The sequence below is a fragment of the Lissotriton vulgaris genome, chromosome 2_1, assembly GCF_964263255.1.
Source record: "Lissotriton vulgaris chromosome 2_1, aLisVul1.2, whole genome shotgun sequence".
Lineage (NCBI taxonomy): Eukaryota > Metazoa > Chordata > Amphibia > Caudata > Salamandridae > Lissotriton > Lissotriton vulgaris.
Genome location: NC_141687.1, coordinates 286,459,397 through 286,531,485, shown reverse-complemented (window position 1 = coordinate 286,531,485; position 72,089 = coordinate 286,459,397). Strand labels below are relative to the sequence as shown.

The 72,089-nt window shown below is 47.0% G+C and overlaps 1 protein-coding gene across 3 annotated transcripts; it reads right to left on the bottom strand.

Annotated features, from left to right (window-relative positions):
- Window positions 1–24,786: 24,786 nt before the first annotated feature.
- On the bottom strand, window positions 24,787–52,101 carry PTRH2 (peptidyl-tRNA hydrolase 2). Of its 3 annotated transcripts, none has more exons than XM_086954953.1 (2): window positions 51,968–52,101; window positions 24,787–25,407 (listed from the first exon to the last, which is right to left on the bottom strand). In XM_086954953.1, exon 2 carries the CDS (start codon window positions 25,384–25,386, stop codon window positions 24,868–24,870), a length of 519 nt encoding a protein of 172 aa, XP_086811079.1. In that variant the 5' UTR covers window positions 25,387–25,407; window positions 51,968–52,101; the 3' UTR covers window positions 24,787–24,867. The 3 variants fall into 3 exon arrangements, with proteins under 3 accessions (XP_086811079.1, XP_086811080.1, XP_086811081.1); XM_086954954.1 differs by lacking the exon at window positions 51,968–52,101 and adding an exon at window positions 51,825–51,938; XM_086954955.1 differs by lacking the exon at window positions 51,968–52,101 and adding an exon at window positions 28,607–28,644.
- Between the last annotated feature and the right edge of the window lie 19,988 nt (window positions 52,102–72,089).

Sequence of the window (72,089 nt, the reverse complement as noted above, 5' to 3'; positions counted from 1 at the left end):
TTCTACAGTAGGGAACGAATCAAGGAGCACCGTGTCATCTGCGTACTGGAGCGATTGGGCTCTAATACAAGTCATTTTTGGTGAAATTGCCTTCACCATGGGGGGGGGGGTTTGGCAAACCAACATAGCGGACTTGTGTTGAGTGAGCACTGTGCAGACCGCCGCAAAATCCTTAAAATATCCTTGCACTCCGATGCAGAACTGATCACAAAACAGATTCTGCAGTCCCATGGCACAAGCGGCATCGCTCTGGGCAGTTTTGGAGCTCCTTCGGGGCCTGAAGGGGTGTAACGGAGCGTTGGCCGAGATGGGCTGCAAAGGGGCGAGGCCTGGCTGGCTGGGATGCTGCGCTGAGGTGGCCTCGGCGTCGTCCATCAACGAGGGAGCGGAGGGGAGAACCTCGGGTGTCAGCAGACGAACAGAGGCTGCAGGCGGGGAGCTGAACACCGCTCCGAGGCGCAACCTGAAGCAGGGAACGGCAATTCGGCTCGGTGGCTAGTTCGGGCCATGGAGGCGAGGTCCGGCGTGGGGGAGCGGGAGTCACTGAGCATGGCCGGTGTTCTATTGACCTCTTGGGGAGCTTGTGCCCCGAGTGACTGTATCGGAGTCCCTTTGGCTGGGGTGGGGGCCCGGGGTGCACACGGGCCTGGGGAAAAAGAGCATGATTTCCTGAACCCTCCCCCCTTGGCATTGGCCTGAAATTCAGCGGGGGATCAGCGGCGTCATTGCGCTGCGAGAGCGGAGCCGTCTCGGCAGGGGGGGGGGGGGGCGTAGCAAACCCTGGAGAGCCCCATGATCATTCAGGACCCCGGCTGGGATATACTCTCTTCTCCTCGCAAGGGTAGCCCCCCCCCAGGGCACAAGGGGCACATCTACCGGTGGTCAGTCGGACTGCAGGGATGTCATCTGGACCTTTCTGATTGGCGCCGGGGGTGTGTGCAGACAGGAGACATGGACGGCTGCAGTTCGGAGGTGCAACAGGCGATTGGGGGCCCCCCCATCAGGGATCAGTGGCATGGTGGCCTCCGCGGTCAATCGGGCCATGCTGGTGCCTCTGGGGGCCTTGGCTGGGTCTGGAGTGCAGTGGACCCCTGGATTACCCATTGGCCCTGGTCTAGGGGCAGCTCAGTATAGGCTACCTATCGGCTGGTGCCCACTGTTGGACAATCCTTATTCCCGCTCCCTCCCCTGCTCTCCTTAGGCTTGCGTGGGGAGTTTTGAGGGCGGCCATAACGCGAGACAAAGGTGGTGGTGGCCCAGCCAAGCAAGGCCCCATAGACTAATACACCAGCGCTGGAGCAGCGGCTGGGATGGCCAGAGGACAGCAGGGGACGATACCCGACAATGCAGCACTCATGGCGGCCATCACCCAATCCAGGGACATGTTGGATGCGAAAATTGGAGCAGTCGGCTCTGATGTTATGCTGCTGAGGCAAGACTTGTGCAACGCAGTGACACGCATTGCTGAAGCTGAAACCCGCATCTCCAGAGTAGAAGATGATGTTGCCACCTTAAAAAAAAGAAAGGCTGCTGCCATGGAGAACGGATGTATGACGTTAAAACGCATACTTTTACATCGCATACCATTACAGCGCGATTTTTACAACGCAGGATCCTTTACAACAAATGCCTTTACAACGCATGTCATTACATAGCAGATGCTATTACAACGCATGCCATTACAACGTAAGTATATCTTTTTTTTTATTGTAATTAATAAATATTTAATTAACTAAACCCTTAAAATACCCCTGTACCCCAAACCTATCCCTAATCCCTAAAGCTACCCCTGTACCCCAAAACACAAACCTAGCCCTGAACCTTAAAAATACCCCTGTACCCCATAACCCAAACCTAGCCCTAAACCTTAAAAATACCCCTGTACCCCAAAACCCAAACCTAGCCCTGAACCCTCAAAATACCCCTGTACCCCAAAACCCAAACCTAGCCCTGAACCCTAAAAATACCCCTGTACCCCAAAACCCAAACCTAGCCCTGAACCCTAAAAATACCCCTGTACCCCATAACCCAAACCTAGCCCTGAACCCTAAAAATACCCCTGTACCCCATAACCCAAACTTAGCCCTAAACCCTAAAAATACCCCTGTACCCCATAACCCAAACCTAGCCCTGGACCCTAAAAATACCCCTGTACCCCAAAATCCAAATTAAATAAATGTATTAAAAAAAGATAAACTTACCTATACTTACATTGTAATGGCATGCGTTGTAATAGCATCAGCTATGTAATGTCATGCGTTGTAAAGGCATGCGTTGTAAAGGATCCTGCGTTGTAGTGGTTGCGTTGTAAAAGTAGTCCGTTGTAACAGTTGCGTTGTAACTGTTGTTTCCCATGGAGAACGTATAGAAGGGGCCTGCGATGCGAGTGCAGGCTGCTGAAGGACAGGCCTGACGCAACAACCTCCGTTTTGTTGGGTTTCCGGAGGGCTGTGAAGGGGGCCACCTGGACCGCTTCATTACACAATAGTTGGAGAGCTAGCTCCCCCCAGAGGCCCAGTCCCTCTGTTTTGTTGTCGAGCGGGCCCACAGGGCGATCATGCAGAAACCCCCACCGGGAGCTCGTCCACGGCGAGTTATTGCAAAAATATCGAACTACCTTTATCGTGATGCCATACTGAAACAGGCTTGAGTCAAAGAGCCCCTGCTATATGACAATGCCCGCATCCTTATTTTCCCTGACTATACGAGGCAGGTGCAGCAACAGCGACAATCATATATGGCAGCGAAGGCTCGCCTGAAGACCTCAAGCTTCCCTATGCTCTCCTGTACTCTGCCTGCCTACAGCTGGTTTACCGCTCCCGCACGCACTACTTTGATACCCCGGAGGAGGTATTCAAATGGACTGATGAGACGGTGCGGGTGCACACGCCGCCTGGAAAGGAATCAGATTCTTCTTTGAATGAGATGGCCCGAAGCGGTGCCAGGGGACAGCTGAAGGGCAACAGACGGTCACGGTCTTGGCTTCACTCCCAGTCCCGTGGCACTTCCTCTCGGGGAGGTTCTGTATCAGGGCAATAGATTTCGGCAGATTGATGTATGGGTCCACGGGGAGCTGCGGAGCTCTAGACTGTTGAATTCTAATAGGAGAGACTATGACATGGGCTGTATTCTTCGCCAGGTCCTTGCTGGCGGAGGACATGCCCAGGGAACATGGGCAGTAAGTTGGGGATCCATTGGTTGGGGCGGATCCCGTTTCCCCATTGGGATTCGGGGCTTAGCCTCGCCGCAACAGATGCTTCAGTGTTTATGAGGTGTAGGGTGGGGCGTTTGTTGGGTGGGGGTTGTTCATGTTTACAGATCACACACTTGCTGATGGTCCACTACTCTTCTTACATGTACCGAAAAGTTCCCATGTTGGCTATAGTGGTAGATGTCTGTCTAGATGGCTGATGCATCCTGTAGGGGACAGGTGACCCCAGATACCCTCCGCATTTAGTTGGAACATCCGTGGCGCCCTAGATAAAATTAAACGCGGGCCATACTTCACCAAGCAAAGCAGGCTGGTGCCGATATACTTCTATTACAGAAAACGCACCTCATGGGTACGAAGGCCCTCTGTCTCCAGAGAGATGGGTTTCACCAGGTCTTCCACTCCGGCTTCACAAGGGTTTCACATGGTGTTGCTAAACTAATACACCGCACGGTCCCTTACATTCATGATAAACAGTGGACAGACACACAGGGACACTACTGGTTTCTTTGGGGCAGGATCGGGGCGGGTCCTCTGGAGCTAGGTTATGTCTATGCTCCCCCTCCCCAGAGAGTGGTCGCCCCAGGAGATTGCACTCCTTAGTGACGGGACGTGATTGGGTTGATGTATGGCGAAGCCTTCACTGCGATAGCCGGGAATTCACCTTCCAATCTGCGGTCCATGATTCCTACTCTAGAATTTACTATCTTTTTGTTCCCAGGTTGGCTGTGGGCAGGGTGGTATCTGCGGAGATTCTGCCCAGGGGCCTATCAGATCACTCTCCGATGGCCCTTACACTTCAAGTGGGTCGCGGGTGCCAACCGTTCAGATGGCACCTCCTTGTATGGCATTTGCAGAATGAGGACTACAAAGAAAGTATTAGTAAAGCCATTGATCATTATCTGGCGGCCAATGTGGGGTCTGTATTGTGCGCCAAGTCTTCGTGGGAGGCACTGAAACCCACACTGAGGGGGGGTAGATATTTCCTGGTGCATGGCAGCTCCTCAGCTGTTGCGAGCGGAGGCAGAAATAGTAGCACTTGAACACCGGAGCCGGGAAGCAGTGGGAGGCCAGTCTAGTAGGCAATTATTGATTGCTCAACAGAACTAAGCAATTCTTCGGATGGACGAGGCCCGCCAAGCCTGGTTGGCGACGTGTAGCACGGTGTATCAATGGGGAGACAAGTCAAGCAAGATGCTGCATCGACTCTGCCAGGGAACCTTCCATTCCCAGGCCCTACCAGGCACCTTGGGTCCAGTGGGTGAACCAATTACGGAACCTACGGCCATCGCGGAAAGCTTTGCCGCCTATTACGCAGACCTATATGCCCCCAAAGAAAGCCTATCGGCCGCCGTCATAGATACATTTATACCTGACCTACCACCAAAAACAGTATCAGATGAGGTGAGGGAACAATTGGAGATACCACTGACTGATGAAGAACTGGGCACGGCCTTAGGGGAACTTAACGTCTACCCCAGTGAATTCTTTAGACACTACTTTGTGCAGTTGGCCCCCACTTTCAACCTGTAGTTGAGAAGGCTCGGGAACGGGGCTTGCTTCCCCCGGATTGGAGGCATGCGGAGGTGGTGGTGTTTCATAAGCCGGGCAGGCCCCCGGAGCAGCATTGTCCTATTTCCCTCTTAAATAAGGAGGCAAAGGTACTGGCCAAGGCCTTGGCCAATTGCCTTTTACATCACATCTCCACTGTGGTGCACCTTGACCAGGCTGGATTCATGTCCCAGAGGGCGACCAGGCACAACATTAGGCGAGCATACGTACCACTGGCGGCTATTCGGCAGTTCGGGGAACCAGCGGCACTCTTAATTTCCGACATGGACAGGGTGTTTGACGCCCTGAGTTGGGTGTATCTGTTTCCCTTTTTGCACTGACTCAATCTTTGACCGCGCTTTCTCTCCCATTTAATGCTCCTATACACAGATCTAACGGCGTCGGTGCGGGTGGCTGAGGCGATCTCGTCCACCTTCTCTATCAGGCGGGGCACAAGGCAGGGCTGCCACCTGTCCCATATTTATTTGCGCTAGCTATGGAACCTTTAGCTGCATGGGCGAGCATTGACATGCAGATTCGGGCATTCGAGTGGGCGCCGGTTCTATCCGATAGGATCGCATTGTATGCGGATTGTCCTTTTCTTCCTGACAGCTGGGGACAGGACGGGGCCGCAGCTACTGCGCATTATGCAAATTTTTGGTGAGACGTCAGGACTTTACATGAATCCCCGCAAGTCTATGTTATGGACACTGGGGGATCAGACAGGAATGGGCGTGTGGACATCATTGGTTCAGTTGGCGGTGGGGGGCTGAAATAGCTCGGTGTGTTTTTAACAGATGTACCTGCAGTCTCCTTGGAGCGTAACTTGGTCCCAGTGTTGGAACGGATCCGGGAAGATCTTAAAAACCTGGTCCCGTATGCCCCTCTCACTATATGGGAGAGCGGCGATATTCAAGATGTTGACGCTTCCCCGACTCCTCTATCAGCTACAAAATCATCCATATCAGACCCCGATTCGATGGTTCCGACAGGTGAATGCAGCACTTGGGCAGTTTCTGTGGGAGGGGGGAAAGGTCTGTGTACTGCGGGGGGCTAGCCTCCTCGAATGTTCTCGTGTACTACCAAGCCTCGTATTTGCTGATTCTTAACAAGTGGTGGTATGGTGAAAGGGGAGACCCAGCTTATGCAGTCGAGCGGCGACTCATGAGGCACCACTCACTACATGCAATTCTATATTCAGCGCATTTGCGGGGTTCACTGCCGCTGGTTACACAGGTGTCAGTCAGTCAGTCAAAAAACAACTTTATTTGGTTTATCACAACCATAAAGCACACAATAAATAATTTATGACAATCAAAATTTAAAAGCATAGGGTTTCCCTTAGCCGGACGCCATTCCTCTAGCCAGTCCTGCACCGCTTCGGGTGTCTCGAAGAACCAGGTCTTCCCTTCACATTCGACTCACAGTTTCGCCAGAAAAAGCATTGAGTATTTTAGTTCTCTGGTACGCAGTTCCCTTTTGACTTGTTGTGTAACTGCTGCTGTATAATCAGGGTAAAGAGTTATTTCAGAGTTGTCGACTTTTATCGGTGGAGCTATGCGTGCTGCTTGTAAAATGGCGTTGCGGTCCCGAAAGTTGAAAATTCGTGCCAAAATTGGCCTTGGAGGCGCCCCCGGACGAGGTCTGCCCCCCGGTACACTATGTGCCCTCTCCACCGAAAAATAATTGGACAGTCCTCGTGGCTGCAGCTGGTTCTTGATCAAGACTTCTGCGAAGAGCTCTAGGGCTGGCTCACTTGCCTTTTCTGGTACACCAACTAGGCGCACATTGTTACGCCGGGAGCGGCCTTCCTGATCGTCCAGCTTAGCCTTTATCATTTTATTGTCCGCCTCCAGTCGTTGTACTTGTTGCCGCAATGTCGCCGTATCCGTGGACATCCCCACCGTCGTCTTTTCCATATCAACTAGCCTGTCTGACATTTTCACGAAGTCAACCCGTAATAGGGAAATGTCCGTAGAAATTGAGCCCATTGAGGACTGCATCGTTCGCAGGCTCGCCATCACATCATGGAGGGTCACTTCATCAGTGACATCTGGTTTGTCTGCAGTTCGGGTGGTAGCCTGCATTGCATCCACTCTAGGGGGCTCCGACGAGTCCCTTGTATAGGCATATTTGTCCAGTCTGGGGGTCTGCTGTGTCCTGGGGCCTCTGCCTCCCATCGTGCTCTCCTTGTATGGTAGGTTTTGTGCCTTTGTGCAGTGTTCACCGTAGCCTGTCGTGTGGGGAGATTGCACACGTGGCCTCCCGGTGTTTCCTGTCCTCTTGAAACCGTTGTGTGTGGGAGCCGATGTCTGTGCCCCAGCTCCTTCTGTCGCTCCAGGCTTCTACTGGGAGGCAGAGGGGCGTGCGGTCTGCCGCACTAGCCCTACACTGCCTGTCTTGCAATGCAACTCGTGTAACCGAGCCCGCTCCTGCAGTCTCAGGCACGTCGGTTATCCCAACGGATGTCTGCGGCCCTTTGTGTTACTCTCTCGCGCCACTCACTTGTGTTTCGCCAAGGTCCGATGCGGGTATCCTTTTAATCCTCTCCTTCACGGATGCCGCTGCCGTCAATCAGCGCGCCGTGTTTTGCGGGTCTAGGGCTTCTCGTTTGCCAGGGTTTTAACGAGTGCCGGTCTCCGCTGCCGGTCTCTGTTCCGCGTCGACCTTCTCTCACTTGGGGGTTGCCGGCACTCGATGTCCCAGCTTCAGCGTGTCTTCTAGGCCGCGTTCTCCCCTCCGTCAGATCTCGGCGTTCAGTTGGGCTGCAGGGGTCAAAAGCAGCTCATTCTGCATCACGAACACTGCCCCACACATAAGCAATACCATTAATTGACCGGATATATTAGCAGATTAATATGGGAAAACGCTGTCTGTCACGGATCTCGGCTAGACTGCGGCCATCTTTTTCAGCTGCTAGCCACGCCCCCTTTTTATATCAACGCTTTTAAGTGTTTTGTTGTTTTAAGGGTTGTTAGATCTTGAATAATGGGTTTCATTTGGTCCCCTTCCAATTGCACTTTTTCTAGTATGGAACAGCTTTTTGCAGTTGATTTTGGATTTGCATCCTCCAATTTATATAGACCTGTTTCTGCCCACTTATGAGTACCAGTTTGTGTGTTATTGTACAATTTGTCAATGTGTTGTATCCAAGCTGACTCACTTATTCCTGTGTTCTGATGTGTTCCTGTCCTTTTGTTAGATTGTTTATTAGCCCCCAAAATTCGCTGCTGTTCTGCAGTTCACTTGCCCACAGCAATTTCTCCCAAAGGTTTTCGGTATGCACCCTTTTTGCGTCCCTACACATTTCCTTGTATTCCTTTCTCAATTTTATGATGTTACTATTGTCTATTGCTATTCCCATTCTGGCTGCTGCGGCATTAGCTCTTGCCTCCTTTGCAATTTTCCTCTACTGGTCTCTCAGCTGTATGTTATACCAGGGTTCTTTCCTGGTTCCACAAGTCAATGTGCCTGCTGGGATTGCTGGGAATTTGTCTAACAAGTCGTCCCTAGATTCTCCCAATCTTGTATTAATAACTGGGCGCCCAGTGTCCCGATGTTCTCTACGTGTTTATTCACTGTGTCCATTATTTGTTTGGTGTTTGTTCCTCTACATTTACGTCTCCTTTCATTATATATTTCTGGCATTATGGCTAAAGATGCTGTGTTCTTTTTATGCAGCAAATTTGTGTGTAGTGCTATTTCTTGAGGGAAATGGTCACTCTCCGGACATATATTAATACGGAAACGGTCAACTAAGTGCATGAGATGCTTACTGATTATTGTGCAATCTATGGTATATTGTTTCTTTCCACTTAAAAAGGTAATACCAGCTGATTGATACCCCTTTGTATTTCCGTTCAATATGATGAAACCTAGGGATTCCAGTTCTTACTTCCATTTGTTTGCTTCGGGCACCCTTTGACGCCCTCTCTTGTTAGGGTGGCCCCCTGTTAAGTTGCAGTTAAAATCGCCTGAGACGATCATCTAGTAATTTTGGTGCGTCACTTGCATTGTTTTTTATCAAGTTTATCATATATAACCATCTTTTCCTTTTCGGGATGGATATATATATATTTAAAATAAGTAACTTCCACAAGATGGTGTGTGAGGGACACTTACATTCCAATTTCATGGCTTGTATCCAATTTTCACCCGAGTTCAGTTCCCCTTAATTTCCCGTCCTGTTTTACTGTAATATATGTTGACAGCCCGCCCCTTGGGTGTCCATAGTTTGACATTTTTTCTGCCAGGACATGGTGTTCTTTGTATCCGACTATGGATCTTGATGTTAGATTCCATGTTTCTTGTAACGGGATTATGTCAAATTTTCCTAAGAAGGAGACAGTCTCCTGGTTTGTCCCATTTCCCTAAAACTGTGTGCGATCCAGGAGCAGATTCTTATAATTTCCGCATTTTGTATGATCGATTGGGCCTTTGTACGCTGTTCCCTTCTAGCTTTTTTGTTTTCATCAGGATCGTTGTAAGTTCAAAATATGGGGGACCCAGGACCAATCTTGATTTTCTACTGCCTGTTGATTGGGCTGTCTGGAATTTGGTCTGTTTAAGCATATATCCTGACTTGATTGTTGTTTCGGGGTCGTACTTCTCGCCCCCCTCAAAAAGGAAGTTGCAGATTTTTCGTTTGTTTTCGCTGGCTGGCGCACCTCGTTATTTAGTAGTGGGTATGGGTATTTTATTTGTGTTGGATATACTAGCGCTATACCCCAAGCTTCAAAGTCGGCTCTTGTTCAGTATATCAATGCTGTAATTTCATTTGACGACCATGTTGTACTGGTTGCCTCGTTTCTATTATTTTATCCATTTGTATGAATTCTACTGCCAAGAGGTCTGCTGATGTAATTTTTCTTAATTGTGGAATTTCTTTAAACAGCCTCATTAGGTTTCCTCTGTTTAAAGTATCCAGTCTGCCTTTGGTTGAATATTATGGCCTAAAGATTAATTTATGGCAAAACTCCACTGAATCACTTTGTTGGTTCTGATTTTGATTTATTCCAATTTTTTCCATTGAAGGTTCCTAGTCATTATTTATTTTTGGCTCTCATTGTCTATAGTGGACCTTTCTTGTGAGGGGGTATTTGATGTGGAGGCACCCTCATTGATTATTTCAAATTCTGTTTTTGGCTTAGATCTAGCCCTGCATTTTCCTTTTTTGTTTGTTTTTCAATTGGTAGTTTGCATACCCTGCCTTGTTTGTCCAGGGTCATTTTTATTTGGTTACTGATACTTTTTGCCCTTTTTGTTAGTAATCCTATCGTTTTTAACGTTGAAAAAGATGCCCTTTTTGACTGATCTGGTATCTGAGCTTCTGGTTTCCTTGTTTTTGTACTTGTATCCGCTTGCTCTCTATTTAGTATTTCTATGTTTGGGAATAAAACTTGTGAATCCAATAATTTTGATTTTCCTTGTTTTTTTGTTATTATTTTGTGTTCCGACCTTTTTTTCTTGTTATCTATAATTTCCTTTATATTATTTGTGGTTTTTACTCACGCATTCTGGTGGCTTTGTATTTTCCTGTGTTCTATTTCTGGTGACATATTTACTTTGCGTTGATGTACTGGGACACCCCGTACTATCTAGTATGTTTAATCCTGGGCTATTTGAGTCTACTTTTGATGTATTGTTACTTTGGTCATAGATATTATTATTATTAGACTTTTGAGTAAATATTGCATACATTTGTCTTCTTTCCTGGGCATCTTTTTTGCCGGCGTTGTTCCTGGCTCTCCGAGCTCGTTTGACTTGTCTTTTTGTTTGAATATCTGGTAAGCTATGTGTGGAAGTTATTTTGTTTTCACTTTGCGCGTTACCAATCTCGTTTATTTCCTTGACTTCCATTATTTTTATACTATCATCGTACAAGGGGGTCGGGCCTCTTCTTTACTTGTCCTAGGATTCAGATTTTTTCGCCCTTATGTTCTGGTGACAGTGTTTCGCCAGTACTTCCTGATGGTTGAACAACACGTAAAATTTCTGTCAGTATTTCAGGAAGGGATGCCAGTTTGTCTATTATCTGGCAACATCCACAATTTAAATCTGGCAATTTGTTTTTGGCTTGGACGTCTTTTGTATTTCCTTTTGTGATTTGTGTAGTGATTATGTCCAGTTTTGTGTTAATTCCTGCTATATGGACTGCAATTAGGTTCATTAAATCTACTTGAATGTCTAGTTTATCAGATTGAAAGTTTAGGACATCTATTGCTTTCTGTAGTGTTCTTAGCAGTGATTCACTTCAAGTGGCTGAGGCTGTGTTAATGGATTGCATCAAAATCCCCGATATCGTGTCAATTCCACTGACTGATTACATCGTAATTGGGATTTTAGTTTTTCTTGGGGATGGCCGGTTCTCTCGTTGTTTTGTTCCTCCCGTTGGTCCAAATTAAATGAGAGTTTGATGGGTGTTGAGGCGGCCTCCCCTTTCTCCATAATTTTCCTTTTTAGAGACAGGCCGACTTCTGTGGTATTCCCTTGCCTGTTTGCCCACAAATCCTCTTCGATTTGTGTATTAAATTCCAGAGCTTCAATAAAGTCATTTTCCTCTGAGATGGAAAAAAATCTAGTCGACTCTTCCTTTTGAAAATTATCTTGAGTTCCGGTTTGACCTGGATCTCCTTTTTTACTTTGACTCTTTCCACTTTCTTCTTCATGACTTATTTCTGGCAAAACCGAAGGCTGATGTATCTGTGCTGTTGTTTTTATCGACCATCTTTTAATTGATGTTTTCTCTTGATCAGCTGTTCCTAAGATTTTTTCCTGTCCGTTTTTCATATTTTGTAAAGTATTTTTACTTGTTTGCTCACCGTTTCAAGTACAAAGAACTTGTTTCTCGTGATTTGTTTGGAGTTATAAGGTTTTTTGGAATTATTGGACTTTGCAAGCCAAGCGCCTCTTCTGCAGGGGCGTAAATTGCACCCATTGGATCCTTTAAAAAGAAGAATTTCTGCTTCTCGTTCTTCCTCCTGAACTTAAATGGTGCTGGTTCTGTAGTTGGAACTGAAACCAGCCTATCTTTTGTTGACGTGGATTCCTCTCTTTTTTTTTTTTACTTTTGTCTGAAGTATGGGTTGGATCTTTTATAGGCACTTTTTTCCTGATTTTGCGAGTAAGTGCTTGATGAATTGCTCCTGACATCATACCCCTTACAAACTTGACTTGATTCGGTATTTGGTCGCATTGTTGTATTTTCTTTATTGCCTTTTTCCTTATGCCGAAGGTGTTCCTGATTGGAGACAGGCTTTGTGGCGGATAGGGTGGTGGAACACTGACTCGAGAGACCCCCCTCTGGGATAATGGGGGCTTACTCCAGCTGGCGGCCCTACAGGGGTTCTGGGGATGAGACAACATAGGCATCTCAGTCCTGGGCGATGTTAGGAGAGGCCGGACGCTCAAATCCTTTCAAGATCTTCAGAAAGAATTCCATATGCCAAGGCCTCAGTTTTATCACTACCTTCAGTTTAGACATGCCTTGTCCCCTAGCTTAGAGGGACTGGAGTCACTATCGGAATTCAGCCCTCTGAAGACAAAGATTTTTATGGGAGATCTAAAAGACCGAAAAAGTTCACAGATTTATCAATCCCTGATTACTAATTGCTCCCCCACACTACAGAAGCTTTGGGGGGGACTGGGAAGAGGATGTGGGCATACTGCAGGAGGATGACTGGACTGAGGCCCTGGCAGCCCCGCGTGGGGCGGCCATAGCGATGCGACTCCGCCAAGTACATCCACAGGGTCTATTTTACTAGAATGCACCTGTGGAGGGCAGGGCTGATCACCTCTCCCATATATCTTTGCTGCAGTAGAGAGGAGGGTACATTCATTCACACAGTCTGGCGCTGTATTTTCCTCGACCGCTTTTGGAGGGAGGGTGTTTGCATGCCTCTCAGAGGTCCTGAGTTGGAAGCTCCCCAGTGCACCGCAGCTGGCCTTGCTCCACGTCATGAAGGGAATAGGAGGCAATATTTACAAGTGGCACCTTATGCAACTGGGTTTTACTCTGGCGAAACAAGACATTGCGAAGGCATGGAAGGCGCCACGGGCCCCATCGGTGGCCGCATGGAAGAATGGGCTAGACTTCCACGCAAACATTACAAGATTTGGAAACGATGGGCGGACTATCAGGGACTGTTGCTAGACCCGCCATCAGTAGCAGAAGTTCATTAATTGGGATAATTTATATGAATATCTTCGAACTGTGGGGGTGCATTGAGGGGGGCCGGAGGGGTTCACCCTTCCTGTTATGTTTACAGGCTGTGGACAAGATTATGCAGATTTTTATGTGATTGGAGTTGGGGTATACCTTTCAGTGTTGCTTCTATATGTTTGGATTTTATTACAAAAAGTCAGTCATCATATCTGTATAGTTTGATTATGCAGTTGCCTCCGAGGTGCAGCTTGACAAAATGTGTTTTTAAAAAAAGAAATGACTTCACCATCTGAAAATGATAAGAAATATCAGTCAAGTACAGGTAAAATAATGATGGCACCAATATACAGCCTGGTTTGTTGTGATGTTATCCGTGGTTCCCATCCGGCCCAAATTTTTATTTTTACCCAGGGATCATTTTTATTTTTACCTAGGGATCAGAATATAAAGCTGTGATGGGTTTCAGTAGATTGCACGAGATGCCCAGGTATTCAATTTTGACCAAAGTTTAGACCTTGAGACGCTGTCAAATGTGGTTTGAAAGTCTATATACCCAACAAAGAAGGTCTTGCCCTTAGTAGCCATTGTGACCTCACTCAGGTGGGAATTTCAGATGAGATTGTCCTCGATATAGCAGCCCTTTTGAAAGCCTGTTTAGGTCAGGGTAGATCAGCTTTTTTTCCCTCTGCTCATGTAATTTTTGCATCTCATATCAATCTAGTGAATTATAGAAATCCAAGAAGTGAAAGACCTGTATTGAGACATAGCAACGCTACTGAGCCAAAAAGGTAGCAGGGGGAAGCCTTGATGGACACATTAACAAACAACTAGGAAGTATGGACTGGTATTATTAGAGGTACTTGTAGTGAGGCATAGGAAACAAAGACTGAGGGATAGGAAGGCCTTTTTGGAGCATATCAGCATTTTCTAGACACAAAAGCATCAGGACTAGAAAGTACAGCTCCCGGGAATAGGAACAAGCTATCTGCATAGTCAGCTCATCATACTGTAATTCAAGACACTTAAAAAGTGCAGCCTCAAACCACAATAAATCTAACATCCACCAACTTTGATTGCATAAATGAGTACTATATGGTCATTCTTGCACAGGTTTGCCCAGGCCCCTAAACTGAGAGCTAACTCTAACTTAGCTCATAGGAATTAGAACCGCCATTTCAAAACAATTCACAACAAATGCCTAAATTATATGTGCAAACATGCATAAGTGCAAATATATTATACCGCAATGCACAATATTCCCCAAAATTGTAAAAGCATGTGCAAAGTCCAGCATATGTTAATACCAATTTTCATATCTTATGCCATCAACAAACTTCATTGTGCAAGTGCCCAATTTCATAAAGTGCATTTGTGCAAATTGGCATGCAGTGTACACTACACTGTGTGCAAAATCAGAATGGAAATTAAACTCTTTTAATCATTCGTGCTACAACCTCCCATACTGGCTCGCACCACTAGGATTGAACATCATCATTGCTGTTGTCTGCTTGGATCTTACCCATTGTCTGTTGTCACTGTACTAAACAAATAAGTACTTAAGAGATTCATCAGTTACCAATTATATAAAGTGCTCAGTGCAATACAACTCCCATACATAACATTACTAATTCAAAATGAATTATAATCTCAATGCTAAATATTCTTCAGATTGGCTCCAATTCACAAATGTCTTAATGTGTCATATTCGATATTCAATAAATGAATATAAAGATCCTCTTCTATATTCAATCATGCCAGAACTCTGGTATTTAAACTAAGGATTTGTTTAGATTTCAATTGCCTCAGACAGTGTTCCCCATTGCCTCCTCTAGTTCTTTTTGGCATTTGATCTAATAATAAATAGTTTAAATCCTCTATCCTTCTACCATGTACTGATTCAAAGTGCCTAGCTACAGGGTATGTCTGGTCCTTGAGTAGGATTGCCCTGACATGGTCATGTAGTTCCTAAGAATACCCAAGACCTGTGCGTTTTGGATGACCTAAACTGAGGGATTGGTCCCCAAACCGCTTCCGGACACCCCCACAGGATATGTCAGCCGATAGACCAATTACCTCTACAGTGCCACTACCACCCCATTGTATCTTACAGTGGTGTAGGTAGTTTCTCACCTAATGGTAGAGAATGAAGGACTCAGTTTCTGCTTCAAGGATGACACCCCGCAAGGGATGTCAGACTGCTACGTGTCGAAGATTTAGCATGCAGGACCCTGTGTCAGCATGGACGGAATTCTCCTCTGATTTGCAGGGGTAAATAAGGGTCTTATATACTAGAGTGGTCACTCCAGGGTTTCTTCTAGAATCAATATGTTTTGAAAACAATCAAATGTTTTGGAAACCATCAAATGTTTTCTAAAACGATGTGATCATGCACAGCGGGCTGTTGGCAAAGGATGAAAAGTGGCGACACTTCTACAGAATAATTATGTAGTGCCTGAGGACATGTTTATGTACGTCAGTTGAAGGGACTATGATAGAATACTAAGAGTCTGGTGTCGAAGAGACAGGAGCAAACTACTAGGTATAAGGTCACCTGTTCAGAACCTGTATTGTCGTGTGGATGGCACAATGTATGTAAAAAAGAGGTAATACATGACAGGACTAGCCTAAAGGACATGACAACATGCTGTAAAATTTGTAGATAAGACTTTTAAAATTGTGCTGCCTATGTACAGTTTTGAGCAGGTACATCTCAACACAAACAACAAATTCAATTTTACAATGTAATGTTTGCCTGATCTTCCAGAACCCAACTGAAAAAGGGAAAGCCAGTTGTGTGGTGTTGACTCCATATTTACAGGCCTTGCATTTAGGGTAATTCCTGAAGCCCCTACTGCCCATGAGCCATTTGCCTCACTGTTGAATTTCCAGACTACTGAGCACAAGGTCAATGCTCATTGACCTCACTCTTCAAAAAGCTGTTGCGGGCCTCCAGTGGACCTTTCCAGCCTATAACAGGATCACTACACAATAGGCGCCAATGTTTTTGCAAGATCTGTCTCACTTGCGAGTGCTGAAAAAGTAGAATTACAGAATCAGCAGTCCCTTTCTTATACAGTCACTCTTGTCACAGGCAAGGTTGATTAAAGCACCTGTAATCTAGTTAGTTTGACTCTCACCCCTGTACAAATTTGCCATACAAACCTTTCAAACAATTCTTGCCTACCAACAACAGGGCACATGGCTCGCCATAAAGCACCAAGCCCTCTTCAAATCCTTAACCTTGGTCATAAAGATGATCCACTTAAAAGCCTCAACATAGCTTACTCAGTATCCAGTCAGAAACTTCTACTTTCAATATTTCAACCTAAACCTCATTTATCAAACCAGTTTAAACCATTCTGGACTGTAGGTCTTTAACAAGCTTAGATCCTTTTTAGTGGAAATCTCTCCTTGCTAAGCTGTGGGCAACCACCTCTTTCCAATCAATCAAATCAGCTAAAAAAAAGCAGACCGATTACCACGCCACAGGTCTATCTCCTCTTTACAGTGCATCATCTGCGAACTTATAGTTAGTAAATGGTTGTATATTTAATGTACTCTCCAAGTATAGTCCCTTGTTTCACTCTCCATCCCACAATGCCTTCACCTTCTTCTGTGTGCATCTACCCTACATGATGCAGTTTTGTGCGGTCTAATTCAATTAAATGAATTTCCAGACAAAAGATTACTCAATTGAATAAACTCCAATCTATCCCTGCTTTAAAAGGATCCAATTAACAGAAACTAAAGAGACGTTTTTGTGATGATCCTTGTCTACACGATTTTGTGGTCAACTGATCAATGGGCAATGAGGAATATCTTGACTTGACCTACAAAGTTGCTGGCCTTATTTTGTCATTTTAGATGCTTAAGTGGCCGTGGATACGCCAGCTGGACAAGGCCAGATAAGATCCTGTTCTTGTTGCCTATGTTGTAAGTGAAGCACATAGCGGTGATAGATTATCTATGGAGTTGGGAGAAGTAGGGTAGGATGATACTCAGGGGTTTTAGCTTACAGGAGCTAGTGGGTGCATTTGATAGGGACAAGGGAGGAAGACACTCCTTAGTAAGGTAGTGTAGCAAGCAATAGCATGGGTGGGAATAAGGATTGTGTCAAGGCCCTGCCTGCATTACTGAAGATTTGGATTTCAGCTTTTTCATCTGGTTCTGTTGAATCCAGGGGCTCATCTTGCTGATAGGACAAGTCTTCATTTCCAATTCTATCAAATACATCATGTTACAGCACAAGGTAATATTTGGGAAAGGGTTGGCTAACGTCTGTGCTCTGCTGCTGGTAATAAAGGAGGTGAAGTCTTCTGTGAACAGTGGCTGATGAAAACAAAATTGACTTTATTGAATACCATTTACAGGGCAAGTAGAATGAATGTGAGTATTCTTCCAAGCAATTGTCAAAGACAAAGGGTAAGGCTGGAATGTGTTACTCTAGCTGGGCAGAATCCCTTTAGTTAGACATCAGTTTGCTTCAGCAAATTCTTGGAACTGCCTGCTAACCATGTGAGCATGTTATTTTTCCATGTATAGAAAAGTTAAAATGGGGTTCAAGTTCAGTTTTTTCAGATGGGGCGTGGCTGAGCGCCCCCAGGCCCTGCAGATGCCGGAGCATGTGCCCTGTAATCCACCATCAGCCAGACCTGAGTGGGTGGGGGGCCCAATTGATGATACTGTCTGGAGTCCCCTTGAGTGTATAAGCAGCTCTGAAGTGGCCCAGAGACTCCAACTGATGGCTACATGGCATTCTCAGAGGCCGCAGTGGTGAGGATCTTGCAGTGAGTCATCTGGGCTCATCAGAGCAGATGGAAGCGGGGGAGGGTCATTAGTGGTAAAGGCAGTAGCCCCCGTGTGCCTGGACGCCCTAGAAGGGGACCCGGGGGCTACAATTGTAGACAGTGTAGCGGTCCTGGATCCAGCCCCATAGGAATTGACAGAAGTAAGGGTAGGTCCTTGTGATAGCGGGGGCCCTCTCTAAGCTCTGAGCAGCATGGCGGCTCCCATTCCTGCACAAGTGGCGATTCTGAATGCTGTGGCAGTGCGGAGTTAGCGGCAGGGCCCCTGGGCCAGTTGGTATGGACAGGTCCTTGTCTGGGAGCACAGAGTGGCTGTAGCTTGCCATTCTCACCCCCCTCGAATGGGAGAGCCCTGCGGAGGTGGCGGCGGCGGCTGTTGGAGATGCTGCGGATGGAGAAGAAGCAGATACCTAAGTTGGAGACCTCCCCGCTGCAGGGGCTCCTTATTCCTCTTGCCTGGAGTTTGGTCTTTCTATTCACCCTCTCCCATTGGACTATGAACCAGGCCTCGTTACTTCCTTGTGCCGCTGCCCTCTGGGTTTCAGCATCGAATGGGGCAGGAGTGGGGGGGCAGCAGGCAGGTCGCTAGACCAGGAGAGTGGTGCCAGCGGGCCTGAATACCATCTCAAACTACTTGGGGTTATGTGTTGCCCCCTAGCCTCATTCTTGGAGAAGCTGCCGCAAGGTGACAGCCAAGTTTAAGCGCTCCGTGCATCAACTCCTAGGGTTTACTTTGTTCACCCTAAATTGGCAGGGTATGCCAGGGCGTGGGTCCCTTGCTCACTTTTCCACTGGATTCAAGCTAGCCTGGCTGACCAGGGGTGATACACCCCCCCCCCCCAAACCGGTCCCAAAATGCTTATTTCCGGTCCAGGAAATACATGGCTTGCCAGTTCGGCCTGGACTGTTCCCATAAGTAACAAGGTCACGACTGATTTGCACATGGCTCCATTCTGAACTGGGGTGGTAAGGTGAGCTAAAGAATGATGATGGATTCAAGTGTCTGAAAACTTTAACCGCCTCGTCCATCATCTCCTTGTGTTTGCCATAGTGTGACAGTGGACAGGAAAAAACCCTTACAATGTACCCACTGCTGGATCCATGATTGCGGAGGGGCGTCATCTTCCACACCCCCTAGGGAACAGACATGGCCGGCCGCTGGCTGCAAAGCTTGACATTATCCTCAACGCCGGCAGAGAACAGCCCGCGCAGCTAATGCAAGTGTCCACGGCGCCCTCACCTGCTCAGGTACACCAGAGAGAGTCTCAGCCTCACCATAGGATCGCAACTGCGGGGCACCGCCACGGCCGGCGTCACGGAAGGGTCGAAGGCATGTTTCTCTAATGGGGAATCTGCAGCTCCTTGGCAAGTGCATCTTCTCCTCTGTTACGCAACAAACAGCTAATGATTTACTTTGATTATCTGCTGCTTTACCTCTTACCAACTGCTTAGCATACTCTATGCCGAACCTTCCCTCTACTGCCAGGCCCGAGGCGACAATATGTTGGGCCCTCACCACAGTTGCCTGGATATAACATGCACTGCTCTGCTTCGGGCAGGCATGTTCATGCCCGCCACAACCAGAACACTGCAGCTCTTAGACTGCTTATTTGACGGAACTAAACTCAAAGTGTTCTATTAACTGTTTGGGCAGGCAGATATTGCTCTGTCGCCCTGGGGTGGGGACTGTGGTAATCTGTTTTGTAGTTGCCCCTGATCGTACTTTCCTTACACTACGCCTGGGGGTTCCCCAGAGGTAGACTTATCTTCCCCCATTTACACTGTTTTTGGCTGCCAGATGACGAATCTAAAGTTTCGCACTAGGAATGTCAGGAGCAGCCGGAAGGCATCACTCTTTCTTCAATATGTCCAGTGGTGAAGTGCACATTTGGCCTTCTTGCAAGATACTCACCTGGCGAAAGGGGAGGACCTGAAACTTCAGAAACACTGGAGGGGGAAATGTTTTTGCACAACCTATTCAGGCTATGCTAGGGGAGTGTGAATATGGGTGTGGCCGTCTGTGCCATTTGAGACCAACACAGTTGAAGTGGCGCAGGAGGATACTATGGGTTTGTGGAGGGGAAGATGAACAGGGTGGATGCATTGTGGAGAAGCCTGTTGCACTGACTATGTTTATGGCACACATAGCCTCACTTTTGACCCACTGGTCCCACCTGCCTTGGAACCTTGTGGGCGACTGTATTAGATCCTGCGCTGGATTGGTCCAATTCTCCTCTTCCACAGCATCCCCCTACCGCACCCTGCCCCATCATGCTGCATCATACCCGTTTGCAAGGGCTTACACACTGGTCTCTAGTGGATAGCTAGCAGGCCCTGACAGGGAGTACTCCTTTTATTTCCCAGTGCATGGCCTTCATGTTCAATTGGATCGATTCCTCTGCCGCCCCGCCACCCACCTTAAGGTGCTGGAGACTGAGTACTTGGTGAACACTCCGTCTGATCATAATCCACAGTGGTGGTTTGTGAGGACCCCATCCCACCTGTGCCCACTTGGCGCTTACAACACGTATGGTAGAGTGGGACACGCTAAAAAAACAACACATGATCGGGGAACTATATACATACCCTAATAGAGGTAAGGGACACGCTCAATCTGGAACTCACCCAAGTGGACACTCTTTACAAGATCTCGAGTGGGCTGTGATGGGGGAAAGACTATGCCTGGGTACTGGATGAAGCCAGAACTCGCCACGCTCAATTGATTGAATCGTTGCAATGCCCAGACTACAAGGCTTACCAAGCCAAAATGTACACGTAGGAGACCAGCTAGGGCACCTGTTGACATGATTGCTGAAGGGGGAATCCGAGTGGTGACAGTTACCGCTGTCTGTGATCCCTTTGGCACAATGGCTCATCCAGAAAGCGGTACATAGAGTTTTCTGTGAGTGCTACCAGGCCCTTTCCAACACCACAGCCGATTGCCAACAGCTTAGGGCCCAGGACTATCACCTCTGTATCAAATTGTCAGAAGTGCCTGTGGACTAAAGAGAAGCCCTAAATGGCAGTGTCAGAGCAGGAAATTAGAGATTCCTTACTGGACTCCCAAGCTTAGGCGGCCTTACTATAGAATTCTATAAAACATTCAACACCTTGCTAGCCCCTAAGCTGGTTGAATTGTATTCTGTTGCACTTCTGATGGTCAACTCCCTCCACCTATGCAGGAGGCCCTGCTGGTATCCCTTCTTAAGCGAGGACAGGACCTGTTGGTTTTTCCTTCCTATATACCACTGCCTATGATGGCTAGTTATTATAGGATCCTGAGAAAGGTGTTGGCAGGGCGTGTTTTGGACCTGCCACAATGGTCCATCCTGACCAGAATATTTTCAGACTAAGCCGGTCGATGGCCCTAAACATTCACTGGCTGCATAGAATTTTAGAGGAGGTTCTGGCGTGCTGACCATACTCAGCCTGGCGGCGAGGGAGAAGGATATTCCTCTGGTTCTGGTCTTGTGGATCTGTGGGACAGAGGCCAGGGCAAGTTGGGTGGAGCGGAGTTGTCTGGCAGGTGTGTTTTGAAAGCTAGGCAGTGATTCAGATATTCTGGTCCTGCGTTGTGAAGAGCCTCATAGGCATGTGTGAGGAACTTAAAGGGGATTCTCTTGTTGATAGGGAGCCAGTGGAGTGGTCAGAGGTGTGTAATATGGCTGTAGCAGGGAATGTCGAGGACCAATCTGGCTGCAGCGCTTTGGACATTCTGTAGTTTCCTGAGCCGTTTCAGGGTGACGCCAGCATAGAGTGCATTGCCGTAGTCATATTTACTGGTGATGAGAGCATGGGTGACCGTCTTTCTGGATTCTGTATGGAGCCATCTGAATGTCTTTTGAAGCAGGCAGAGCATGTGGAAACAGGATGAGATTAATGTGTTGATTTGGCAGTTCATTAAGAGGGAGGAGTCCAGTATGATGCCATGGTGGTGTGCGTGGTCCGTGGGGATGGAGGGTTCTTAGTACGTCGGGTCACCAAGAGTCATCCCAGGATGAGTACTTGGGTCTTGTCCGAGTTGAGCTTGAGGAAGCGATCTTGCATCCAAGTAGAAAGTGCCTTTGTTCCGTTGTGAAAGTTGATTCTGGCAGATGAGGGTTTGTTGGTGAGGGAGACGATTAGCTGGGTGTCCTCTGCATAGGAGACTATGTTGAGTGCTTGGCTTCCGACAACGGTTGCGAGTGGAGCCATGTAGATGTTTAATTTTATACTTCTTCACCCATATGCTGATCTGGACACCGGACTGGTGGCCTGAAGGGCTGGGTTCCTGTCCAATACCCTCTCGGAAAGCCAAGAATCTGGGAGTCGCAGTGGATAAACTCACCATGGGGAACCAAGCGAACCAGGTGACCTCAGCCTGTTTTATGGTCCTCAGGATAATATAAAAAAAAATCAAGCTCTTCCTCTCAGCCATCAACCTCAGGACGGTTGTTACGGCTCTGATTTTGTCTCGCCTGGACTATTGCAACATCCTCTATCTAAATGTACAGAAACAACACATGTACAAGTTGCAACTGGTCCAGAATGCGGCAGTCAGACGGCTGTCGGAAACTGCTAGGTTTGCCTCGGTTAGAGGAGAGCTGAGGAAATTACATTAGCTCCCAATCCCACTTAGATCAAGGTTTAAGGCCCTTTGTGTGGTCTTTTAGGCAGTGAACGGGATTGGTCCGGAGTTTCTTAAGCATAGGCTCACCTGTTATGTCCCCAGCAGAACCCTGCACTCCTCCGGGTCTAAACTAGTTCGAACGCCCATGTTTAAGAAAACTAACTGGGGAGGTCGAAGTTTCTTTCCCTGTGCCTCTGACAAGCTTTCGTTCCACCTTAGAAATGCCCCAGATCTTATTTCCTTTCGGAAGGGTTTGAAAACCTGGCTTTTCTCCTAATACCTGCTCACTGTTTTCCCCAGGTAACTAGGACTCAGCGCCAGGATACCTCAGGGTAGCAGTGCGCTTTATAAGTTCTAATAACATAACATCTGTAGCACCTTTCAGACACCAATTGCAATGCTGAGAGGCTTGATGTGTAATAAGAGAAGGCACAAGGTGGCTCTGCCCAAATTGCAACGGCCGACAGAGCAGAGGGCTGGATGCCCTGGTGTTCGAGCATTATTATTTGGCAGCACAGCTGCAATGGCCGGTGCAATGGCTAGCTGGGCAAAACTTGACAACATGTGAAATGAAGACGAGAGAGCAGTTTGGTCTGGAAATTATTCCTTCCTGGCTCTGCGTTGCCGGTGCCATCTAACAGCTACCTTTGGATGGAATATAAGTAACATCGCCCAGCGATGCAAATCATGGCCGGTATAACTATGTACGGATCAGAGTCCCCTGCGCGCTCTTCGGGTTTTCAGAGATGCTGCTTGCCGAGAAGTATTGGCACTATGGGATGCTGCAGGGGTCAGCACCATAGTTGATTTTTTACATGATGAAATACTCATCCGAGTTGACCTGTTGAAAGAGCAAATGGGGCTCCTAGCTGGACAGTTCCCAATGCATAGACACCTTGCAATTACACTGGGGTGCAAGGGGGGGCACCACTGTCACCCAACCCACTCCACACCCACCTGAAGCAGGTCCCCTACACAATGGGCGCTGTTTCATACCCTGGCTTTCGTGTGGCCTCCCTCATATGACACAACACACACTGGCAACCTTGCGACAACACTGGGAACAAGACATAGGGCATAGTCTGTCTCAGAAGGAATGGGACAGAACCTTGGCATACCCACGAAAATCTCTTGCAACACCCTCTTCCTGTACATTCAGTTCAACATACTACATCAAGCCTACCCAACCAAGTTTCACAAAGTATCATCAACTTGGCGTTCCTTTTAGTGATGCACTGGAAAGCCTCTGCGCTCCCGGACGCAGAGCACTAGCGTGAGGTGACCATGCAATGGGGCATGCCGGAGTTTCCAGCAAGAAGAGGTCTGACGAAGAGACCCACAAAAGCTAGGACGAGTTACTGTGCACTCTCCAGTGGTCCCCTGACAGCGAGGAGGGCTCAGACTTGCACACCACTGCATCCCCTCTTAATAGTAGCACCTCCCTTAAGTAGGTAAAGGCCCCCCTGCCACCTCCCCACATGTGTAGGGTAAAACCATATTGGGAGCACCGCTCCATCTCTTTGCCTGGGCAGTATGACGTTGCTCCTGGTGTCGAAGTGGACGGCCCCATGCCTTCACTCTCGCCCCTCCCCCTGGGGAAAACTTTGGGCATCTCTACAATATGTTATAAGTGGAATAAAGTTATAGGCTCACATTCTTTATTCCTAGTTAAGTTAGAGATGGTTGTAATAACATGCCATTATACTCCTGTACAATGTATTGCTACTGACACTTATGCAGCGCAACATTTAATCTGCATTTGTACAACCGTTTATCAAGACTTCACAGCTGCTGTTGATAAAGCAAAACTAGTAAAGAAGGAATTATGTTTTTCCAGACTAAGGGAGAATTTTTTTTTTGGAGGTAGGAGTGAATGATCAGCATATAGAGGTTGAATCAGACCTTTGAAGCAGCTCAGTGGAGGAGCCCAATATCATGGCAAGGCTTTGCCGTGGGCACAATTGGAGTCTAGCCTGGTAAGGGTTGTTTTTTAAAAAGATGATTAATTTCCTCAAGTTACGCATTTCAATCACAGTACTGGAGTTTGATGAATCAAATTAAGATTCCTTATCCAACACAATACATAGGATCTGGACTGAAGGAATTTACTGAGATAGTTAATAGCTAGTGTGGCCAAAGTTCTGTCAACTACTGCGCAGATGTAGCCCTGAAAATTAACATTTCCAATGTTGGGGTTAGGCTTAGACAGATTGCTTGAAATCCAGAAGGCATGAACACAGTTCAGAATTGACAGAGGAAGAGTCTCTAAAATAACGAAATTAATCTCGGCCTCGTGAACACAGAAATCCAACTCAAATCTATATAAATTAAAGAAAGCAAAAGTACAGTTACGTAGCAAAAGATAGAAGTTATAAAATAAAGGTTAAATGTATATAAGCAATCGAGATATCTCTCAAAACTGCTTCAAATTCAGGCAGAGCAGATGTAGAAATGTAGTTAGATTTTATTTGTAATTCATATACTCCATTTTATAGTTTGTACCTATTTGATAGAACTTTCTAAAGGATCAGAACAACTTTAAATGCCCAGTGACTTGATCAACCAGAGCTGCAGGTCCAGGGCCAACACCTAAAACAGTTCGAGATCCAGGTGCTATTTGAGTACGCCCAGCATCCTGGATTAAGCTCACAGGTAATCCCACTTCTTTGGCATGACAGAGTAGCTGAACTAGTACCTCCTCGTCTGGTGCCTTAACCACAACCTTGGGTTGCCCACAATACTCCCACTGCTTCAAGAGCTCTGGATTTCTTTTCATTACTTGCTTGTAGGCAGAAACTGCGGCATGGGCACATTGGGCAGCCACTTTTCCCTTTCCCATTTTCAGGTCATTACGGACCACCAGAACCATTTTGAAATCCCCAGTTTCTCCCATGACACATGGTTCATCTGCTTGAATGTTGTTACTGAGAGGTCTCTTATTTCTTGGGAAAATGCTGAAACGTCCACGAAGACTCCAGCCCAAGCACAGTCCACAAGTCACACCAGCAACAACAGACAGTGTTCCGGGATTATACAAATAATCCATTGTAATTGGTTTGTGAGTTATCTGGGGGGGAAAAAAAAGTACAAAATTAAACATACAATGTGAATGTGCGTCTCACAAGAATTTTCCACATGACTGGTCCTAATGTTAATGTGAATAACTGAGGACACGTCCTATTTTTGTAAAAGGATAACTGCTTAACAAACCCAGATATCACTTAATGTCAGGAAAAATCACATTCCTCCAGACATTTTTTCATTCAAACACATAACAGTATGATCAACGCACACCACAATATTTGTTTTGCTCCTCAAGATCTTTACAGAAAAATCTAACAACCCACCATATGAACATACCACATAACCGAGTACTCAATATTAAAAAAAGTACAAAATCGAACAATTTTAATAATGTTCAATATCTATGTAAAAAAAGAACAGTATGTATCAATGCAATCAACTTCCAAAAAAACCAACCTAAGACTGAACAATTTAGATCACCTGCCTACAGGTAACCATTATTCTTTCTACTGCAGATTGCTTCAAACCTCAAACTTATAAAAAGCGTGAAAATAACCTGACTTATAGCTAGGGATTGTCTCCCTTTCCTTTCTGTTTCAGTGATAAAGCTTCTTACACTCCACTTTCTGCATGCCCTAGTGCCTCTGATTTTACCCTACCATTTGACACCAAACGTGCTACTAAACTGCAGAAAAATAACCATATCCCTCCACACAGATCCTACATTCTCCATCTGAATAAAGGTTCCTGCAATGCCAAAACCTTATTAACCAATTTCCTCCTCCGGCTCCCATAAACTACATTTTCTCGTTCTATTCTAATCGCTTCTTGCTATCGCACAATATCTAGCCTCTGCAACTCTATTTATTAATCCCTTCTTCCAGTTGCATCGACTCCAATAGTCACAACTAATCCTTTTTACCTTAAAACATCACCACTTGAAAATGTCAGAAAGTATTCAGTTTCCTTAGGGCGCAACACTAACCCAATAGCTAACAAATCTACAATAATAATAATAAATAACCATTGAATTAACTGCTAACTTTGGGCTTAAAACACTTTCACACCTAGTCAAGGGTAGTAAATACTATATACATACAATGGAATATAAAACTTTCTGTAGTCAAAAAAGAGTTTTTATCTCTAGAACCCTCTCCCCCATAACACAAAACTTTGTAAAGCAATATCGAGCAATATCGAGCCACCAGAAAACACTGCGATAAAGCAACTTTGTACGAATATACAAAACCAGCAACTCCTATTGAAGTGGAATCCATTTACATGGCAAATACGGTCATACACAAACCTGCCTTGATGACAGCCAGTGACAAAGTAATAACCTACGGTTGCTTAATGTAGCGCTACACCACATATAGGAAGATGGGAAGAGGAAAACAGGTTGAGGGAGAACAAAGCAGGTGCTTGGTAAATACAATGATCTTCCACAAAATCCCCATACCACACTGCCTGGGAGAGTGCTAGTGCCTAATGGCCACATCTCAGATGTGCGGGTGGGTTAACTGGAACGAAGGGAAAAGGAAAGGTAAGAAGTGGGGAAAAGTGCCAGGGATTAAAGTAGGGACTCGCAGTGTGTACAAGATAAATACTGGGGGTGGGCAGTGGCAGGGGGTAGTATCCAAGATAGAAAGTGAGGGAAGGTGGGGGGTGTTGGGGGGGGGGGGGGGTGAGGTGTTGGATGAACAACGTCTGTTATTGCCCATAAGAATTTGGCAAAGAGTGTAATGAATGCTGTGGTAGTCTAGCGGAATTGTGGAGATTGAGACGTGGAAGGGGTGAGCAAACAAACAAATGAGAAAATATCAAGGTATACTAACGTGTAATTTTAATCTCTTACCTACTTCAATACCACTACTCAAATCATTGTAGAGAGTACCCGAAGATAGATTGGTGGACATGCATTCTAATTTAGCCTTTCATGTGCAACATACAGATTTTAGAAGTGACAGAAGATTGTATCTCATGGGGAAAAAAAAATAAGCTGGGGGGGAGGAAGGGGTGGATTCAACACAGACGTTTTTCAACTGAGTTTCTCACGTTCAATCCACATTTCGAAAAGCAGGATATTCAAATGCATTAGCCATATTTTCCCACTGTAATCCTTTACGACCTAATCAGTTCCCATGACTCACATATACCTACCTGAACATTCAGATCAAGCCAATTTGACATTTAAAAAAAAAAAAGTAAAAAACTTTTTTTTTTTTTTTTTTAAAAAAGAAGAGCTAAACAAGCATAAATCAATTCAAATGTGTGCTGCGCTAATAAATTATTCCTGGCGATAGGGGTCAGTTATTAACACTATATATCTGTTAATTCACTCTTATTTCTAATCAGATCATCGCTATATTATGATCCATTCAATTTCCTCATGTTCACTTTTATGTCCTATACATTCCACTGTCTCCAGCCTCTTATTGTTTTTTGTCACTTCCACGGTTCACAATCTGACATTATTATGGCATTGCAGTGCAGAATATGGTTCTCTCGGTCTTTCCATTGAACACTAGAATCCGATTAATTTTGAAGCGGTATGAAGCGTTGCAATGATCTATTCTTGAGGGACGAAACTGGAGGGGTGTATCAAACTGCTTATGTATTTCTTCTGTCGACATGCTATCTATGTGGGTATTTCCATCATGTCATTTTATCCAACCCCCATAATAGTTTCCCAGTGTCTTGAATGAATCAGAACTCTGCTGCTCTTGCAAAGTGCCACTAATGTTCCTCTTCTCCATTTACAGCCGAGTAGTGTCTTGCAGAGATCTGCAAGTACATCCCCTAGGTAGGCACTCCAATGGGTGATCAAACAAAGTTGATTCAAACAAAAGTAAATACTTTTAAGATGCGTGTTTTTAAGTGCTTTTATTCAGCAAATTAGTTCAATTCGATATTGTTTAACATATCAAATGTTCATTTGTAATCCATATTAGCAGATCTATGAATCTTGATCTCCTATGCATTTCGGGCTGGGACGCCCTTGGTCACGGAGCACTGTTGAGGAAGGGAGGGAGGGGTGAGTCAGTGAGGGTATACCACCTGGGTTTGCACGTGCTTAAAGTGACAAAGTGCAACAGTAAATAAAACGGGTGTGTTTGCTAACGTATTTAGTGACTAAGTGAAGGTACTGGGTAGTGCAATGGAAATTACCGCGTGTGTTGGTTGAATGCGCACTGCGCAATGACATGCTGGGTTCTGTAGCGCTAAAGGCGAAGAACACTTACTTCATAGATACCGGTGGCAAAGCGTGCCGTCCATCGCTTAGTCGAATAGTCTGCGTGTGGTGCGGACGGGTGCTCGTTATGTTTAAACACTCGGGGATGTGACGTGAAGGAACGTGAACATAAACAAAGGACTACTAGGAAGTGTGCACAGTGGCGGCCATCTTAGAATGTAGGGAGATAGAGTACAGGTAATACGAACTGACACACACAAGAAGCAGAAATTTCAAGGAAATTTTGTCTAAACCCACTGAAACCCACACACAGCACCGTGGCACCATACCTTGCTACAATTGCAATCACTGCAATAGTGTCATCAAAGGCAACAGTATCCAGCACCCAATGAAAGGTCACAACATTAAACTCCAAGTTGATGCTACCTGTGACTCGATGAATTTGATATATGCTTTGAAATGTCCCTGTGGAAAGCTGTACATCGGTAAAACCGAACGCAAAATTAAAACTCGCCTCAACGAGCATAAATCTAACATCAGGCTAAAAGTTGAGAAATCTAACATCGCCATGCATTTTGCTGAGGCTCGACATTCCATCGCCCAATTAAAATTCATAATTCTTGAAACCCTCACCAAACGAGAAGGGATTGATAACCATAAACTTTTGTTGAAAAGAGAACTTGAATGGATTTACCTGTTACAGACCCTGAAGCCGCATGGTCTTAATGACCGTATTGAGTATAGTTGTTATCTGTAATACTAATACGATGCATAGCTTATTGTTTTACTGTTTATTCATGGAATATTACTTCTGTTTTCTGACATTGTCTCTCTGCATTCTCCCCAGTTCGTATTACCTGTACTCTATCTCCCCACATTCTAAGATGGCCGCCACTGTGCACACTTCCTAGTAGTCCTTTGTTTATGTTCACGTTCCTTCACGTCACATCCCCGAGTGTTTAAACATAACGAGCACCCGTCCGCACCACACGCAGACTATTCGACTAAGCGATGGACGGCACGCTTTGCCACCGGTATCTATGAAGTAAGTGTTCTTCGCCTTTAGCGCTACAGAACCCAGCATGTCATTGCGCAGTGCGCATTCAACCAACACACGCGGTAATTTCCATTGCACTACCCAGTACCTTCACTTAGTCACTAAATACGTTAGCAAACACACCCGTTTTATTTACTGTTGCACTTTGTCACTTTAAGCACGTGCAAACCCAGGCGGTATACCCTCACTGACTCACCCCTCCCTCCCTTCCTCAACAGTGCTCCATGACCAAGGGCGTCCCAGCCCGAAATGCATAGGAGATCAAGATTCATAGATCTGCTAATATGGATTACAAATGAACATTTGATATGTTAAACAATATCGAATTGAACTAATTTGCTGAATAAAAGCACTTAAAAACACGCATCTTAAAAGGATTTACTTTTGTTTGAATCAACTTTGTTTGATCACCCATTGGAGTGCCTACCCAGGGGATGTACTTGCAGATCTCTGCAAGACACTACTCGGCTGTTCATTGATGGTGTTTGGACGGATAACACCACCCTGATTGTGCACCCAGACCTCATTGAACGAAACTACTCTTCATCTAGCTTACGCAGTGCACCACCCACGCCTCTTTCTGCCCTCTTCTCCATTTAGGCACTTAAGCTAGGTTGAGCCTCCTTAAAGAGCCACTGCGGACTACCTCCCTGAGCCTAGTAGAACAAAAACATTTTTTTCCATAAGATATACAATCAGAACATGTGAACGTACCATCCGTTACCACCACAACCTTTCCCCCTTTCATGAGTTATATGCACAACCATTTTACTCTCCTTCTCAAACTTTTGATATAATCTGTTTAAAACTGCAAATTATGTCTTGACCATAAATCTAACATCCTTACTTCATTCATCTAGAACGGATACCTATTCAATTTACCCTAATGTCACTTTTAGCTTCTCTTGCTGCTCAGACTTCAATCCGCCACTATTCTATAAAAAGTCATTATTTACCTCCCCCAAGTGTCAATTACAGCTCCTCCTGCCTTGCTTCTTTCATTTTCCAGATGCTAGAGGATGTTGCATGCACCAGAATTCTAAGGCAGGACCCGGAGGCGAGGATTAGGCATTATCTTTCTTATGTATTTGACCAGCAGCCTTTTAATAAAATATACACAACACGAGGACTACACATACCATGAGTCCTCAGTAACACATCAAGTTCATGAACAAACAGCAACTGTCTAATCAGGCGGCTTTTGCTTCCTTATCTGGGAATGACCCTTGCTGGACCCCCTCCTTTCTTCGCTGTTGGCAGCCAGCGTCAGTTAAGTACCTCTATGAATCTTTGCGACTATTGTCTGAGATGAAATGTGTGACTTAATCTAACTGGGTTTTTAGGTCTCGCCGGAGCCAGCGTGCATGCGCTGCTCTGGCAGACATTAAGTAACTACTTAGAAAACTGGTACTTCCCGGCACCAGAACGCGCACAAGCACGCACGCAGCTGCGCGCACATCCCTTGCGTGCTTCGCGTCATCGTGATCACTTTCGCTTTGCCGTCTGCCTCAGCCTGCCAGCAGCAATCCTCACTCAAGGTACGGCCCCTCCGGGTGGCTTGCATAGAACTCCGCCCTCTTCTTCCTAATGCTGCTATGTCTGATCTCATGCTCACCATCTCCCCCTGAAAGCTCCTCCTCCCTGTACCGTCCACCTCATCTCAACAGAGCTGTCATGCCCTCCGCAGCTGGTGTTCTGCATCTGGCTTGCTGCAAGGTCTCTTTCTTCGATCTTCACTTCTCTTGCCTTTATTATTATATATGAGTTTATTAAGCGCGCAGCTACCCGTGGGTTTCCCGGCGCTAGGAGGACAGAAGTAAAAGAGGGCAAACAGAAGTGCAAGGAACAGGTTACAAAGAAAACAGCCAGGTTTTCACTCCTTTGCGGAACTTATGATAACATGTTTCAGACCGCAGAGGGATGGGAAGCAAGTTCCAGAGCGAGGGCGCAAAGTAGGAAAAAGAGCGCCCACCAACTCTAGCACGCTTGAAACGGGGGGCAGAGAATCTGCATTGAGTGGAGGATCTAAGAGTGCGGGAGGGACAATATTGATGGACTAAAGTGGATAGATAGTGAGGGGATTTTCCAATTTTGATACGGTGCATAAAGCATATAGCTAGATTCTATGCGCAGCCAATGCAGGCTGCGCGGGGAAGAGGAGACTGAAGTGGTTCAAGGCAGATTGCAGAGTAAACGGGCAGCCATGTTCTGGACCACTTGAAGCTTACGGGTGACCTCCTTGCAGGCACCCAGAAGAAGTACATTACCGTAGTCCAGCCGCGATGTCACTAAGGCCTGGACCACTGACTTCTGGGTGTCTGGGGGAAGCATCCATGTGATCTTCCTCAGCCACCTGATGATGGTAGTACAGGTGGCTGAGACTTTAACCACATGTTGCCTCATGGATAGCTGATTGTCAAAGAGGACCCCGAGATTGTGTGCTGTTGTTGCTGGGACCGGCAATGGTCCCATTTGCTGAGGCCAATGTTGCGGGCCCCAGAGAGCGGAGTCCGGCCCGAACAGGAGCAGCTCCGTTTTGTCGCCATTCAGCTTCAGTTTGTTAGTCAGCATCCAATTGGCGATGTCAGTAAGCCCGGAACCAAGAGAAGAAGAGGGGGAGTGCTGATTAGAAGAAAGAGAGAAAATGATTTGAGTGTCATCAGCATACGAAAAAATAGATAGTCCAGACTGTTCGGCAAGAAAAGCAAGGGGTCTAACATAAAGGTTGAAGAACAAAGGACTGAGAATAGAACCTTGGGGGACACCATAGGGGGAATTATGAACAGTGGACACCGAAGAGGGGGAGAAGACCTGCCTTTTCCCACATCTCCCTACTCTAGCCCATCCTGCTCACATTTTTGCAGTTTTTGTCTCACTCTGTGACTTCCTCTTACTTTCTCCTTATGGACACTTTTTCTTTCCGCATCGACTCTTCGCTACTTGCCTCATCGTGCCTGACCATCCCATTTCTTCTAATCTGCCTCCATATGCATTTGTCCGCCCTGTTTTCCGCCTCTCTGTCGCTCGTCCCCTTTCACCGTAACCTGCGCCCCCTCCCACCCGCGCCTGCACCCAGTGCGCATGCGCCTTACAATTGAGTGTAATAACTGTACCGTCGCCCCAGGACTGAATTTGGGTAAGACTTCGCTTGGGTAAATAACTTCGCAGACCTAAAAATGTGATACTTATCAGCCATAAAAAAAATTCGAAGGAGGCACAAAGAGAGTTAGTTGCAAAGGACCAGCTTGCTGCCTCATACTTGTTTTTTTTTTGCGTGGCTTGCAGACTCATAATCCCCGCCTCTTTAGCCCACCCCTTCCCCCAGCCTCACATTACCTCGGAGCATGCATTTGTTTATTCCTGGTCTTGTTAATGTTGTGCTTTTGTAATGTTATTTTTTTACTATCGCGCTACATTGGTAACTTTGCGCTTTTGTGTCTGCTACATTAGTTCGTAAAAAAACAATAGTTCATGTCACGCTTCCAGGCGCATCCTGTCAGTAGGTGAGTTCTTAAAGAAGTGTCCTATCAGCCCGCTGCTGATCCTTTCTGCCACTTAAGCATTTCTGGGCAATCTGGGGCTTGTAATACTCAGTCCCCTCCCCCAGCTTGTTGAAGTCAGCAATCAACAGATATCATGGCCAGTGCCCCAGCAGACCCTAAAGACATACAGTAGTCCCTTGAGCAGACCGGGGGTCAGTCGAGGAAACCAAGGTGCTGCATCTGGCTCATCTCTTGGTCTTCCACTTTTTGTTCTGTCCCGGATTAACTTCCCAGTTCTTTCAGCATTACCAGGCATGGAGAAGATAGATTAACGAACCGGAGGCCACTCCAGCGTCAAAGCACCACAGCTGTGTGTGCAACATTGTATGAGCAATCCTTTCTGTGACATCTCGTAATTAACACATCTTTTTCATTCTTATGCCCACTTGTAGCAGACATTGTCAGTAAAAGGGCATTTCGTTCACAATTCTTCACGCACAGCTTTTCTGTGGTTTGTGGAGTTATTTCTAACAGCACCCATTTTGGTTAGAGCAAGGGTGAAGGGCGACTTTTACAAAAGAACACATTTAATGGGCAATAAGGGAGTAAAAAAAAAAAAAGGGTTTAAGAAGTACAAAAATACGTATTGCCATGAGAAATCAGTAAAATAAATATTTTGTTTTGATTAAATAAACTTTTAAAAATAGAAACGTTTGCACATGCGACCATTCTAATACGATTATGTGTTCCTTGTTCACTATCCCCATAACATATCTTGACAAAAAACATACCTCAAATGGACCTACCTAGGTGGCTTCTGTAACAAACATCATGCACACCAGAGGCCATAACAGTTATGATTCAAACGGAGAAAGGGGAATAACGGGCAGAAAGACTGGGGAGTAAGGGTAGACTCTTTATGTTTCACACTCTCAACCTGTTACCTCCCTCTCGTCTACCATAACAATAGTCTTGAGGTATTTAACCCTCCTGTGTACTTAAATGCACATAACTTTATTGATTTTAAAATTATTGTAACGAGAGCACAAATAACAAGTATTTGCAATGCAATAGGTCTCGCATTTACGCTACTTTAAGCTATTGGAAATGGCAATGCCGTTCAGTTACGTTTTAAAAACCAAAACATAAAATAAAAGGCATTGTCATTTACAATGCCAATAGATCAAACGTGTGTAAATGCCCTCACTCCTATCACCTTCACTTAATCTGTCTATCTTTCGCCCGAACTCGTATCTATCGCTTCACTCTATCGCCCTCACTGTCTATCTATCGCCCTCACTGTCTATCGCCCTCACTGTCTATCTATCGCCCTCACCCTATCCATCGCCCTCTCTCCATCTATTGCACTCACTCTATCGCATCACCACAGCATCACTCAGCATCACCACAGCATCACTCAGCACCACCACAGCATCACTCAGCACCACCACAGCATCACTCAGCACCACCACAGCATCACTCAGCACCACCACAGCATCACTCAGCATCACTATGCGCTACCACAGCATCACTGAACGCCATAGCATCACTCGTCGCCACAACATCACTCAGCGCCACCACTGCATCAATCTGTGCAACCATTAACAACAACTGGTTCACATATGTTCTCTCAAGGTTTCAAGCTTTATTACAAATGTCACAAAAATGTTAATATTTCACTTCTGTTCTTGGATTTTATTGTGACGAAAATACACTGAACATAATCTTCACAAAAGTTATTTACAAAAGTTCAAGCTATTGCCATTATAAGTTACAATAACTTTTATTTAAGTTCATTGGTCCATTATAGCCAGACCATTATAGCCGAAAATCTATAAAACTGATTTGCAAAAAAAGAAAAATGATTAGATGGCTTTCTGTGAATAGTAACATTCCAGTGTAAATTCATGATTATATGTCTGTGGTTGTATGTTAGAAAGGATGACTGAGATATGAATGAAATTTGATTGACAATGTATATAATATTCGTGGCTTTTTATTTGTGATCAATGTAAATGTTGTGTATATAAGTTCTGATAAAATGAAAATTTGGTGAAATTACAAACCAAACTCATGAACAAAAAAAGCATTTATTAAATAAAAGATTAAATCTTCTCATACATGTGAGATCAAGACATTTTGTTTAGTTCAAATGTGTTGTGACAATTGATTTAGAATTCACGTACAGTATTGGCACTTCTTTTTGATTATTAATATTTTTGAAAAGGCAATAGCTAGATGGAAAGGATGGATAAGTGTGACGGGGAAATACCACATTATTAATCAGCACCAACATACTTTTAGATTAGGTACCATATAATCAATGCAAAGATGATCATTTGGAAGATAACAATTATATGCCCAAAAGAGATCCATAGTTATAAGATCATAATCCTAAAAACCTTACAAAAGAACTGAATCGTAAACCCTGTGAGGATGCATGCTGACAACATATGGTATCATAACCCCAATAAAGTACCCATAGCAAAAAACTAGGCCTAAAAAGGTTAATAGTGGTTAAAAATTAAAAGCAAAAATCAGCTAAAGAACCACCACTGCAATGATGCTTGAAATCGCACAAACTAACCAGTGCAGTGGACAACATTCTTATTAGTAATTAAGGAAACACTTAAAATCCCCACACATTATTGTAGGTGGTTGTATAGCTGAATGACTGCACCTGAATGGAGAAGCCCACCCATCACTATTCAGGTATTGGAGAAGGAGATCCACTGTGATGTAGCATGCCATCTAGTGTGGATGAGGGGTACAGTCTTTTTTTTTTTTAAACCAACCCAGTAAATGATGCTGAAACCTCCAAAGACAAATAAGTCTCAAAATTATCCTTGCAAAAGGAGTACAAAAACATAGAAGAATGAAAACTATCCAGTCTCCTATAGCAGGCCCTTCCCAGTCCTGTACTGGAAATCGGCTTAACGGCACTTCTGTGCCCCTGGAACTTTTTTGCGTTCCGGTGGCGCAATGTGCCACCGCTTATTTATAAGGCCACATGGCTTTCCATGGCATTATAAATATGTGCCCCTTACACACAGAAAACTGCGTGAAAGGGGCGTTCCGTGGGTGTTCCCACGCAACACCTATGGAACCTGACACATTCTCAGATTTACGAGGCATCGTAAAGTTGGGAAGGCGTTAGAACCTGGCTTCACTAGGGAGGTGCAACAAAGAGAAATGAAAAAAATGTCTCCTTGTGCTTTCATTTTTCTATGTGTGCTGCATTTGCAGCGCACAGACAAAGGAAAGCGCCTGAATGGAATGATTTTGTGCAGAAAGGGCCTCTTCCTGCACAAAATCATTCATCCCCGCAAAGCAGGCACCCTTTCATCATGGTGCAAAGGTGCCTGCGTTGGCACGCAGCAGCCCATTGTGCGCCGGGGAATAGGACAGGAATGTGCCATATCATATAGATGCAGCACATTTCTTCCCTTGCTTTTGCCCTAGGCCTGCGGTGCTGCCCTCTGATTGTTTTGCTGCCATTTGAAAGCAGAACAAAAAAAGAAAGAAGGGAGGCTTAACAGTGGTCGATAAAATCTTGGTGTTGTGGTTCAGCAAGGTACTGGGGAAAAAGAAGAGCTGTAGGATAATGAAAGCTCACAAGGTTAGCCCTATCAAAATCCTAAATTTTGCATATAGAAATATTGTTTGACAAATATTTTGTCCTAAATAGTTTACAAAAATATATTCGTAATGGGTGTTTACTTCCTATAATTAATTCCTAAAGAGCGATATTCTGGCGCTACACCAGTGGGTGCAGCCATTTACCAATACAACTTTTACAATTGAGCTGCCTACTCAGGAGTAGGGTGTGTGCTTATCACTGCTGTATACCGCCTGCTGGCAGGTTTATTGTCAAAGGAAGTCTGTGGTACTCAGGCTATTGCTACAGAGTGCCTTGTGCATAGTGTTGAAAAACCTACACCATGATCTTTCTTGAAAAAGAGACAGTGTGGGTTTTCCCCCCATAAAAGGGGCGAACTATGGACTGAAGACAATGCAGGTCATGTGATTCTGTGCTCAGCAATTCGGAAAAAAGCCTCTAAATATTGTTGCAATAGTGTGGCTGGGACATTCCCAATGAGGAGCAAGGATAACTTGTACAGCATGGTCAGCAGAGAGGGGGAGGTTTTTCAGAAGATAACCCAGTAACAAGACTCCCATTTTGGATACATGAAGGCAAAGCTTGTTCTGGTGTATCTTTTGACATGAGACGAGCTATCAGCAATTTTGCAATATTTACTAGAACTCCTCCACATATTCAGGTGGATCTCAGACACACATAGGTACATGTGAAAACTAAGGGGGCAAGTAGCATCAGGGTGCAGGCCTTCCCTTAAATAACAGCAGCAGGCATTTTGTGATATTTGTGATATTTGTGATATTTTGTGGGGTATTTCTTGAGCGCGACGTTCGCTCCGGAGGGAGCATCTTGGCGCTGAGGATCCCAAATGAGCCATTTCCGGAAAGAGTTAGATGGAAGCTTTGGCGGAAGCGTCAGAGAGATTAAAGATCCATGTCTTTAGATGCTTTCTAAAGGGTTTTTCCTGGGTTTGTTGTCTGAGGGTTTTAGGCAGTGTGTTCCAAGCTTTAGTTGCGAGGAAACTGAGGGTTTTCCCACCCTTCGTTTTCAGATTGTATTTGGGCGGAAGGATGAGGTTATCATGGGTCGAACGAAGGTGACGGCTGGGCACGTAATGGGGAAAGCGTTTGGTGAGGTATTTAGGGCCTGTGTTGTTGTAGGCACGGAAGGCTATGATCAGGATTTTGAAGAGAATCCTCTTGTGAAGGGGGAGCCAGTGAAGTGAACGCAGTGCTGCAGAGATAGAGGATCTGCGTGGTAGGCCCAGGACAAGACGGGCGGCAGTGTGAAGTACGCTCTGCAGTTTTAGGATGGTGCTCTTTTTGGCACCTGCGAGCAAGCCGTTGCAGTAGTCCAGTCGCGAGATTATGAGTGCTACTGTCACTGTTTTTCTAGCATCGATAGGGAGAAAGTCGAAGAATTTTCTCAGAGATCTAATTGTTCCGAAGCATTTGCCTGCGACGGTTCGGGCATGCTGATCAAAGGAAAAATCGGAATCAAAGATTACGCCGAGATTCCTGGCAGACGACACTGTCTCGGGGGGGGCAACAGAATTTTCCGGCCACCAGAGTGCTGGACAGAAGGAGATATTTGTGCCGATCGGGAGGATCTCCGTTTTACTTGAATTGCATTTCAAGTGGTTATTTTCCATCCATCGAAATACTTCGGTCAGGCAGTGTTTCAGATTGAGTTCAGCTTTGGTGGAAAGTTTGTCCAGTGGTATAATGAGTTGTGTGTCATCGGCGTACGAGGTGACAGGTATGCCGAATGACTCTATAAGATTGAGGAGAGGGATGAGGTAAATGTTAAAAAGGAGGGGGCTCAGGATGGATCCTTGCGGGACACCTGAGGGGACGAGTTTGACTTTGGAGTGGAATGAGCCCAGAGAGACAGTTTGCGAACGATCGGAGAGAAATGACTTAATCCAGGATAGGGCGGAGTCAGAGATGCCAATGTCTCTGAGTCTACTGATGAGGATGGTATGGGAGATGGTATCAAACGCCGCCGTTAAGTCGAGAAGGATAAGGATGGAATTTTTTCTCTGATCTTGTAGGGTTTTTATAGTGTCAGATAGTTCGATGAGAGCGGTTTCTGTCGAATGCTTGGGGCGGAAACCGGATTGTTGGGGATGGAGGAGGTTGTTGTCATCTAGGTATCGTTTCAACTCGTTATGGACCAGCAGTTCTGTAATTTTACCCAAGGCCGGGAGTAGCGAAATTGGGCGTAAGTTGGTTAGATCCGTCGGGGGTTTATTTGCCTTCTTCATCAGGGGTTTGACGATACCTTTTTTCCAACGGCTGGGTACTAAGCCAGAGCTAAGCGAGGAGTTGATTAAGTTGTTGATTATCGGGTTAACCTCGTCGATTAACTGGTGGAGTATCTTGGGGGGACAAGGATCAGATGGGGCGCCGGATTTGCAGGCAAGGATGGCTTTTTTCGACTGTTCTGGAGTGACAGAGGAGAAGCAGCTTAGTGTGCAGCCTGGAGGGACCAGTGGGGGGGGTACAGAAGGAGTGACAGGGGGGGGAAAGTTGATTTGGATCGAGGCGATTTTGTCCTCGAAATAGTCAGAAATTTGGTCACAAAATTTCTGGGAGGGGGGGATTTCAGGCAAGAGTGCCTTTGGCTGCGTGAATGATTTGACTATTTCGAACAGCACCTTTTGTTTTTGGCCTGCGTTTTTTATGGCGTTGACGTAGTAGTTTTTTTTTGCCAATTTTATTTCCGAGAGGTAGTTTTTCCTTGTGGTGATATAGGAAGTACGATTTGTAGCCTCGTATGTCTTTCGCCATTTTCTTTCTGCCTTTTTACATAGCAGATGTGCATTTGCAAGTTCTGGTGTAAACCAGGGGGCGTTGGCTTTAGTTTTGCCCCGGGAGGTGCGGGGGCGTGAGGGCGGGATTCTGGATTTGATTTCTTGAGTGATCCAGTTATGGAAACGTTCGGCGTCAGTATCGACATCGCCGGAGAGGATGGGAGCTTGAGTATGCATTGAAGGATAAAGGGTGATGTTATCCTGAACCTTTTTCCAATTGATGTGAATGTCGGGGCGAGAAGCAGCTTCGTCACGATTGGGAAGGTTTTCGCTCAGGATGTGAAATGGGATCAAAGAGTGATCAGACCAGATCTGAGGCGAGGGGGGTAGTGTGATCAAGGAGGGAGAATTAGTGCAGACTCCGTCGAGGGTGTGACCTAGAGAGTGTGTGGGTGAGGTGACAAGTTGCTTAAAATCGAACATATCGAGGGTTTGTACGAAATTGATGGTTTGAACATCAGTTTTCGATTCTAGATGGAGGTTAAAATCACCAAGGAGGGTGAAGAATGGGTATCTGAGAGAGAGTTGTCCTAAGGAATCATACAGAGAGTCGAGGAACTCTGATGCGTTGCCGGGTGGGCGGTATATAAGTCCACCTGAGAACGAAGTGTGTTCGTTCAGTTTGATGGAGAAGCCTAGTCCTTCCATCTTTTTTAGAGGCTCTAGACTGAAGGTGTGGCACGGGAGAGTGTTTTTAAGGATGATTGCAACACCGCCGCCTCGACCCTTGGCTCTATCTTCCCTGAAGAGAGAATAGCCCGGGGGGAGGGCAACAGCAATATCCGGGTTACTATCTGCTGTCAGCCATGTCTCAGTTATCATGAGGCAATCGAGGTCGGACTCCAAGATGAGGTAGTGTATATCTTGGTTGTGCTTGCACATGGAACGTGCGTTGATCAGACCGCCTTTGAAGGAGGGTTGAGGGGCTTGTGGGGTATAGGCCGATGGGACAGCTGAGTGGAGTCCAGTGGACCAGTGGCAGTGTATACAACTGACTGGGCCTGAAAGTGCAGCTGGGTCGAGGATACATGGACACCGTTTAGTGACCTGTAGGTGATGGAGGTCGCTAGGTTGGTAGGTTATGTGGGAGGGAAAAAGGGCAGAGTTTCCTGCGCCTGTCACAGTCTTGTCGCGGACGGGCGCAGACGGGCTTGCCTTAGGCGCTCCCGCTGCGCTCGTCCGCTGCGCTTCCTCCAGTGGCACATGTTTATAGTGTGGGGAGGCAGGGGGCGTGGCCAGCGGGGGGCGTGGCCAGCGAGGGGGCGTGGCCTCGTTGCACGCCGTCAATGGCGGCGGCCAGAGGGCGTTTGTACCGAGTGAAAGGGGGCACTGCTCGTAAGCAGCAGGCTCCAGGTGAGTCAAGTGGGCACACAAGGTAAATCAGTACAATCCAATAGTTTTAAAAAGGTTAAAAACAGCTTGAAACAGGAAAATGCGCCTCCCGGCTTTTCGCCTCAGGAGTAGGGATCTGTGAGACACCAGCGCTCGTATTCAGCGCTTATGTACTCGGCGGGGGGCGTGGCCAGCAGGGGGCGTGGCCAACGAGGGGGCGTGGCCTCGTAGCACGCCGTGAATGGCGGCGGCCAGAGGGCGTTTGTACCGAGTGAAAGGGGGCACTGCTCGTAAGCAGCAGGCTCCAGGTGAGTCAAGTGGGCACACAGGGTAAATCAGTACAATCCAATAGTTTTAAAAAGGTTAAAAACAGCTTGAAACAGGAAAATGCGCCTCCCGGCTTTTCGCCTCAGGAGTAGGCATTACCTTCATTGTACTTCACACAGTGGTTTTATTCCACCTGTGGACGCTGAGGCAAGACTGGGAGCAGTCGTGGATGCACCCTGTTCCCAAATGTGACGAGAAGTGGGGAGTGGCTAAGATTTCCAGTGTCTTTGCAAGGCTTGTGATGGGTCTTAAGTTAGGTAGGGTTCCTAGGGTGGAACCTGGCTCTATCATTTGTGTTCATTAGTAAAGGGGTTGTGATTGCATGCCGAAGCTTACTTGGTGCTAGGAAGGGCTTGAGGAGTTCGATGACAAGGGTGGCAGGACCCTGATGTCCAAGCAGACAAGTCTTGCACATACTTATCAACTATGCCATCTTTTTAAACGGAGGGCAGGATTTCCAGGACTTTGACTTTTGGAGGCGTTTTATATATATCTAGATAATCTGCCTACTAGACGTTTTAGATTTGCTCTTAGCTGTAAAAATTGCATCACCAAGTTTGTGAGTGGACTGGATGGTCAGTTTGTGCTGACGGATGGGAGGAGAGTCATCATATCCTAGGGGATCCAAGATTTTTATTACTAGGCATTACCTGCTTTAGGCATATTAGTAGAGCACACGTTCACCCCACTCCGTAAAGAAGGACCCTTGGCATTATTGACAGTTTGAATATTTGTTCTCCTACTCAGTGGTAATGGTACTCATTTTATTGACCACAGAAAGATAAAAGGCTGAGTGAATCCACTAAACCTTTAACCAAGTGATCAAACACAGAACCACGTTCTTAGCTCATGTGACAGCTGTCACTACCCTATAAAGCCCCAAGTCAATGCCAAGAAAATGTACTTTAGTACCAACCTGTTATCTTTCATCGGCAATACCAACACCACCTATAAGGAGATAAAGTGTCACACCCAGCCAGTGCCTGAAAGATATCCAAGTCCTCTAAGACAAAAGCACAGCATGCTATTTATGCTTCAAAAGAGCAAGGCAACACAGAACGTTCTAACATGTAACTGACAACAGAACAAAAAGTGGAGCAGTCATTGGTTCCATGGCGTGAAATCATTCGTTTTTTCATTCACAGTACATGTTACGGAGCCGTATGCAAGAAATTAGTAAACTGGTGGTTCTTTTTGCATTATGTTTTGTTGCTACATGTTTAAAACCTGCGGTTTTAAAAATGAGAATCAAAATGTTTTGGTCATTCCCTTCACCTTCAAAATATTTGTTAACTTTCTGTGATATCCTCTTCGACTTATTTCTTGGCAGCAATGTTGACAATCAAGGGCTATTGGATACCTTTGGAAAGGGAGGACAGGTGGGCAACTGTCAGAGCTGCCCACCTTGGAACTGGGGAACCAGGTTTGGGTCCCAGCTCCGGATCAACATCTAGTGATTCTGTGCCTAAAATCAAAACAAACAAATAAACGTAATAATCTCACCTCAAATAATGTACTCTGGTGCGCGTGTACAGAGATCCAATGTCCTTGGGTTGAGTTGGTAATATGTATAAAAAAAAAAAAACTGGTATGTCCTGTGAGGTGCCTTCTTCAATTACAGGAATAGATACACTTATAAACAATCTTTGGCCAAAACTCGTAATGCCCCTCCGCTTTCATCTCTACTGAAATCTTCTCATATGCACTATGAGACCCGCTACTGCATGGAGACCTACTTTGGTGGGAGATAACCAAGATGTAGGCAGGCCCATCAGTAAAACACTATCACAGAAAGGTGAAAAACTAAAGTGTGGACGCTAACTTAAAGATGTTTTGTTTGCAATCTGGTGTTTTTGGCCATCTCATTGATGGACTAGCAGGTGTGGAGACTGCCAAATTAAAAGCTAAATGATTCTGCCAGGTGATCATTTTAGGTGGGACACCCATATCATTAAGTTTATTTCAACAGTTATTAGTGTGTCCCCTGTCATTTGTTAGTAGGAAAGCAGAAGCAATTACGTCTATTGTGGGTTCAGGGGGGTAAGGTAAAAGTCATGAGGCTGTTTGAGAATTCACTGGAAATATATAGCTCAGTGTCCGATACATTCGGTTTATTTAGGACAACACATTGGGGATCCCCAGACAGATTGGAAGGTGGGGGAGGGGGATAAATATTAAAGGATTAGTCTGGGACCTGAAAAGGATTAAATAGAGGATACCATATGCTGTGATTTATCAGAGAGAGAGGACCTGAACTATTTGAGCACGGTCCCTTTAATACCCATACTACTGCTTATAATTAAAACACATTACTGTTTAAAAACGGAGAAGTCTGTTGTCACAAGGTGAGCGTCACTAGTTCGATTTAGCAGATTAGTGCTGTGTGGAATAGCCTTAAGAGATCACATATAAACAGTGCTTTAAACAGAAAAAAAAAATAAGTGCAGGTACTCATTAAAATGAGCTTGAAGTGTGGCAAGTGGGCGGGGATACATTAAGATATAACTTCTGTACCAGTTGCAGCACATATCAAAACACATGAGAAATGCATTTATGTCAACAAAACAGATTAACTCATTACACAAAATGAAAGCCAAACAGAATATGTTAACATTTCCTTGTTTTGTAATTTTGCTGTTTCTTAATGCAATTCTGTTATTTGTTGTTGTTTGGCACAATACTATAAATTCTCAAGCGTGCGCACACACAGAAAGAAACAAGCACACGTGTACACAAAAGCATTCTACACATTCCCCTTAAAATATCTCCTGAGAGTGTTCTGATTCTCTCCATCTTTCTCTAACAGAAGAACAGGGACACACAAGCAGGCTAGCCCACAGCCATATGCAAACACTCACACAAAGCCTCAGGTAAGATTAAAGCCATTTTAAACTCCTTACCTCCCAAGGCTTTTTTAATAGTCGCTGTCGGCCTGCTGCCTCTTTCCTGTGTTTGCACAAATCCATACAATAGTGTGAATGTGATTAACAGCACAGGACCTTAATGGGGCCTCCACTGTCAAACACAGCGTGGTGGTGAACACAGGGACATCATGCAAAAAAACCCACGCTGAATAGTTCAGCCGCAGCTCAGCTCAGGAATACTACCCCGACCCACATCGCCGGTCACACGCTCGACGCCATCTTCACCGCCAGTCCCCACAGTGCCTTCAGCCACACTTCCGTGCTCACCTGGACCGACCACCACTGCGTCCAATTCACCTTCCAGAAGCCAGTCTTCCACTACTGCACTCTACAGATCCCCCGCAGACGCTGGGGAAAAGTCACCAAGGAACGACTAGAAACACACCTCGTACTCCACCCACCGACCAGCCCCAAGGAGGGGGCCCACACCCTCAGACTCTGGATGGAGGACTGTGCCAACACGATAGCACCCATGAAACAACCCACCGACAGAGACACTAGCCAGAGTGCCAGCTGGTTCACCCCGGAGCTCCTAGCCTTCAAGCGCACCTGCCGGAAACTGGAGAACATCTGGCTCAACGACAGAACACCCGCCAACCGCACAGCCCACAAAGACGCCATCCGCAAACATCACCACCTCATCAGGACCACCAAAAAAGCCTCATTCAAAGACCGCCTCGACAACAATGCACACAACAGCAAAGAGCTATTCAACATCGTGAAAGAGTTCTCCACTCCCAGCTCCTGCACCAATGACATTCCGCCATCACAAGCCCTGTGCAACACCCTCGCTGCCTTCTTCCACCGCAAGATCACCGACATCCACAGCTTCACCCCCTGGACGCACCCCACGGACCCAGCCACGATGAACACCCCGAGCCTCACCGACCACGACCCCCTGACCACCTAGACCAACGTGAGTACCGAAGACATAACTAGGACCATGAGCACCATCCGCTCAGGCTCCCCGTGTGACCCGCTCCCCCACCACATCGCCAACAAAGCCTTCAGCATCATCGCACCCCACCTGCGTAACATCATCAACCTCTCCTTCGAGACCGCTACCTTCCCGAAGAGCTGGAAACACGCCGAGATCAACGCCCTCCTGAAGAAACCCAAGGCTGACCCGAGCGACCTCAAGAACTTCCAGCCCATCTCCCTGCTTCCGCTCCCTGCGAAAGTCATGGAAAAGATCGTCAACACCCAGCTCACCCACTACCTAGAAGACAACAGCATCCTGGACCCCTCCCAGTCAGGCTTCCGCAGCAACTACAGCACCAAGACCGCCCTCATCGCCGCAACATATGACATCAGAATCCTACTCGACAATGGCGAGACAGCGGCGCTCATCCTCCTGGACCTCTCTGCCGCCTTCGACACCGTCTGCCACCACACAATGCGCAAACGCCTCTTCGATGCAGGGATCCGAGACAAGGATCTGGACTGGACCACCTCCTTCCTCACCGACAGAACCCAGAGAATCCGCCTCCCCCCGTTCCACTCCGGAACCACCTCTACCATCTGCCGTATCCTTCAGGGATCCTCACTCAGTCCGACTCTGTTCAACGTCTACATGGCCCCCCTCGCTCGCATCGCCAGACTACACGACCTCAACATAATCTCCTACGCCGACGACACCCAACTGGTCCTCTCCCTCACCAAAGACCCCCTCACCGCCAAATCCAACCTACACCAGGGCATGAAGGCCCTCGCAGAGTGGATGGAGGCAAGCCCACTCAAACTGAAGACGGAGGTCCTCATCCTTGGGCCCAATCCCTCAGCGTGGGACAACTCCTGGTGGCCAGCATCACTGGGAACCCCCCCAGCACCAACCAACCACGCAACCTAGGGGTCATCCTCGACTCCAAGCTCAACATGACCAACCAAGTCAACGCAGTCTCCTCCTCCTGCTTCCACACCCTCCGCATGCTCCGTAAGATCTACAGATGGATCCCGATGGACACTCGGAAAACCGTCACCTACGCCCTCGTCAGCAGCCGACTCGACTACGGAAACGCCCTCTACGCCGGAGCCCCGTCCAAACTCATCAACAGACTCCAAAGAATCCAGAACGCCTCCGCACGCCTGATCCTCAACGTCCCACGCCGGGACCACATCACCCAGCACCCGAGAGAACTGCACTGGCTCCCCGTCGACAAAAGAATCACATTCAAACTCAGAATCCTCGCACACAAGGCACTCCACAACACCGGCCCAGCCTACCTCAACGACAGACTCTCCTTCTACGTACCCAACAGGAAACTCCGCTCCGCCGACCTGTCCCTGGCCGCCGTCCCGCGCATCCACAAATCCACCGCCGGGGGCAGATCCTTCTCCCACCGCGCCGCCAAGCCCTGGAACGCCCTCCCCCTCCCCCTACGGCAGACCGCAGACCTCCCGAAGACTGCTCAAGACCTGGCTCTTCGACCACTAGCTGCAGCTGCCCCCCCCCCCCCCCAACCCCCCAAACGCCTTGAGATCCTAGCGGGTAAGCAGTGCGATTTACAAATTCCCTGATTGATTGATTAGTTCCAATGCTGACAGCCTAGTGCTCACCAGCACTTGCAGCCAATCCGCCTACCTTTCATGCGTACCAGTACTCTCCTTACAGTAGAGAAGTGCTGTACTTACAGTGATAAAAACAAGAAGTGCCAGTAGTCAGTACCTGAGAGTGCTGGCCTATTTAAAGCACTGCCACAGCCCTTTTCCCTACGACCAGGCTCTTCCTGGTTCTGTGTTTTTACATCCACATATACACTCCACTTGCCTCTCATCTTTACCCAGCTTCTAACTTTCTCTCGCTAGTTCTGTCTCTCTTACTCCCACCTCAGCCTTACTCTCTCAACCAGTATTACATTTTCTCATTGTTTTTTTTCCCTACTTGCCTCCAGTTCTCCCCTCCATGCTGTACTCATCCCCTAAGTTTGCCACCTGGCCACTATTTGGTTCAGATAGATATATATATCAAAGTTAAGATATGTACCAAAGTTTTGACTGTACACAAATTTGTGTTAACCCCTTCCATGCTCATGACAAGGTCAGCTCGTCATGGGTTTTACCTGCCCTGTGCTTATGACGAGTTGACCTTGTCTGGGAATCCAGCACCGGGGGGAGGGGGGGGGGGGCCCCTTAGCAGCCAAGGTGTTAAAATACCATTTCTAAGCCCATTTATGATTTCAGAACTCAACAAATATCTGTCATTTGTATCTGAAAAAGTGGCAATGCTAACTTTACCTGTCACCTGACTTCTTTATATTCCTTCCTCCCTCTTCCTTCTATGTTCACCTTGTCTTTCCCCCAACCAAATATATTAGCAGTTGCATGGGAGCTAATTCCTGGAGCACTGCAGGTTTCCTGTTATTCATTGCCCTAAGGGCAGGGCTAACTTCACACCGATGGACCCATTACCCAGGTCAGTAGCTGTTATCTTGTAAAGGGAAGCAGCTCCTCTGCTGAACAAAAACATGAAAGAAAACCGATGGAGGTGGAGGACTGTCTTGTGCTGCCACTCACTTTACTAAGGCCAGTGCCATACCCTAAATGGGACTGGATTAGTGACTGGAGGCCCCAATAGGGTGACCAACCGTCCGTACATTTCACGGACAGTCCGTAATTTTGGCTGTCTGTCCATTGCCCGTGAACGATTCTTTAACAGACGCCATTTGTCCGTAATTTTAACCGGGCACAGCTTGCCCCCACCTCCCTTCTTGACTCCGATGCTGTATGAAAGCTCAGACCCCCAGCAGCACTGTAGAGGCACAGCGGGATGGCAACCCTCACACCTCCAGCCCTTGATGAGCTGTTAAGAGGTGCTTGAAGGTGACAGAGGGAGGGGCTGCAGGTTCAGGAGCAGGGGGCATCCATTCACATGCAAACAGCCCTGAATGAGTCTTGTATCTGCTATTTAGAGGGGGGCTCACACATTCCATTTCTACCCAGGGCCCCAAACATCCTAGACTCGGCCAGATTACACCCCTGATTACACCGAGGCAGCACCTGCTTCTCTTCACCGAGCTTAATTACTGTCATTATTTGTAAGCAAACCTCGGTTCTTCAAACATGCATAATGTAATACAATAAAGAAATGGTACAATGGCACCCACACTGATTAACAAAGTATGGAGGACAATCAGTTCTCTTAGAGTATCTCCTGTAAGTTCTGTATATCACAGTGGGGGATGGCATTTTGGACAGAGAGCCTGTCTTCTCTTTGTCTTGTGCAGGAGGGGGCGAGAAGCCCAAGATGATACTAGAATACTGCATGCCCACCCCTGTGCCCACCCTGGTGGATCACGTTCCCTCTCCTGCGATGACTCCTGCTCCTGTCCCCCCATGTGGTGGCTCCAGTCCACTCCCCCCCCACCCCCCCCGCCTGTGATGGCTCCTGTCCCCCCATGTTGTGGCTCCAGTCCACCTACACCTGTGATGGCTTTTGTCCCCCCCTGTGGTGGATCCTGTCTCCGCCCTGGGTGGCTTCTGTCCCAGTCCTGGAACAGCCCCTGCAGCGAGGGTGAAGTTCTTGATGGGCCTCTTCTCAAAAGGGCTCAGCTCAAAATGAATATGGAAAGGTGGGCGAGTAAGTAAGTGAAGGGATGTGTGAATGGCTGGATGAATTAGTGAAAGGGTGAATGGAAGAATGAAAGATTGAATAAATGGATAATGAGAGAGGATAGATGGATTGATGAGTGAGGGGAAGGATGGAGAGAAAATGTAAATAGCTGGATGTATGGGTGGAAGAGTAGCTGGATGATTGATGAGGGGAAAGATGGATGAGGGGTAGGATGATGGATGGAGGGGATGGATGGATGAGGGGAAGGATAAATGGATGGATGGATGGAGGGGAAGGATGGATGGATGAGGGGCAGGATAAATGGATGGGATGGATGGATGGGTGAGGGGAAGGATGATGGATGAGGAGAAGGGTGGATGGATGGAGGGGAAGGATGGATGAGGGGCAGGATAAATGGATGGGATGGATGGGTGAGGGGAAGGATGGATGAAAGGAAGGATGGATGAGTGGAAGGATGATGGATGGAGGGGAAGGATGGATGGATGAGGGTCAGGATAAATGGATGGGATGGATGGATGGGTGAGGGGAAGGATGATGGATGAGGAGAAGGATGGATGGATGGAGGGGAAGGATGGATGGATGAGGGGCAGGATAAATGGATGGGTTAGATGGATGGGTGAGGGGAAGGATGGATGAAAGGAAGAATGGATGAGGGGAAGGGTGGATGACGGGGAAGGGTGGATGACGGGGAAGGGTGGATGATGAGGGGAAGGATGGATGGATGATGAGGGGAAGGATGGATGGATGATGAGGGGAAGGATGGATGGATGATGAGGGGGTGGGTGAAAGGATGGATGATGAGGGGAAGGGTGGATGGATGGATGATGAGGGGAAGGGTGGATGGATGGATGATGAGGGAATGGATGGATGGATGGATGATGAGGGAATGGATGGATGATGAGGGGAAGGATGGATGGATGATGAGGGGAAGGATGGATGGATGATGAGGGGAAGGATGGATGGATGATGAGGGGAAGGATGGATGGATGATGAGGAGAAGGATGGATGGATGATGAGGGAAAAGGACAGATGGATGATGAGGGAAAAGGATGGATGAATGATGAGGGGAAGGATGGATGGATGATTAGGGAAAAGATGGATGGATGATGAGGGAAAAGGATGGATGGATGATGAGGGAAAAGGATGGATGGATGATGAGGGAAAAGGATGGATGGATGATGAGGGGAAAGGATGGATGGATGATGAGGGGAAGGATGGATGAATGGATGATGAGGGGAAGGATGGATGAATGATGGGTGGGTGAAAGGATGGATCGATGGAGAGTGGGTGAAAGGATGGGGGGATGGATAAGTGGGTGGGTGAAAGGATGGATGGATGGAGAGTGGGTGAAAGGATGGGGGGATGGATAAGTGGGTGGGTGAAAGGATGGATGAGTGGGTGGGTGAATGGTGGGTGGGTGAAAGGATGGATCAGTGGATTGGATGGTGGGTGGGTGAAAGGATGGATGAGTGGGTGGGTGGATGGTGGGTGGATGATGGGGGGTAGGTGGATGAGTGAAATGATGGATGGATTGATTGATGGATTGATAAGTGCAAGGGTGAATGAATGGACATATGAGTGAAAGGGTGGGTGTAAGGATGGATGAGTGAGTGAAAGGGAGGGTATATGGACAAAAGGATGAATAGATGTGTGAAGGAGTGAAATGATGGATGAGTGATGGGGCAATGGATGGATTCATGAGTGGATGAGTAGATGGATGGGTGGATGGATGGAAGGAAGGCTAAGTGAAAGGGTCGATGGAGAGAGAAAGTGTGGATGGATGGATGACTAAAAGAGTGGATGGGTGGAAGGATTAGTAAGTGAAAGGATGGCTGGATTGGTGAAAGGGTAAATGGCTGAATGGATGAGTGAATGGATGGATGGGATGAAGAGTGGATGGATAAGTGTACAGATGGATAGGGTGAAAGGGTGGATGGATGGATGGATAATGGAGGGTGAAAGGATGGATGAGGGGATGGATGAAGGGATGAATGAGTGAAATGATAGATGGAAGGATACATGATGGATAGGTTTGCAAATGGTTGAATATGTTTGGAAATGGCTGGGCTTACTTATATACTATTGCGCGACCTCTGATGTGTCTGTAAAACGTGCCTATTGTCCTAAAGTTTTGTCCTGAATTTTGACCTCCTGTCCTGAATTTGTGTCCTGAATTTTGACCCTTTGTCCTGAATTTTTACACTCACCGTCCTGAATTTGCACCAATGCCAGTTGGTCACCCTAGGCCCCAACTCATTTCACGCACCTGAACGAGGGGTAGGGGGCTAAAGCACTTTAATCCGAATGGTCGCTGCACACCCGATTGACAGGTGCCCAGTTAACCACAGTGTGACAAGTGCCCACTCAAACCCCTGCAGTTTGGGAACAATGAAATGGGCGCTGCTGGAATCTTCAGCAGCAAGTCTGCAAAAGGGCGGCTATTCACGGCTCATTAATTTACAAGCTGCACGGAAGCCCTGCCCTGGAGGAGATGCCTAACCTGAGCCTGACGTCGATCAGGGTACCGGTACTCTCCCTATCTACAGAGAAGTGCCGGTACTCGGTACCGGCTCACTTAAAACACTGCACATAATGCATCTGTTTGAGACTGTTTAGAGTCTTAGAGAACATGTCCACGGACAATACACGTTAGTAAAGATGTGATTTAATTCAAGTTTCTTAAGAGGCAGTGATAGACGAAGTGCACATCCTTCCAGCACACCATAACCAAGAAAAACAAACAGTCTGGATTGCGGCGATGATTTGGTCTCGACTTGGGCATGGAAAGCAGAGTATGACATCCGTAGACGACGACGTCGCTCAAGGCGGTGCAAAATTACTCAGAAGCAGCGCCCGATGAACAATATTCTGTGGTTGAATTCAGCGTTTAGTCTGTAATGTCAGCAACTTGCGACACGCAAGATACTGCAAGCGGCAATGGCACACTAGTAGTGCCTATAGGGAGCTGCCGCGGGGTTAAGGAACTATATTAACCACTCCCAAGTTTTAATTACTTACGATTGATCCAGAAGAGGAAAACATGTCGGCTGTCGGTTAAAGAAGTTCCAGTTATAGCATTTAGTCCCGTGCAACCATACAGACGACAGTGTTATCGTTTGGGTGGGCACAATGTAAACCACACGAATAAACATTAACACCTACCCATAGCAATTATTTCCAGGGCTAATAGTTTAACAGGACTAAGCACAGACATAACCAGCAGGAGCTTCCAAAATTAGACCTTTGGCACGTCTCTGTTTCCAATACGCTGAGCCCACTAAGGAAGGTGGGAGACTACTACTCACCAGCACGGTTACCGATCACTAGGAACACAAAGCTCTCATCCGGATACCGCTCCTCAAAATTAAGGCGGGTTAACTATAGGTAGTCAGCACGACATCTCTATGATGATGTCACTAGAGACGCGGCCAGCGTTCCTTCCTTTCGGACACGCAAAAACTTGCCCAGCCAAGCGCAGGCTACGATACAATTTCCAAAGCCGGACAGCCAATAGAAAAACCAACGAACTCACCTTAGCCAATCACGTTACAAGGTCTTCTAGCGTATGCAAGTTCACTACAAAATAAAAATATGTAACCATGTATCTAATTGGTTGAAAATATTTGCATGCCGCAAAGCATATCTACTGCAGAAGCCACGGTTTTCAGCTTCAAATAACGGACTGCATGCTTTCAAAAGCACAATCACAGGATGCTTGAGCCTCCCCATACTTCTGCGACTGTCACTTCGTAGTGTCTGTGCTGTACAGTGCTTGTTTTTTTTTTGTCAGAACAAGTGGTGCTGGACTCCGGGAACGTCGTTTAATGAATTGGCAGCCCTCTCGTTGGTGGCTCTGGGTGCTTCTAAGTGTAGTGATATTATAAATAAAGTCACTTTACAGGGAAACGATTCAATATACACCGCTATTCTAATGTAAAATACTGTTGCGATTTGCTCATTTAGTCCCTTCTTCGATCGAAAATCCATTACTTACCTCAAATTTAAAAGTGTCAGCCAGCAAATATGTCTGTTAGCCGGAGATCTTTGATTATGCATTAGCTGCAACAGTGGACATCCAACAGTCTTTATAGTGACACATTGCATTCTGAGCGGCAGTGTTACTAGTGGCGTGTGTGTGTGCATGTATACTTGTGACTGTTCTACTTAATGCCCTAGGCTTATGTGTACTAACATATTGTGTGACCTGAGCAGGCTAAGTGATAATATATTGGTGATACCTCGCAGTCACGTTGTGATGTATGCAGGGCACAAGTCCTATAAAAAGAAGTGGTGGGACTGACCAAGTTAGACACTATGCAAGTGACATCATGACGCATGTCATTACAGCACATGATGTCACAACGTAGCGCTATAAAATAAATAAAATAATGCTATTACAATTATTTGTGTAAATACTGGGACAGACCAACACACCTGACAATCTTACAGTGCATGCATCTATTATTTACAGGGGCAGAACAAAGGTAAAAGGTGCATTTTCTTAAGTACCTGTGAAGAGATAACAAGCTGTGTGCCTTTGTTTTCCCTCAGTGGCATTTACATTTAAGTGTGAGGTTCCAGGCTGCCTCCAATCAAGATATTCAAACAGAAGGAGGCCTGATGGCCCCTTAATTTCCGCCCAATTGGAGGCGAAAAAAAGCCCTCACGCTGCCTGCACGTTGCTGCTGGGAATGGAAAGCAGACAACATACAGGCATTGCTGAACATGTCCCGGTGTCTTATACTGGGACATGTTCAGCATATTTCTGTGGGGTCCAACTTCTTGGAAGAGGGGAAGGCGTCCACCCTGTGAACATAGTGTACCTTCGTGTGCCCCCAACTCGTGCCCTAGATGTATGTAAACGTTTGCCTTCCCAACTTAGGGTGACCAGATCTTGAGAACCAAAAACCGGGACAGTTTGCAAAAATAGAAGAAGGACTACAACATTGCATCAAAGGTGCTAAGCAGAATGACAATTATGTGTCAGGAAACGGGGGATTCTGAATATTCTTCTCTCTCTTTACTGAAGCAAACAGCAGTCAATAAAACTTTGAACTACATAACCCATAATGCCTTGTATAATATCACTCCACCAATCAGTATACAATCCTCTTGGTATATACTAATAGAACACCAAAGTCCGTCCTCTTTCTTTGCTGCTGCAGCAGCAAGATAAGTACTATTTCAAAATTTGCAAACATTCGTGACAAGAATTTTCAATTCTATTAAGGACAAGGAGGCGAGGATTATGCTTTCTCATTTCTTTAATGAAATGCTCAGCAGCCAATCAAAAAACAGAACTACAAATCCCATGAACACTTGGGAATGACCCCAGGAAACACTATAAAAGGTCCATAAATCAGTCTTTCTTCCTCTTTCTTTGGGGAACAAGTTCGATATCAAACAACAATCCCAGATAAAGTAACAGTATCAGCTCCAGGCAAGCCGCCGAAATCCACAGGATCTTGAAGACAAAGGTGGAAGCATCCGGGGTCCGTGCACAAGGAGACAGATGAGGCTCACGATACATAACCAAATCACTTCTGGTCAGAACCTGAAACAGAGACAGAGCCGTAATATCCCAACATCGAGGGAATAAGATATACAGGGGAGGGAAAAATACAGAAATCTTCACAACTGTAATAATATACATTCAATATACAGTACATGCTAATACCAAGTAAGCATAGTCCGGGTGGGATAATCCTCGCCTCCTTGTCCTTAATAGAATTGAAAATTCTTGTCACGAATGTTTGCAAATTTTGAATTCTATGTCAGGACAGGAGGCTCCGATTATGCTTGTTCAAAGCTCGTCTAACACAACAGAGGCAACACTAACGATAGGTTTATAATAGAATTGCTTAAAAACAGAATCCGAAGACCAGTCTGCAGCCTTCATGATGTCAAACAAAGTCACACCCATAGAGAAGGCTTTGGAGGCCATTGCCCCCCTAGCAGAATGCGCCCCAAACACAGAAACATCAATGCCTGCCTCGGACATAAGCCAGCGCACCCAGCGAGCCAACGTAGCTGGGGCTACGGGGCGAAAAGGCTTCTGCAAAGCTATCAACAGCTGACCTTGCAAATCTGCGCGCAAAGAAGCGGTACTCACCTCGTAATCCTTCAAACATTGCACCACACACAGATTGGGGTGATCCGGGAAGGAAGGATAGGAAATGGATGAGGTGTTGGTTTTAGTCCTTCGAGAAAGAGTAAAAGTAACACCTTCGGGAGTGAAGGAGCGGCCCGCCAGGTCCAAAGCCCGAATATCCGAAACACGTCTGCAAGAAACTAGGGATAATAACATTGTCAGCTTTGCAGACAACTGTTTCCGAGACAACAGAAGATTAGAAGGCCAGGCTTCTAAGAATCTCAGGACAACCGAAACATCCCACAAAGACACATACTTCGGTGTGGGAGGTTTCGCGAGGCGGATGCCTTTCAACAGTTTGGACAGCAAATGATGTTCTCCAACAGGTTTACCATCAATATGGACATGACCTGCCGAAATGGCCGACCGAAAACTACTAACGGTCCGATATGCAAGGCCCGACGTGGCCAAAGAAGTCAAGAAGTTTATAACTAGACCGACATCTGCCGAAACGGGATCAACCTCCCGTTGAGCACACCAATCACTCCAGCGTTTCCAAGCTCCTCGATACCGCTTGTGGGTATTGGGAGACCAGGCGTTACTGATGAAGTTGGCAGCTTCGTTAGAAATGCCTGGGACCGACCAACGATCCCCGAAATTCGCCACGCCAGTAATTGGAGAGTGCCGGCGAGAATGAGGGGATGCGGATACCCGAGAGGATCCTGCAACAGATTCTGCTTCTGGGGAAGAAGGAGAGGAGGCGCGCAGCACATCTCCAGGAGAACCGGGAACCATGCCTGAGCTCTCCACAAGGGAGCAATCAGAATCAGCTCCGCTCGAAAGCGTTTGGCGTAAGCCAGGACTCTGGGAAGCATCATAAACGGGGGAAACGCATAGCAAAGAGTCGAGGGCCACTGTTGCAGAAAAGCATCCGTGGCCAGAGCCGATGGGTCCGGTCTCCAGCTGTAAAACTGGGGAAGCTGCGTATTGAGGCGAGATGCAAAAAGATCCAGGTGACACTGGCCCCAATGATGAATAATGGCACGGAAGACTCGAGGATGAAGTCTCTAGTCGCTGTAGTCCCGAAGATGACGTGAGTGCCAGTCCGCCACTTGATTGTTGCGGCCCGGAAGATACTCGGCAATAACTGTGATCTTCTGATGAAGGCAAAAGTGCCAAAAATCCTTGGCAATCTCCGCTAAAATCTTGGACCGTGTCCCGCCCAGTTTGTTCACATAACGGACTGCCGACACGTTGTCCATCCGGAGAAGGATGCAACAATTCGCCTGCAATGGGGAAAAACACTGAATCGCAAAGGAACCCGCCAGGAGTTCCAGGCAATTGATATGTAGGGACAATTCCTGGGGAGACCAACGACCCCCCGTCGAGATGGACCCGCAACGGGCTCCCCAGCCCCATTGGCTGGCATCCGATTCTATCACTAGCTCCGGAGAAGACCCGAACAGGGCTCGACCGTTCCAGGCCTCCATGCGGTCTAGCCACCATTGCATCTCCATCCGCACTTCCTCTGAAAGAGGAATTTGATCTGAATAGCGGAGACCTCTCCGAAGATGCTGGATTTTCAAGCGTTGCATCGCCCGGTAATGTAGGGGACCCGGGAAGATCGCCTGAATGGAGGACGCCAGAAGGCCCACTACACGCGCCAACGACCTCAACGACACAGTCTGTCTGGAAATAACAGATGTCAACTCTCTCCTGATGTAACGGAGTTTCTGGTTGGGTAAGAGTAGTTGGCAAGTCAACGAATCGATCCGAAAACCCAGAAAATCGATAGACTGAGCGGGAACCAAAACCGATTTGGGCACATTGACTAGAAAACCCAGAGATTGTAAAAGGGTGATGGACCACTCCAGATGCTGTAGGAGCTTGAGAGGACAATCCGCCATAAAACGGATGTCGTCCAGGTAAATAATCAGTCTGACCCCCCTGGAACGAAGATGTTCCACTACCGGCCTCAGCAATTTCGTGAAGCACCATGGTGCTGACGAAAGGCCGAACGGGAGAACCTGATATTCGTACCACTGACCCAGCCATTGAAACTGGAGGAACCTGCGATGGGGACTGTATATCGGTATGGACAAATAAGCATCTTTCAGGTCCAGACGGACCATCCAATCCCCTTCCCGAAGGAGATCCCGCAGAAGATGGATGCCCTCCATCTTGAAATGCCTGTATACAACTCCGCTGTTGAAGTCTTTCAGGTTGAGAACCAGGCGAGATCCGCCTCCCTTTTTCTCCACCAGAAAGACTGAGCTGACAAAGCCCTGAGGATGGCGTACTGTTGGAACAATCGCCCCCTTGCTTAGGAGTTCCTTTATCTCCTTTGACATACATGCTCGAGAGTGACATGAAAAAAGCATAGGGGTCGGCAGACGGGTCTGATGAATTGGGTGATAGAACTCGATTCTGAACCCTTGAACGGTTTCCAGCACCCAAGCATCGCTGGAGATTAAGCGCCAATTGTTCAGAAAAAACTGTATCCTGCCCCCCAGCATCACATCGCATGCTTGAATTAGGCTCACCTGCAGCTCCGGAATCTTGATACTGTCCCTGATGACCACCAGATCTGCCTTTGCCGTACTGGCCTTTTCCTTTCCGGGAAGGATAGAAGTTTGCGCGGGTGGAATAACCGGAGTCGTACTGACCACCGCGCTGCTGAGGAACTCCCCTGTGGGACTGCTGCTGTGACCCGCGGCCGAACGACCGTCCCCGTCGTCCGGCCTTGCTGAAAACCGGACGCATGGCCCGGCGCAAAGACGCCTGCGCCTTGTCAATGCCGCTGAAGGCGGAAACAAATTTGGTCAACTCCTTGAGGAAAGGCTGCCCAAAAAGAATGCCTTGCGCCTCCGGGCCGGCTTCAGATGTGGCCAATTCCGCCAACTTCGGGTCAAGCTTGAGGAGAATAGACCTGCGTCTCTCCGCGGAAATGGCGCAATTCACATTTCCAAACATACAGACAGCTCGCTGAGCCCATTCAATCAGTTCGTCTGGGTTGACGGTTGCGGAAGCCTCTTTGGCCTTATAGCCCAAATCCAGTATCTTAGAGAGAGGTCCCAGCATGTCCATCAATTTGTCCTGACAGGACCTCCACGAGCGGTCAAGACCTTTTTTAGGGTCTTTGGCGTACTTCTTGAGGTACGTTACCATCATGGGGTCCACCTCCGGTGTCTCCGCCATGTTGTCCGCAAGATCAGGCCTCGGACACTCCGAGCGCAGACGAGCCCTGACAGGAGCCTCGAAAGGGTGGCGAACGTGCGCCTCAAGATAAGCGGCCACCGCCGGAGCCGGCAACCAGGATGTGGAGTTAGGGTGGATGATATCCTCCGGCTCAAAATTTAAGAGTAGGGGACGCTCAGGAGCGTCCACAAAACGTTCCTTGCGGAGACGCTTCTTTGGGGGTGAAGAGTCGTGCTCCGAAGAAGCCTGAGCCTGGTCCGATTCCTCGACAGGTTGAGACACAGAAGCTTTGGTTTTGTCTGAAGACAAGGCCCTTGCCAGCCTTTGAAAGTCCGATTTATGCGGATTGTGAGGGGACTTCGCGGCCTTTTGAGAAGGCGGCAACCACCCCTGCTGCACAGCATAGTCACTGAGATGTCGTTTCAGAGGGGTAATGGCTCGAACCAAGGCCTTGTTAACTGAAAACTGGACACCCTTGTCCAATTCCTCGACCAGGTTGTACTCCATGGAGTCATCCTCCTCCTCATCGTAATAGCAGTCATCGTCTGCGTCGTAATACTCAGACATTGTAACGAAGTACAAAATTGAATGCCCACTTGATGACTGACTGAAATATGGGGTATCGAGATACCAATAAGGGGGAGTGAGAACCCCAAAGCAGGCCCAAGAGATGGTCAAAAGAACCAAGCTCCAAAGACAATAGAACGTGGAGGGAGAGAGCCTGCCAACAAAACACTCTAGGCAGAGCCTATGCAACAATTATCAGCCAAAACACCTCAGCGTGCTCCGGCGTAGACGGGGTCGAAAGTTCAGGGCTGTGGGCGTGAGCGCTGGTGAGAAGCGTTCCTTCACTCGACCGGCGTGAGGCGAACAGCCAGAAACCGGAAACAAGCAACGCGCATGTGCGACGTCGCTGCCACTGAAACACCGGCTCGAGAGCGCTCGCGCTCTCCCAAGAAGCCGACGACCCCTGCTCCCACTCCACCAAAGCAACCGGGCACACAGACGCGGCCAGGCGCAGGGAGGTGAACACATGCCCCAGGAAGACACGCCGCTAACGGACGCTGGAAAGAGTATCGGTAATGAACACCGAACAAGAGTACACAAGCAACGCGCAATAAAGCACAGGTAGCGCAATACAAGGCAAGTGTACACACCAAAGCAGAGCAATTACAAGAAAAGCAATGCAAGTAAGGTAAAAGAGACTTAACTGGCTGCGGAGCAGCAAAGAAAGAGGAAGAAAGACTGATTTATGGACCTTTTATAGTGTTTCCTGGGGTCATTCCCAAGTGTTCATGGGATTTGTAGTTCTGTTTTTTGATTGGCTGCTGAGCATTTCATTAAAGAAATGAGAAAGCATAATCGGAGCCTCCTGTCCTGACATAGAATTGATTTATATATATTGTATGCATGAGGGCATGATTTATGGTTTTATAATCGAAGCGCAGCAATTTGATGAGAAAGATAGGTGCCGCAGTGCAGTGGACGGGGTATTTTGTTATATAAATGTTGAAACTGTGGAACAAGACAAATGCGCAACTCGCAGTGCCTGAGGAGTCAGTCCTCTTTCACTGCCGATAGCTGCGCGCATGTGCTGACAGCCGATCAGAGTGCATCATGCGCCAATTGGCTCTTTGCGCCAGCGCAACCAACTGCCACTGATCCTCAGTCCATGGAACGCCCGACAGGGCGCAAAAACATGGTAGGGCACTGCCCCAGGAGAGTGTTAAGGGGTGGCTCCCTCCACATTTTAGAACCATTAAAATATGCAGTGCAGGCAAGTTTAGGTAGTTTTAAACAGTGCTACATCACTGTAGGCCTGCTGACTGGAGGCTCTAGTCCTGGGATAGTCAGGGATTATCCTTGAAAAATATCACTCCTGTGTAACTCTCCCCGGGAACCTCCTCCATACCTCCATTAATGAAAGATGGCGTAGTACGCAGAGGATGTTGATGAATATGCCGATTAGAATGACTATGCTTAGCTTGAAGAGGTGTCCTACGAGCACCAAATGAAGGAGCAACTTATAGAGGCCCTGGATGCCCACGTGCAGCATTCGGTTAACAGGGTGTTAATCAGGGCATTACAGCCGTTTACTAAATCCTTAAAAAATTATGGGAAGATAGCATTGAGTGCCTCCTTAGGAGAGACTTTGACAAGTTCTGCGTTATTGGGTGAGCGGGGCTTCGCCCAGGGAAGACCCTCATTTAATTCATTCCTCTGCTGAGGTGTTTTCCCAAATGGCATCATCAGAAAGACCATGGCTATGTTCTAGTTCCCTTGGTAATTCCTCCCTTTCTACCCTAGGGGAGGCAGAGGAGTCGTCTTCCTTTGCACACAATACATCAGAGTCAGACGAGGACACGGAGAAACCTCATAAGGCGGCAAAACGTAAGCGTAAATCACACTATGGTGAGGCAGAGACCTTGAATAAACATCTCTTATTTGATCCAAAAAATATAATTCATCCGAGATCCACAGAATGGGTGCCCTGCGCAGAAGTGGCACACTATTTTCAGAAGAACATGAGGCAGGGGTTTGAGCGTGAAGTACGCAGTACTTTAAGGTCAGAGTGTCCAAGACCTTCCTTACTAGGTAAAGTGACAGACATCCCTGAGCTAGACCCCAACATGGCGACCTTCCTTAAAAAATTCGCTAAGGACCCAAAGAAGGTGTTAGATAGGGCATGGAAGGGTTGCCAGGATACATTTTGAGACGTATCAGGGCCCCTCACCAAGAATCTAGACTTAGTTGTCAAGTCTTAGGATTCAAACACAACCCTTGATCCAACAGAAATACTAGAGTGGGTTCAGAGAGCTTTGTGCTTTCTAGGAAACGCCAATTGTGCGCTGTCCACGGAACTCAGAAAATCATTCCTGATGAGACTGGATCCTCTATTGGCAGACAAGGCCGATAAGGAAGTGGGCACGCTGGCTAATGGACTGTTGTTTGGCGACAAGTCCGTCAAAGAATTTGGGAAGTACATGGCCATCTTTAAGTCCTTTACAAGGCCCAGGTTTCGATTAAAAAAGTATTTCACAGCAGTGGCGGGTGGTGACATTTGAAAGTGGTGAGGCGTAAACAGAAAATCACACTGCACCGTAGCGAGCGAGCCCGAACCCCCCGAGAAAATTTTGAAAAAAGAGTGGACAAATGGTGCATTTTCAAGCAAATTTGTGAAAGCAGGAAGGTTAATAAAGCAATTGTAAAAGTGCAGTTATTACATTAATAAAGTGGTGTCATAACATAGGTAGCTGCTTATTCATCTTCATCATAACCACAGAGATTCATAACAGACTTTGAAACACAATGCATTGCTGAGTACCTCACAGATGTATTTTAATAACAAACAAATAAACAGGACGCATTGTGCGTAGGATGTTGGAGTACTGCCTAACTAACACACAACAGCTGTAGCACTGTGATACGGCGGCCCCACATACCCGTCACACACCACGGTATTGCAGTCCTTCCCGTACGACAGAGAACCCGGCCAGAGCGTCCATAGTAGCAACCCAACCCACCAAATGTCCAACCCTCTGTCCTCTGTTCCAGGACCCAATCCGGAACGGCGGAAACACGGAAGCACTACCTCCTGACCCCGGAAGTACCTCCCCCTCACGTGACCAGGACACTAGAAATACCGGACCCAGGAAACAGTCCGGCGTCGGATCGAGCTGGTGGCAGGAGACCCCGACTGGAGCGGTGAAGGAGAGGACGAGCGAAGAGGAAGAAGAGTGGTCCGAAGATTGGTGGAGTCCACCGGAGGTTGCTGGGGAGCGGCCGCAACTCAACTTGGAGAGTTGCGGCGGAGCGGGTGAGTGACACGAACCCCTCTGATAGCACATTAGGTGCAGTGTAAATAACTCCTTTCTGTATAATTGACCTACCCTTTAGGCTCACGTCGTCACTCGGAGCACTGTGTAAATATTGTAAAGCACTCCTCCACTTTGTAAAGAAACCCTTTAATCCTCACGTCCCACCACCCTACACCCCTACTGCTTCTCGATACCCAGCTTGTGTCCATCCCTACCCTGTCCCTTCCGACCCCTCCTCACTTTCGTCTTCTTACCCCTCACACTTCCCGGTGCTGGTAACAGGGATTCGACGAGAGAAGTCCGGCAGGACTAACGGCTCCTTTCTTTTCTTTGTTTTCTCCCGGTACCTCTGAGGACATCCCCAAGAGTAGAAGACCCGGAGAACCCGCTGACATCGTTACCGGACCTGGACCCCTCTTCCACCCGTGGAGCTGTGCCTTTCATTTCTGGATCATTGACTCTTGCTAATCACCCTGTTTTGAGCAACCGTACGGAAATAAATCAAACATTGCCCACTATATACGGCCTCCGCGGTTGGTATTCCGGTCCGCCACACCCCCACGCACACAGTTGGTGTCAGAAGTGGGATCCGGAGGCATGGAGGCCGTCGTACAGAAAATGGCCGAGTCCCAAGAGATGTTGGGAAAGCTGATGGAGAAGTTTTTGAAAACTGCTGAGGAAGACCGGGGGCAACTGCATGACGTCCTCAAGGGCCAAGGGGATGCTCACGACCAGGCCATGGGTAAATTAACGGACGTCCTCGGCCAACAACAACAACGACCCATAACCTCCCTCCCCTCAGTAGTCTTACAAAAGTATGTTCCTGGCGATGATCCGGACTACTTTTTTACGAACTTTGAAAGACTAGCGCAGGCCGCCTCCTGGCCAGCCGATCGATGGGGACAATATTTGGGACCGCTACTGACCGGAGATCTCCAAGCGGCGTATCAGCAAGCCAATATACAAGGCAACACACCCTATGATGACATCAAGAAGTGTATCCTGGAAAGGCTAGGCATAGATGACGAGACCTATAGAGTGAAATTACGCCAAGCCAAGGAAGGGCCCCAAGAAACCCCCAGGGCTCTGTCCTTCCGGATTAAAGATCTCGCCAATCGATGGTTACGTCCCGACACCTCCACAAAAGACGATATTCTAGCAAAAATATATCTCGAGCAATTCCTGGCATCCCTACATCCGGCCACCCAAAAATGGGTACGACAACATGCACGACTCACCCTCGACAGCGCGGTGGAGATCGCGAGTGCATACAGTCGAGCCCAAGAAACATCCAGGGGCAGAGATGACCATCCCCACCGAGCGCATATCAATGCAGTCAGACCCCAGCGACCCCCCCTCCAAGGAAAACGGAGCCGCCTTCCCTGCTGCCACCACCGCTCATATACAGACCACCCAATCCGGGTCCACAGTGTTACAACTGCGGCGGCTATGGACATATAGCACGTGTATGTCCACAGAAAGACGAACCCATGGAGATAGGCCTGGTACAGAACTATGTGTGTGCAACACCCGGGGAAAAACCCCCACCGTTCCGTTGTCCCGTGTATGTGGACGGACATCCACTCCTAGCTTTGGCTGACACGGGCTGTCGCCAGAGCGTTCTACGGCCCCAGGACCTACCGACCCCACCAAGACCACCCACAGGAACCATCGCCATCCAATGCGTACACGGAGACACTAAAAAGTACCCTACCACCCAGGTGCGAGTACGGCACCCAGCTGATCCCGGGACTGAACTCACTGTAGGTCTGATACCGAACCTTCCTGAGCAAGTGATCCTAGGGAGTGATTATGCTGGTCTCCCTAAATTGGTACAGGACACTACAGACTCCCTGAACCAATGGTGGGGAGAAGCACCCTTTTCCGGGGATCAACCGCTGGCTGAAGATCCGACCAAAGCCCGGAAATCCCGGAAACAGAAGAGGCAAGAAAAGCGAAACCACACCACCGCCTACCCGGTGGTTCCCGATGTCCATCCCTGGCAAACAGATAGAGAATTCCGGGCATCGCAACAAGAAGATCCCGTCCTACAAGAGGCCTGGGGAAAGGCCTTAGATCAGGAAGACCCCCTTCACGTATGTCCCTATTTCTTTAAAAAGAACGGACTACTCTATAGAAAAGGGAACCCAAACCAACCACCACAGCTATTGATTCCCGGACCCTTTAGAGAGAAGGTGCTCTTCCTTGCCCACAGCCATCTCCTAGGGGGTCACTTCAGCGACGAAAAAACCAGTCTGTCCATCCTGGAGAAATTTTATTGGCCAGGAGTACATCAGGAGGTCAGACAATATTGTAGAGAGTGCCCAGTCTGTCAGAGAAACAGTAGGTATCGTCCTCCCAGGGCTCCCTTACTCCCTCTACCCCTCATTGATATCCCCTTCACCCGGGTCGGAATGGACATCATAGGCCCCCTACTTCCCTCCCGCAGTGGCTGTCGTTATGCCCTAGTTCTGGTGGACTACGCCACTCGCTTCCCTGAGGCAGTGCCCTTACGCCAACCTACAACACAGACCATAGCTAAAGCCCTCATCTCCATATTCTCACGAGTAGGGTTTCCCAGGGAGATCCTTACGGATCAAGGCACTCCGTTCGTCTCATCCCTAATGAAACAAGTCTGTTCAAACCTCGGCATAAAACAGATCTGCACTTCTGCCTACCACCCCCAGACAGATGGGTTGGTAGAGCGATACAATGCCACCCTGAAGTTAACACTGAAGAAAATGTTGGCCTTAGAGGCAAAGAGGTGGGAGGAGATGTTGCCGTTGGCCTTGTTTGCCATTCGGTGCAAAACTCAGAGCAGCACCGGATATTCTCCATATGAGTTGCTGTACGGTCGACCACCCCGCACCCTTCTTGACATGGCCCAAGAAGCATGGGAGGCCGAACCTGACAGAACCCGACCCCTGCCAGAATATGTCGAAAATCTAAAAACACATCTCGCCCAGCTGCGTGACATTGTCCGCCAGAATATGGAGAACGCACAAGCTAGCCAGAAAAGGCAATATGATAAGGGTACCAAACCTCGCTCCTTTAACAATGGGGATCTAGTTCTTCTGATGAGACCATCATCAGATCACAAACTGTTAGGGCAGTGGCAAGGACCCTATGCGATTCTTCGCCAAGTGACCCCGGTCACCTACGAAGTGGAGCTCGATCCTGTTCGAGGCACCACACAGGTGTACCATGTCAATCTTCTTAAAAAATGGGAGGGACCCCGACCTGTCCTATCCACCAGCGACATGCCAACCCCTCTCTTATTTGAGTCATGCTTTGACCCCGAGATGACCGGAGAACAGAGACAGAGTCTCCGAGAGACCCTACAACCCCTACAGAGTGTGTTTTCCTCCTCACCAGGTCACACGACCATCACAGAACACAGCATACACACAGAGCCTGGTAAGATTGTACGGCTTCGACCCTACCGGGTCCCTGAAGCCCGTAGGAACGTGATCAGACAAGAAACCGAACTAATGTTGGGTATGGGGATCATTGAGCCTTCCGTCAGTGAATGGAATTCCCCCATAGTTCTAGTGCCTAAACCTGACGGGTCCGTGAGGTTTTGCATAGATTTCAGGGAGGTAAATAAAATATCTACCTTCGACACTTATCCCCTTCCGCGGGTCGATGAGATGGTCGAGAGCATAGGGAAGGCCCGATACATATCCACGTTAGATCTCTGCAAGGGCTACTGGCAGATCCCCCTAAGAACACAAGACCGAAAGAAAACTGCCTTTTCTACCCCAGACGGCTTATTCCAATTCACAGTATTACCTTTCGGGTTACACGGGGCACCCGCCACCTTCCAAAGGGCGATGAACCAAGTGTTAAGATCACACTCAGGGTATGCCGGGGCCTACCTCGACGATATTGTAATCTATAGCAATAGTTGGGCGGAACACCTCGATCACCTCAGCAAAGTCGTTGGGTCCCTGGGCTCTTTTGGGTTCACCATTAATCCTGCAAAAACCACGCTAGCGGCTACCTCGGTGAAGTACTTGGGCTACCTCTTAGGAGAGGGAATGATACGTCCACAGGCCAAGAAGGTTGAGGCCATTCCATCCATTCCATTCCCCCAGTCTCGAAAAGACCTCCGGGCATTCCTAGGCCTATTAGGTTATTACCGCAGGTTCATACCCAATTTTTCCCAGACTGCAGCTCCCCTCACTGATCTCTTAAGGAAGTCCACAAAAACAGAAACCCTCCTAAAGAATCCCAACCCTGTTCTACTGTTAGCCTTTTCTCGACTCAAAGCAGCATTAACCTCCAAACCGGTATTGGTCAGTCCGGATTATTCACGGACCTTCCTCCTACAGACAGACGCCTCGGACCAGGGTTTAGGGGCGGTCCTTTCACAGAAAGACGAAACTGGGAACGAGAACCCCATTTTATACCTGAGCCGTAAACTGTATCCCCGCGAAACCAATTATGCTGTTGTAGAGAAGGAAGCCTTGGCCATTAAATGGGCGGTGGAAAGTTTAAGGTATTATCTGGAAGGGAGAGAGTTTGTCATCTATACCGACCACGCCCCTCTGGAGTGGATGGCCCGTAATAAAGGCCATAACGACCGGGTCCTCCGGTGGTTCTTAGCTCTGCAACCATACAGATTTCGGACATTGCACCGTAAAGGGACTGAACAGGGCAATGCCGATTTCCTCTCCCGTTATCCCATGGCCCAAACCCGTACTAGAAAGACAGCTAGGGGAAGGGGATGTGATACGGCGGCCCCACATACCCGTCACACACCACGGTATTGCAGTCCTTCCCGTACGACAGAGAACCCGGCCAGAGCGTCCATAGTAGCAACCCAACCCACCAAATGTCCAACCCTCTGTCCTCTGTTCCAGGACCCAATCCGGAACGGCGGAAACACGGAAGCACTACCTCCTGACCCCGGAAGTACCTCCCCCTCACGTGACCAGGACACTAGAAATACCGGACCCAGGAAACAGTCCGGCGTCGGATCGAGCTGGTGGCAGGAGACCCCGACTGGAGCGGTGAAGGAGAGGACGAGCGAAGAGGAAGAAGAGTGGTCCGAAGATTGGTGGAGTCCACCGGAGGTTGCTGGGGAGCGGCCGCAACTCAACTTGGAGAGTTGCGGCGGAGCGGGTGAGTGACACGAACCCCTCTGATAGCACATTAGGTGCAGTGTAAATAACTCCTTTCTGTATAATTGACCTACCCTTTAGGCTCACGTCGTCACTCGGAGCACTGTGTAAATATTGTAAAGCACTCCTCCACTTTGTAAAGAAACCCTTTAATCCTCACGTCCCACCACCCTACACCCCTACTGCTTCTCGATACCCAGCTTGTGTCCATCCCTACCCTGTCCCTTCCGACCCCTCCTCACTTTCGTCTTCTTACCCCTCACACTTCCCGGTGCTGGTAACAGGGATTCGACGAGAGAAGTCCGGCAGGACTAACGGCTCCTTTCTTTTCTTTGTTTTCTCCCGGTACCTCCGAGGACATCCCCAAGAGTAGAAGACCCGGAGAACCCGCTGACATCGTTACCGGACCTGGACCCCTCTTCCACCCTTGGAGCTGTGCCTTTCATTTCTGGATCATTGACTCTTGCTAATCACCCTGTTTTGAGCAACCGTACGGAAATAAATCAAACATTGCCCACTATATACGGCCTCCGCGCTTGGTATTCCGGTCCGCCACACCCCCACGCACACAAGCACTTAGTAGTTGATGTATAAATTATAGAGGTAAAATCTTCAGTGAAAATGAATCTTCCTTTGACACAATACATGCACTATGGAAAATATGCAACAAATACAAATTCAAAGGAAGACTGAAAAGTGGTATTTTGTTGTTTTTGTCATTGCATCCAGATATATGATACAACAAGTAACATCATACTTACAAGAAGTTAGGACTACTGGCTTTGTCGATGGTTCTTAGTTGCAAAAGATAAATAAGCAGCAACTGTGGCTTGTATATAACATTGAAAAAGCTTCCACATAAAGCCCTGGTGACACCACGACAATGTTGCTGCCCCTCCAAAATTGAAAATAGGCAAATTCTTAACACAAAACATGCACAAATACTGCTTGCTGGCTTACATTATTTCCCAGTATATGCTCGATGTATGATATTGGCAGAAAAACGCTGTGAACTCTTCTTGTAGATATCATTTCCCTGGAGTGTTTTTAAACCGGATCATAAGATATTGGCCTAACTAGGTTCCAATGATTCTATGAGCCTCTTACTTCGTCATGAAGTGCAGTAGTAAAGCACTGTACCCCCAGCCTTACTTATTTATGTTTTTAAACAAGATTTGTAAATCCTGTGCTTGATTTGAAAATCCTGAGGCCCAGCAGAGTTCTGGAGCCACAAATCGAAAAGCAGACCCAGAAATCCCGCTTTAAAAATACTTTTTATTCATTACTTCATTGCCAGCGTGGGTCACTTTTGGGCCTTCACAGGGGCATAGGGGTCTGCTTCACAGGAGTACTCTGTTTCACAGCGGAACCCAGTTATTTACTGGACGGAGTGTAAATAAACAGAAAGTGTGAATTATTTAAAATACTTATTTTCTCCATCGCTAAAATGCACACGAAGGCCATAATTAAGTGACCATGTAAGCTGGACAGTAGGCGCAGACATGAGCTTTCACTCAGTACAAAACATTTTAAAAAAAGCTCATCGTGCAGCATTCAAAGTGTGGCAAGTAAAACATTGCATGCAATGTGTATTTCACAGCCAAGTCCACTCGACGATAACTGCCAAGGAGGCGTCCTCACGATTAGTGACCTGGGATTGGATCGCATAACCTGAGCACCCAAAGCTAATTTAGGGCTTCCTTTCTGCACCACTTATGGGCTGGTTGCTGTCTTACGTATCTGAAGAGCAGGAGCGAAGTTTAAAAGACTGTGCTTTTTTTTGGTTGGAAAAGACAAAGTAACAGCATTTGTGAACATTTCTAAAGCCAGTACAGAACACAATACATGACTGGCAGCAGGGGGGTATTGCGTGTTTCTGACCTGCCATTTAATTAAATTAGGAAGAAGAGTTGGAAAAGGAAAACAGTCGGTCTCGCTCAGCTCCTGAGGTGACGTAACAGAATATCTTCCAACCACGTTCTTTGCTTATTTAAACGAAGACTGTCAGTTGTAACCGAGAAACTTCCAGTAGGTCTTTTCATATAAAACTTTATCATTCATTTTAATGGGCTACATATATCTTGCTCAAAGATTCTATTATAGAATCTTTAAGCAAGATATATGTAGCCCATTAAAATGAATAATAAAGTTTTATGGCTATATTAGTCATGTCTCGTCCCATATCTTCTTCTTAGTGCTGCTAGTGCACGACACACGTTATATACTGGTTCTGTCTTCACAGTGAACGGAGAAGGCCTGGCTTCAGTGCGCCTTTCACTACTGTCACGTCACGAGGCACGAGTCAGTTCACGTGAACTGGGGACAGTGAGTGACCCTATTACAGGAAATGTGCAGTTCCAATCCCGTTACATACGTGGTTACCATGCCAGCAAGAGATGATTCTGAAAAACTGCACTTGTGCATTGGAAATAAAATCCTCTCTCCTTAAGGGACATTTCAATAATAAGAAAATAACACGAATGGTTGGTTCATTACATTACCACATAAAGTATTACCGAATATCTCATGCTCCCAATAATCTTCAGACACCTGAGTATCCTCTGCTTGTAAACCCCCCCCGCTCGCCTTTGGACAGACCCAATACTACCCTTATTAAATACATTTGTGGTTTAGTCCAGACATGCCTGACCCTTACAAATAGGGCTAGGGCTCACAATCCCTAAAAATATATTTTAAATGGTTGAATAATATTGGATCTTTGTATATTGTTCACCAAAGGTAACATGGCTTTACCTGTCCTATGGGTTTGTACATTATGCGGATTCTCAGTTACATAGAAATAACTGCAGGTTAAAGTAACTGAACAAGCTCAGACAACAGAATTGATATCATAGAATTTTTCGCAGTATAAATAACAAAATGCGCATCACACAAGTCGCGAAACAATAGCAGTCTACTACCAAGCAATCAAAATCCACAGTGAGCCTCCTACATTCAGATTGCAGTGAAATATATTTCATGAATGCAATCATTTTGTCTGAAACATTGACGTGATCATTTAAGAAAATAGATATTTAAACTGAACTACAGAAATTCCTTTATGCATTAATAAGCTCTATTCTCCCGAATAGATGACTGCTATTTTCACCAAGTATGCAAAAGTAGCACTCACCCAAACGGACAGATTCTGTCTTTCGTGCACATTTATTATTAAATACCAGGAACACACAAGAGCTGTCAGGGTGTTTAAGCATCATATTGTAGAGATATGAATAATTATGTCAAGAATGGCCACAATAGGCCACGGATGAACCTCATTGCACGAGGGCCACCACCTGTGTTCCAGGGTCAATATTATGCAAAGAACCACTGTAATTAAGTTAAAAATACCCACACAATGCATGTCACGGATGGGCACCATTATACCAAGGAGGTCAGAGAATGTCACAGGAAATGCCCGCAATAATTCACAAAGTGTCCACCATTATGCTAGAATGATGAAAACAACGACTAATTATATTGAACATAGGAGATTTTCAATACCTGGACACTGTCACATAGAAACTCTCTCTCTCTCTCTCACACACACACACACACACACACACACACGATCTATCACACCTTGGCAAATGTAATCTATATCAACGGCACTAAGGGGGATATTTACAATGAAATGGCACGGCGCGGCATCGCAAAGCATTTTGCTGTGCAGAGCTGCGTCATTTAAAAAATCCTGGGATGTGCCATATTTACAGGAATAATGCACACCCCTGTACCCTCCCCTGCAATGGCACTAAAACTAGCTGCCGAGTGTCAACGCAGGTCAACCCTTATGGTGCAAGGGTACTTGTGTGGCAGGGATGATTGTGTTTTAGCAGAATGTAGCAAGCAAGTAGTTTTCTTCTTTTCAGACCTTCCTTCCTCTCTCTCTCCTTTTCTATCCTTCCTCTCGGCCTCTGGTCTCATCAGTTCTCTCTGCTCCACTCTCCTTACAATCTTTTGTGCCTGCAATCAATCTCACTCTGCTGCTCTGCTAACATTTCTCACTAAAGTCTCTTTCTTTGACATACTTCCTCTAACTTTCCTCTCTCCATTGTCTCTCCCCATTTATCATCCTTTGCATTTGCTGCCTGTCTATCATTTGCAGCCTCCCCTCTAGGCAGTGCTTTTCTCTACACTGCTCTGCTAACCTTCCTGTCGGAGTCCTTTCTTTCTCTTAGCAGTGTCTCTCACTGTCCCTTTCCTGGTACCATTCCTTTCTGTCTCCTAACTCCTTTGGGACAGTCATCCTTCTTTGCAGCCTGCCTCCTTTCCCCTCCGTCCCCAATATTAAGGCAGGGTTCCCGCTCCACCCGAGCCCTGTAAGCCTTATAAGCGCCTCCTGGCACCTGCTGGACGAGGAGGCGGCGTGCGCGCCGCAGGTGCTGCCGGGTGTTGCGTCCCGGGAATGGCGGCAGTGGCGGCAAGGTGCCGAAGAACTCAGTGGCGGCAAAGCTGCTGACAGGTTAGTGTCCCCAATATCAATGTATGGACTTTCTGCATATTGTGTACATAATGTGAATAATATTAACTTTAATGTTTTTGATATTTTATCTAATAAAATATGGCTGGGGTTTCCGACCCCTAATCCAAACAACTGTGGTCTTGCCTTGGGGTAAAGAGAGGCGGCGAGCTACTCGGGCGCTGGGACGGTCCCCACTCCAAGTGTGGTTTGTTACAGAGAGGAGGGGGATTAGGCAGTATTAGACCATACCGCAACAGCTATTTCATATATAAAACACACAATGTAAACTTTCCTTGTACACTGTTTCCAGTCCCGCTTTTAGACATATTGCGTTGCGGTGTTGTTTTGTGCTGTTTACATGTCATCGATAATGTCACTAGTTATGCTATCATTTGAGTAAGATGGCATGATGAGTAGAGCGTAGGTAACACATTTGTTGCTTTTCATTAATGGTGAATTTCTGTTTCTTTTGTAGTGCAAATAGTAAAATAACATCAATGTATCCAAAGGTTTTAAGGGAATTTCTTATTGGTTTTTTTTACCAATTGTTTTCACTTAACCGTAACTCTCCGCTTTAACAATGTTCTCTATCTATCTATCTATCTATCTATCTATCTATCTATCTATCTATCTATCTATCTATCTATCTATCTATCTATCTATCTATCTATCTATCTATCTATCTATCTCCCTGTAATACTTGGCTGTAGCTGGAAATTGTTTAATTGG

Excerpts from the sequence above, each read along its gene's own strand:
- PTRH2 (XM_086954953.1), bottom strand. The coding sequence starts at position 25,386 with ATGGATTATTTGTATAATCCCGGAACACTGTCTGTTGTTGCTGGTGTG.